Source organism: Rhododendron vialii, chromosome 6a, assembly GCF_030253575.1.
Source record: "Rhododendron vialii isolate Sample 1 chromosome 6a, ASM3025357v1".
Classification (NCBI taxonomy): domain Eukaryota; kingdom Viridiplantae; phylum Streptophyta; class Magnoliopsida; order Ericales; family Ericaceae; genus Rhododendron; species Rhododendron vialii.
Window position 1 is genome coordinate 33627143 of NC_080562.1, and position 71273 is coordinate 33698415.

General features: G+C 38.1%; 7 protein-coding genes across 10 annotated transcripts; 1 reads left to right on the top strand and 6 right to left on the bottom strand.

Moving 5' to 3' along the window:
• Window positions 1-1015: 1015 nt before the first annotated feature.
• LOC131330692 (uncharacterized) lies at window positions 1016-5307 on the top strand. The gene is made up of 2 exons (XM_058364368.1): window positions 1016-1413; window positions 4667-5307. Exons 1-2 carry the CDS (start codon window positions 1137-1139, stop codon window positions 5047-5049), a joined length of 660 nt encoding a protein of 219 aa, XP_058220351.1. The 5' UTR covers window positions 1016-1136; the 3' UTR covers window positions 5050-5307.
• Window positions 5308-10141: 4834 nt separating this feature from the next.
• On the bottom strand, window positions 10142-10687 carry LOC131328651 (dirigent protein 2-like). The gene has a single exon (XM_058361568.1). The coding sequence runs from the start codon at window positions 10685-10687 to the stop codon at window positions 10142-10144; it is 546 nt and encodes a 181-aa protein (XP_058217551.1).
• A 3737-nt stretch (window positions 10688-14424) lies between these two features.
• LOC131328652 (pterocarpan synthase 1-like) lies at window positions 14425-15024 on the bottom strand. The gene has a single exon (XM_058361569.1). The coding sequence runs from the start codon at window positions 15022-15024 to the stop codon at window positions 14425-14427; it is 600 nt and encodes a 199-aa protein (XP_058217552.1).
• Window positions 15025-23828: 8804 nt separating this feature from the next.
• LOC131330683 (mitogen-activated protein kinase kinase kinase 18-like) lies at window positions 23829-25141 on the bottom strand. Its single transcript, XM_058364356.1, has one exon. It carries the CDS (start codon window positions 25005-25007, stop codon window positions 23931-23933), a length of 1077 nt encoding a protein of 358 aa, XP_058220339.1. The 5' UTR covers window positions 25008-25141; the 3' UTR covers window positions 23829-23930.
• Window positions 25142-31383: 6242 nt separating this feature from the next.
• On the bottom strand, window positions 31384-38795 carry LOC131330667 (aspartic proteinase A1-like). Of its 4 annotated transcripts, none has more exons than XM_058364331.1 (14): window positions 38643-38795; window positions 36955-37328; window positions 36793-36853; window positions 36333-36427; window positions 36134-36246; window positions 35376-35544; window positions 35255-35294; window positions 35062-35126; window positions 34306-34419; window positions 34049-34113; window positions 33625-33781; window positions 33431-33550; window positions 32021-32109; window positions 31384-31690 (listed from the first exon to the last, which is right to left on the bottom strand). In XM_058364331.1, exons 2-14 carry the CDS (start codon window positions 37318-37320, stop codon window positions 31606-31608), a joined length of 1539 nt encoding a protein of 512 aa, XP_058220314.1. In that variant the 5' UTR covers window positions 37321-37328; window positions 38643-38795; the 3' UTR covers window positions 31384-31605. The 4 variants fall into 4 exon arrangements, with proteins under 4 accessions (XP_058220314.1, XP_058220315.1, XP_058220317.1 ...); XM_058364332.1 differs by having other exon boundaries at window positions 38597-38646; XM_058364334.1 differs by lacking the exon at window positions 38643-38795 and adding an exon at window positions 38442-38605.
• Window positions 38796-47119: 8324 nt separating this feature from the next.
• Window positions 47120-50094, bottom strand: LOC131330660 (probable WRKY transcription factor 31). Its single transcript, XM_058364325.1, has 5 exons — window positions 49505-50094; window positions 49289-49387; window positions 48318-48740; window positions 48107-48220; window positions 47120-48028 (listed from the first exon to the last, which is right to left on the bottom strand). The coding sequence occupies exons 1-5, from the start codon at window positions 49853-49855 to the stop codon at window positions 47396-47398; spliced, it is 1620 nt and encodes a 539-aa protein (XP_058220308.1). The 5' UTR covers window positions 49856-50094; the 3' UTR covers window positions 47120-47395.
• Window positions 50095-65861: 15767 nt separating this feature from the next.
• Window positions 65862-70988, bottom strand: LOC131330689 (uncharacterized). Its single transcript, XM_058364364.1, has 5 exons — window positions 70655-70988; window positions 69842-69984; window positions 69597-69726; window positions 67301-67492; window positions 65862-66357 (listed from the first exon to the last, which is right to left on the bottom strand). The coding sequence occupies exons 1-5, from the start codon at window positions 70802-70804 to the stop codon at window positions 66148-66150; spliced, it is 825 nt and encodes a 274-aa protein (XP_058220347.1). The 5' UTR covers window positions 70805-70988; the 3' UTR covers window positions 65862-66147.
• Between the last annotated feature and the right edge of the window lie 285 nt (window positions 70989-71273).

The following is a 71273-nucleotide window of genomic DNA, read 5'->3' on the forward strand; positions in this document are numbered from 1 at the left end:
GTACTTATAAAAAATAAATTACAAGCTTAAATTCACCCAAACCACATCCATACCAATCCGACCGAACAACGCTCATGGATGAGTGACGGATGAGGTAAATATGAATGTGTGTTTTGGTCTTTGATTTTTTTATTTCAAAGAGTTTTTTAGAGCAGATATAAACGTGATTTATTTTTAAAAATGTTACTTGAGTAATGTAACATTTTTATAGATGCAAAATTTTGGAAGTTTTTTAGATTTTTTCGAAGTACTTAGCTGTTTCAAATCCGTCCAAACCGATCAAGTCGAACCGCCTAAACCATAAATCAAACCAACCGAACTGTGAAACACTCACGGACGGTTGCAGATGGAGAAAACAACAATTTGGCATATGCAATTCCGCTTAAAAACCGAACCAATCCACCCAAAACCAAACCATGAATAGCCCGAGCTCCACATGGAGAGCAATGAAAAAGAGGAGTAAAAATGGAGGGGTGAGCGTAGCACGGCACCACCGAGGTGGCAGCTCAATTGGTGGCGAGAGTTCGAGTCCCGGCGGATGCTTGAACCTCGTTTGTGGACCAAATGGAGAGATCTTTCACCAGCTGTACACTAGGTGGTGTCATGGTGATGGTCCGTCCTCACGGATGGTAGCTATGGCTCGAACCGGACATTCTATTGGCAGGTAAAAAGTCCCTATGGTCACGCCCAAAGGATTGCTACTTTGGTTGTCTCCTCCACCCTTTTGATTATAAAAAAAAAAAACCCCACGTACCACGGCTGTTTTATTTTCAAATAATTCTAGTGACACACCCAAACTCACACCTAAACTCACACCTAAATACACACCCATACTCACATGAGTGGTGGGCCTCATATACATACTACAGTGTGTAGTGTGTGTGGGACCCACCACTCATGCGAGTGGTAGGTGTGTGTTTGAGTGTGAGTTTGGGTGTAGTACTAGCACCGCTCTTTATTTTCTCCCTTTCTCTGAATGTATTTGTATGTGTATATACACACGTATATATATAAACCCGTAATTGCCACAATTACCAGAGCGTCGGTGAAACCAGAGAGGGAAAGTGTGAGAAATTCCAGACACACACACACACACACAAAGAGGTAGAGATAGAAAAAGAGAGTGACTGTTGAAGATGATACAGCTATTCTTGGCGGCGACTTTGGGGGCCATGTTGGTGATTCTGATCCTTCTCTTCAGGACTCCTCTGAGGAAGCTGGTGATCATGGGGTTGGACCGCCTTAAGCGAGGCAGAGGACCTCTCGTCGTCAAGACCGTCGGTGGGGTCCTCTTCGCCATGATGTCCGTCACCGTCTACAACATAGCCGAGATCCAGCGCCGTCCGATCGAGGCCATCAATCCCACCGACCAGATCCTTCTCGCCAGGAACATGCTTGAAGCTTCTTTCATGGGTAAAAATCACACCCTCTGTGCATATAATAACCGCTTCGTATATGTTCTTATCACCGTGTGTCTATGATTGTGTGTGTGTCATATGATCCTAGCTATATGTCAGCAAATTTTAGGGACTTTGTTACAAGCACACCGGTATATCTGTAGCCAAAACTTTTAAAGTGCCTAAATCACCTGTAGCGGTCGAGTATTGACTTTGAACTGATCCGTGAATTAGAAACGGACCGATAAGTGACAGAAATGGTCAGACACGCAAGCGACTTTCCATCCCATCTGTTTATGGGGGTGTAACCGTATTGTTTGGCGCAAAAACCGTTAGGTATTTGCCGATGATTCTTGATGTATATTCTATTTTCAGTCGGAGCTCTGCTCGATTTTGCGGCGCAACGACTTTGGGTGTCCTTGGCCGATAATGTGCGTGATCGGCTGATATTTAAAACTTTATTTGCAATATAATCTCGATTCTTGTGATCTGACTATGCTTGCCACTTTGGCTGTTCTTCAATTTTGCTGGTTATGCAAGTTTCCGACGCATTTAAGTTGTTTGTGGCTTGGGTGATGTGCTTCCATTAAGAGAGGGTTTGGTTATTGTTATAATTTCTTTTGTTTGTATACACTAAACGTGCAAATTTCTCCGCATATGTAATTCATTAACCACAAAGATTTGTTGTCTTGTACCCTGTAAAGCTTGGAAAGCACTTTAACCACAAAGATTTCTTGAGCTTTACTTTTTTATTTTTTTTTGATCCGCTTTCTTGAGCTTTACTTCACAGCTCAACAACTGTGAGTACGTAGTTCAAATATATATTTCCAAATTAAATGCAATTCATCAAATGCAACTCTTGTTTGAATCTTGAGTCTGTGGGGAGAGTTCACAAGGGAAAACAAAATGAGTGGAAAATGTACTCAAGCATGCTTTATTTGTGAAAGTTTGATTATTTGTTTTTCTTTTTTCCCCCAATACAAACTGCATCTTTCCACACAAACCGCATGTTGCCTTAGTTATTGAAAACTTTGATTGTGTTGTAACTAAATATAGGATAATTGCTCGTTCATTTATGTATGTATTGAATTTAAAATTTACCATATTTGTTGTGGATTCTTTGTTCAAATGTCAAAGGGTTTCAAGAGGACCTGTATGTACGTTGCTGTACCCCTTATAAATACAAACATGAATGGTTTCAAGCAGACAAAATGCATTACTTGAACAACTTAAAGTTTCGAGCACACCAACCACACAAGAACAACACTAATAATGTGCCGCTAAAACAAGCCACAAAAAGTTCAAATCGGCCAGATTCCATAGCCGATGGATCAGTTAAGGGCCTAAGGCCGACATAGAAAAGTTGAAGAACAACCATAACACAATCGAGATGGTGCTTTCGGAGTTGAAACAGAAAACCAGATGCCACCGACCATCACTTGGCAAACATCGAGATGGTGATTTCGGAGCTGAAATAGAAACCGAATACCACCAAGTATCATGTTTCTGTTTTAGCTTCGAAATCACCATCTCAATGCTTGCCAAGTGATGCTCGGTGGCATCATGTTTCTGTTTCAGAAGTTTCAAGTTTGGATCAATTGCTACCTCTTCACCACTTTTCTCAGTCAAATCAACGATTTTTACTGATCCCCCAGCACTTTTATGCATTACCGACTTCTGTTTTTTCACAACCCTTTCGGAAATGCTCTTTGTTTTCAAAGAGTTCACGATCTGGTTGGTCACAAGTGTGGAAACCTCTGGTTTTCTACCCACACCAGCATTTTCGATGGCTGCCAAGCAATGCTTGATGGCATCATGTTTCTGTTTTATCTCCAAAAATCACCATCTCGATGTCTGCCAAGCGATGGTCGGTGGCATCCGATTTCTGTTTCAACTCGATCCGAAAGCACCATCTCGATTGTGTTAAGGTTGTTCTTCAACTTTTCTATCTTGGCCTTAACTGATCCATTGGCTGTGGAATTTGGCCGATTTAAACTTGTTGTGGCTCGTTTAGCGGCACATTTTTTGTGTTGTTCTTGTGGGGTTGGTGTGCTCGAAACTTGAAGTTGCTCAACAAATGCATCTTGCAGCTTGAAACCATTATGTTCATATTCATAAGGGGTACATGTCCTCCAGAAAACCTTTGACATTTGAACAGATAATCCACAAAAAATATGGTAAGTTTTAAATTCAATACAAACACAAATGAACAAGCAATTATCCTATAATTTGGTTACAACACTATCAAATGTTTCAATAACTAAGGCAACATCCAGTTTGTGGAAAGATGCAGTTTGTATTGGAACAAGAAGAAAAACAGGGAATCAAACTTTCACAAATAAAACATGTTTGAGTACATTTTCCACCCATTTTGTTTTCCCTTGTGAACTCTCCCTACAAACTCAAGATTCAAACACGAGTTGCATTTAATTTGGAGAAATATGTTTGAACTAAGTGTCACATAGTTGTTGAGCTGGGAAGTAAAGCTCAAGAAATCTGTGTGGTTAACGTGCTTTCCAAGCTTGACAAGGTCCTAAACTCCCTTGGACAACTCTGCTGGGATTCGAAGCCGGGGTTTTATGCATTAGCGATTTCTTTTGGGATAGTAATGGTTAAATGTTTGGTCTTTTGTTTGAATCACTTCTACAGTGTGTATTGCCCATATCAGGAATAGCTTTAGACGTGTAGTGACTTCTGCAGTATCTATGGTCAACTGCTCCCATGCTAGTGTTTATTAGGCCTAACTATTTAGAAGGAGGTCTCCAACACGTCCACACCCATTCTTGGCTGGATTGCTTTCTACTTTTAGAGAAGCTAAATGAAATAATAGTAGTGAGAGTCGACTGGCTTGTAACTTTTGATACTTGATAGTTAATAGCACCTTGAATGGGTATTATCATACACTTACATTGGTTTCTTTAAGATAACTTCATTTGCTCTATCTAAGCTCATCTCAGTCCGTTGTGTAGTATGGAACTATGGATTACAGTATGCTAATTTTGAAGACTCGTGATTGTGGTGTCAAAAGCACTGTCTCCTGTCTACAATTGCAACACTTTCTTTTGAATTACTTAATAGTTTGCTGGGGTATTATACTTTTGCTTAGGGATTCCTAAATGAGATTATGGAACTGCCCTGTAAATAGAGTAATGACGTGGCATACCCGCGATGCCTGATTCTTTCATTGTATGTTTGTCATTGATGAATAGTCAAGAATCAAGATTTAAATCCATATGTGGATTTTGAGTTCATGGGTGCATGACGTGCAGGATTCTTGCTGTTTCTCTCACTAATGATTGATAGACTACATCACTACATAAGGGAACTTGAAAAACTCAGGAAGACCATGGATGCTGCAAAGAAGCAAAACCGAGGTATGGAAGATACAAAGAGTGACAGTTCAGACGGGCTCAAAGTCTTGGGTGATGAGATCTCCTCACTTAAAACAAAGGTCAAACAGCTAGAAACTGAATGTGAAACAACAGAGAAAGAGGTGAAGGCTGCAGAAGCCAATGTGGTGGCTCTAAACGGCCAATCAGAGGGACTCCTGATGGAGTATGATCGCTTGCTGGAGGAGAATCAAAACTTTCGAAATCAGCTACAGTCGATTGACCAGAACTTGTCTCATTCTGATAACAAGAAGAACACATAAGGTAACAAGAAATTTGCTTATATTTTGTATGGGTTCTAATTCCCATTTAATAATTTCCATTTAAGGGAATTTGATGTTTGGTTTAGAGGTGGCGGTGTTACGGTTTAGCTCATACCTCTGTAGAAAGATAGGAACTAAAAGAGGCACATATAGTATTCTCTGTAAATTGACCGTTTGAAGTGCCTGAAACTGATCGAAGCAACTGTATGTCGTTTGTTTATGGTAATTTTGAGTATAATTTCTGGGGAAGTGATTTCATTTCTGAGTCTGTATGTTGTCTTCCTCTTCTTCTTTCTTTCTTTCTTTTTTCCCGGTAAAAACTTCGAAGGAAGAATAGTTATTTCGGCATCGTGTCCAAAGGAAAATATAATATACTTAGAGGTGTTGATTGGGCCAGGCTGGCACGGGCACCTTATAGGAAGGTTGGGTTGGGGCTGTCGTTTTGGGGCACACGTCATGGGTACGACCCAGTCCCATTTAAGTACGAGCACCAAACTGGCAGTTTCCCGATACTGGCGATACTGGCGTAGGTACAACACTCGCACAACACAAGCACAGGACCATTGCTTGTCTCCTTCTGTCGGTGCATTCAGTTGATTTCTTGTGCCCGACTATTTTGATGGAGGCAGCTGTTAGATCCATTTTTATTTGCTAATTGTGGAACTTCCAGTGGAAGTAGTCGTGTCCTGGGCCTAGAGTATTCTAACATTGCACTGACACGACACGGCATTGCCCAATTAATAAGGATCAGGATCCTCTCCGGTCCCTTTAAGGGACTGGATCCAGTCCAGCCCGTTTCCGGACCCTTCATGGGTCCGTTTTAGTAATCGGGAACATTCATATTTTAGAGCTCGTCGAGAAGATTAGGCACACCAAAATTCATGTTAATTGGATGCCGTTTAATCTGTTTTCAAAATGTATTTATCTTTAAAAAATGAGTTTTTATCCAGTGTTGCAATATTTTTTAAACCCATTTTTTTAGAGATAAATGCATTTCAAAAACAGATTAAACGGTATCCATTTAACATGAATTTTGGCATGCCTAATGTTCTCAACGATCTCTAAAATATGGACGCTCCCCATCATCAAAACTGACCGGGGAAGGGCCCAGAAGTGGGCTGGACCGGACCGTCTAGAAAGGGACGGGAGAGGATCCTATTAATAAATGGCCCAAGCTACGTGTGACCTAAGTCACATAATACTTCAAACGGTATCTACTTGCGCTCTCAATCCTCGCACACTAATTTTAGTTGTTTTGGAGGTTCTTAAGACGCTTTCACGCTCGTGCTCCTGCATGCGCTTTATGTGACGTTAAGCACGAAAATAAATGGGTTGGGTCGGCCGACCCAATTGACACCGCTAATGTGTACCGACTTGAGTATTCGCAATGAGATGGGAAATTAAAGAGCCACATCTTATTATGATGATAGTAATTCAAAGCATCCGTGCAGTTTATTCATATTAGGTCATCTTTCGGTAAATACACATGCCTTACACTTGCACCTTATCCTTAAGCGTGTAGCACGGTAACGTTGCACCTTATTACGGAGTAGGATATTGTCGCACCTTATTACGGAGTAGGATATTGTCGCGTCATAGTAAATGGTCTCAAAGGGGGCAATTCCCTTGGCAAGCCTGAAATTCCCCGTGCCCCCTACCACAGAACTCTCTCTGACACTGGCAAGTTGTATGCTACGTCCCTGTATCTCTAACGTGCTATCGTTGTATTCCTTAATTACTAGTGAACACAATGGAGAACAGGACATGAGTATTCGCCCCGTCCAGTGAGGAGGTCACATAGATGCCCTGGCCTCGTCCTACTTCCAGCGAGTTCTTTTCAGGGCCAGCTGTTATCTTATCGTCGGTGACGAAAATAGTTCCGAAACTGAAAAACGACCAGACCTTGCCGGGAATGCCTGTGACTATGGCAACCGTGGCATTGGGGCCGCCAACGAAGTCTTGAAAGTAGAGTGTCATGTTGGTTTCTTTTAGTTGATTATCAAAGGCTCGTGATGAAGATACTAAAATTGCTAGGAGGAAGAGTAAGGACAATTTGGTGGGCGGTGTTCTCGGTTTCGGACCCATTTAGAGGTGATCTTTCACTTGTTATTGATCGCTTGGTGCAATGTGTGGGGGATAAATTCCACTCAAATCCTTTCCTCCTTTTGTTGAACGGTGTGGGGGCTCGCCGAGTCTGGAGAAATTTCTACCGAACTTGGGGTGGTTGCCACTGAGCCTAGCACCTGCAAGCCGAAGGGGGGGTTCATCCAGGTAGAGCCTCCGACGAGCTAGTTAGTACTCGGGAAAGATAAAACGAAACATAAAGCAAGGAATATAAGCCGTTTTTGTAGGAGAGGAGAGGAGTGTTGTGTACCTTAGTTGAGCGGAGAGCTTTGCTTATATAGAGAAAGAGGTGAGTGAAACTTAACGACTAAGTAAAGGCTATTAATAGAAACTTACTATAAATGGAAAGTTAGGAGACTTAGGGAGTAAGCTAGGTAAAAAGTGCAAAGGAAGCTTGTAGAAGATCACAACTTACTGCGTCCACATAAGAACCTTCGAGCGATACAAAGAGCTGCCAAACGATACTAAGAACTGCCGAGCGATAATAAGAACTGCCGAGCGATAATAAGAACTGTCGAGTGTACTTAAGACAAACGTTCGGCAATACTTATGGGATAATACTTTACTTGTTGAAATCGTTTGGCTATAATGACGTGGCTTTGGCAAGATAATAAAATGAAAGTCCCGAAACTTAAATAGGAACAAAGATAACACCTTATGGTCCTTCCGAGATATGATTGTACCCCTTTTGGACCTTATGATCTGAGGGAAATTTGGCCCCCTACACAATGCCCCTATTTAAATAGATAGATTTCGCGGATCTGGTCTCATGGCCTCACAAACCACTTAAGAGTTAGAGTTATGGGCAATACTCGTATCACTTAGAGAGTTATGGGCAAGAGTTACAGTTTTGGCCATTATGGGCAATATCACTTAGAGTTATAGGCAAAGAGCCCAAGCCTATGGAACACTGCATGTTACTAACTTACTATCCCTAGTTCAAGTTGAATATTTTGCCTTCCTCCGCACTAGTTTATAAGAAGGGGGGCGTCGGGAAGTTGCCAACAGAACTTGAGACTCCTAGCTAGTCTCCACTTTAAATAGGAAGTTCTAGCTACTTTGTGTCCCGGACCAGCTTGCGTGCATCTCGGACTAATCCCTACAGCCCTTCTCACAACTATTTCACATGCTTACTACGCGCAGGGTGTGGTGGTCTCAAGAGTTGGTGGCAAGGAAAATCGAATATGAGACATTAAAATAGAGCAAACCCATAAGTCCCAAGTCAATACCACCAGGTGAAGCCCTTGGGGTTAAGACTTAAGATCTGTTTGGAATATAGAGAAAGAAAGGAAAAATATTTTGGAAAAAATTGAGAGAGAGTTGAAGAGAAATTGGGAGAAAAGTTGAATTGAGATTTGAAAATTTTCCCTCTCTTCTTTTAGTACCAAAAATAAGGTTCCGCAAGTTCCAAACTAGCCTAGTTTGTCTCACGGAAAAGGGAGAGTGAACTGTCCGATTTCAATTTGCTGTAGTTACGTACTTGGTTCATATCTCTCATAGCTAGAAAAGGAGAAGATGATTGACTACCACTTCATTGGATTTCACTACAAACTTGGAATCTGGATTCAATTATACGCTTGCTCTTTTAATTCTATGGTTGCACTTCAGGCAAATTTGAACAAGTTATTTTTCAATCAGTCGGCAGGGGAGTTTAAATACATTGTGGAGTTTCGACAACCGTCCGTTACCAATTTGCATGGGCCCCCAATAGAAGTTGGGTGACTATCTTCAAGTGGAGACTAACTCTCGAGGGATGGCCTCGTGATCAAGGTCTGTGACTTAGGAGATTGCTCCCTCTTAAAATCTCATGTTCGGAACTCCTTAGGTGCCATCAACTTTTTTGGAGCCAATTCATACAGAGTTTTGCTCTAGCTTTAATTGGGACTCGCCCATGCTAGTGGATAGTGAAATTGATCCCTAGCATTAGTTGACTTTGCTAGCAGCTGTTAGTTGACTTTGCTCTTAGCTTTGCTAGCAGCTATTTTGTGGCCCATGTGTGCACTCGCCGTGTAGGGAAGACTATGGATGCCCATCATAAAGTTAGAGATGAACCCACTGGAAAATGGCTAGAGCTATTTTTGGCTTGTGGTCGCCAACTTAATACAACAAACACATAAATTGTGGACAAATGATAGTACAAACTACATAGAGGGAGAATGAAGCTAGAGAAAAATAGTGAGGAAATTTCTAATTAGCAAAAGGGATTGCGATTCACCAAACATGTTGGGCAGAAAAAATAATCAAGGCAGAATCTTATAGCATCAGGACAGTGCCTATCCCCCGATTCACCCCGGTTCAATGCACAACACGAATGTTGTGCGGCCTCCCCGAGCCCAGTTATTGGATTTTGAATCAATAAATCAATAACAAGTACCAAATCCTTCATCAGTCGCTTAGCCATTTGAGTGAGTCTTTGACACAAAGTTAGCTATATACTACAGTATAATATCACCTACCATTGGCACTAAATTAAAATTGCACACATTACCCACTTAGCAATTTCCACTTGGTCAGAAGTTACGATGGCTAGCTAACTCAAAGAAAGAATTAAACCAACATGGCATCAAGCATTTTCTGTCACCAATAATCCGATAACAGCAAGCAGCGACAACAGCTCGCCAGAAATTGGGCTTGGCCAAAATAAATATCTTTATTGTATATGGTATAGTATTTTGTATGCAAAATATTTTGTTATACGTCTTTGTTATCGCTAACTCAAAATCCTGCAGCCGCCCATAGAACGGACATCTACAATTATCATGTCCAATCAAAACAAGACATTATACAATTTCGTCAAGGATAAACGTTATTGAGTGAAATCAACACAAGGGATTTTCAAAAAAAAAATGTGAGAGTGATATACGAACTGAGGTAGGCCAATACAAAATTAGTACTACAATGTTGCATGACCTCGCCCTTCTTATTGAATTCTTTAAAAATTGTACAAGTGCATAATTAACATCGATCCTCAATAGTGTAGAACAGTAATGTTGCACTGTGTCACCGAGTAAAATAGCGTCGCGTCGAAGGAAACAGTCTGGAACGTTGCGAATCCGGTAGCAAACCTAAATTTCCCAGTTCCCCCAACTACGGCAGTCTCTGCGGCGCTAGCAAGGTTAAAGACACGTCCCTGAATTTCCAACGTGCTTCCATTGTATTCCCGATTGGTGAACACAATGGAATACGTGATGTGGGCATTTACCCCATCCAGCGAGGACGTGGTGAAGATGCCCTGGCCCCGCGCGATTTGGGGCAAGTCCATGTGCGGGCCGGCTGTAATCGGGTCGTCACCAACAAAAATGGTCCCAAACGAGGAGAAGGACCACACCCGGCCAGGGATGCCGGTGACTATGGCGGACGTGGCGTTTGGGCCAGAGGAGAAGTCCTGAAAGTACAATGTCAAGTTGGTTTCTTTGAGTTGATGGCGATCATAGGCTTTTGATGAACTTAAAAAAATTGCAAAAAGCAAGAACAAGGACAGCTTTGCGAGCGATGTGTTTGATCTTGATGCCATTGGGCGGTGGTTTAGACTAATGCAAGAATGAAGTGTTTGGGCACTTGTAATTGATGTAATATGGTGTGATGGTCTACAGCTATATATGCGTAGAGAGAAAGAGAGAATTAAGGATAGAAAACTTTATGTCCTGATAGAATAGTGCTACATAGGCAGATATCGGACGGCTGGGAAGCCATCTGTGATCGGTGTGTTAACATTTTTGTTTCATATTATTGGACGCACAGATCTGATATCATCGCTTACCTCAAGAGGGCGGGTGACTATGGTCGGAATATAATTTCATGTTGTGGACAAACTGATGTGGTATCGCGATCACTTACGTCAAGAGTGATATGAGCGAACCCCATTGTTGCAAAGTCAAATCACCTTTTTTTATTTGTTTCCAAGTTAAAGTTCCATTAATTCAACTTGTCTTGGGGGGGATATTCACTCTTATTAATTCTAACAAGATTTCAATTCGTTCATACTTAAGTGTCCGTGTTCTTCCCTTCGAATGTCATGTTGATCAACGATCGAGTAGTCGATGTATATATAATTATATAAGTGATGACTTCATTTGATCCAAATTAAAACAGCTTTTGAACTATTCTGTATGTGTGTCAGCTTTCGGCATCTATTTTTTTCGGAAATAACTGGACTCGAAGTTAATTCATCACCCAAAAAGTGAATACGCGTGTGCAATTTCCTCTACATCTTTGTCTAGTTTTGTTTACAAATCCCTCATACCGTAAAAATTAGGACGAACAGCAAATACCCAGCAGCTGCCTTTCAAATTTTGACGGCCGATCGAATCAAGCTACGTTATTTAAAAACTAACAGTAAACGCGTGTCTACTCAATAAAATACTACTAGATAAGATTAGGTCTTCTTTATAATTTTTATCGGCAGATAAGGTTTAAGAATGTATTGATGAATAAAAAAAAAGGTTGTTTAGATGTGTTTGACTTTTTCATATACTTCTTAGTATTGGTTCCTAACGACATTAAGGCTAGCTCCGTTTGTTTCGATGTAAAATATTTGAGTAGTTGGATAACAAGAAGAACAAAGTTGACGATTGATGATCACCAAAACAAGGAGGTCACGGTTTTCACACTTTGTTTCTAGGAGTATAAGATTAATAGTTTATGTGTCTAAGTTTTTTTTATGTGATATAATTTGCTTTGAATTTTTGATATACTTCTAGTGTTGGTTCCTATATACTGTATATAACAACACTAAATTAATAACTGTAAACTACCAGCATGAAGGTATTTGTTGAGTATATATACTAGGGTGATAAGGAGATCAAGCTGATCAACAAAACAAGAAGCTCGGAATTTTTCGCGCTTGGTTCCCTTTTAAAAATGTAAATGATGTGCCTAAATTTTTATACGACTTAGATTATGTTTTTTTTTTTTTTTTGGGTAAGTAATTTGTAATTAACCAATTAGGACTAGCTAGTTCAGTTGGCCAAAATTCTTGTATATCACTGGGAGGTCAAGAGTTTGTTCGTTGTTTCCGGTTTCAATATATGTAATTCATATACAATTCACTAGTAGTATTTGGTATGTACTTCACAATCTAACACCGACTTTGCCACGCTTCTCCTTCAAAAAAAAATTGAGAAATATAGTCAGACTATTGTGGGAACCATTCGTATCTAAGGCCTTGTTCGGACAAAAAATCCCCCTTGGTTTTCCCGCCAAAAGCTAAGGCTTATTGGCTTATTATTTGGCTCATTTTTGGAGGGAAAGTCAGCTTTTGGCTCATTTTTGGAGGGAAAACCAGCTTAATTATTTGTCCAAACAGCCCCTAATTACTGGTAACAACCTATGAACGCTGAAAGTAAGAACGATTTATATATAACTTTGAGTGCAGTTTTTCAATTTGGGTAAATAACTTAAATCGCCGTAAAGAAATGGTAACAAATTAAGATGGTACAGAAGCCCATACATAACAGAAAGTCTACGGTTACCGATCGGGAAATCCCGATTGGAATCCCGACGCCCCGCCGGGCACTCTTCAGCCACCGGATGGCCGATCCGATCCGTCCAATAATTCTAAAAAAAAAAACCAAGTGGGCCTAAGCGAGAATAAATGGCATCCGACTTGTGTAAGTGGCCGATCCAAGCACTCCTTTTTTGGCCGATCCAAACACTCCGTTTTTGGCTGATCCAAACACAAAAATGGAGTGCTTGGATCGGCCACTTATACACGTCGGATGCCATTTATTCTTGCAAAGGCCCACTCGGTTTTTTTTTTTAGAATTATTGGACGGATCGGATCTTTTGTCCTGTGGCCGGAGCGTGCCCAGCAGGGCGTCGGGATTCCGATCGGGATTTCCCGATCGGTAACTGTAGACTTACTCTACAGATAAACCAAGAGAATAGTTCCAAGCTGCATGTAGTTGTTGGCTCATAGTCACAACTATTAAGACGTTCAACATCTCATATATAGTCTAACATATACAAATTCAATCTTCTCAGACTTGACCCCGAGATGACTTAACTTTAGATTTTTCTATAATACTCCTTCCGTCCTATTTTGTTTGTCTTTTTTTTTTATGTTCGTGTCAATTTTTAATCGTTTACATCACTCTGATCCAGACAAGAACTCGCCCCCAAAATCACAGGGCCGGCCAAGGCATCTATACCACGTCATCGCTAGATGGGGCAAACACCCACGTCATGTTTTAATTTCCATAGGAATACAACGGTACCTAGCACGTTGGGAATTCAAGGCTGTAGATGGAAAATGCTGAAAAGAAATTGGAATATATTGAGTTGAGTAGCTTAATTAGAAGATGTAATTGATGCAAGATAAAATTACAACAGATTAGATAGTGAAGCAATGTGAAACCTACTATAAAACTAAACTAATTCCTCCATAGGCAGCTTATAACGTTGTTGTAAATTTACAAGTTTGAAACTTATTTCTGTATTTTTTATTTTCCATAAATTTTTGTACAGCTTTTTGTCGTAATTTTTGGGGTTATCATTTATCTCAATGGGATGAATCAGAAAAGTATAAAAATATAGGCCGATATTGAAAAAATTCAATTAAGACGGCACTTTAGATAAATAAGACAACTGTTTGATACTTTTTTCGTTTTTAGTGAACTTTTTTTTTTACTTTTGGTCATAATTTTGTATTGTTTAGACTCCTCTCATCGAGATAGATGATTAATCCAAACAATATCACACGAATTTAACAAAAATTTAGAAAAACGAACAAAACACATAAAACAAAGAAGAAAAATAAGTTTACAAAAGAGTGCTGTTATGTGTACATATGAAATACATACCATGTATATATGAATTTTGTGGGCCCCACCTCGGGTCCACAAAGATGATCCGAACTGTCCATTATTTTTAAAATATTTTTTTATGGAGCCCCGTAAAAACTCAGCTCAACCCGATAACAATAAAGATTGATTCTAAATTCGTAAGGGAAAAACTAAGCAGTTAAGTAGTTTTGCCCCCACAAATTTAGAATAAATCCTTACCGATATATGGTTAAGCTGATTTTTTACAAGGTTTCATAAAAAAATATTTTAAAAATAATAAGCGGTTCGAATCATCTTTGTGAAACCTGAGTTGGACCCCATAAAACTCATATATATGTACATGATATATGTACATTTCATATGTCCCCACAGCTTTATTGTTTACAAAAACCGAAAAAGATAAGTGCAATGTTGCATGACCACGCCCTTGCATCTTCTTGAATTCTTTGTACATGCAAGTCCATAATTATCACCCTCCATAGTGCACGACGGTAATGTTGCACCGATTCACGTCGGACGACAGCGTTGCGTCGAAGGAAACGGTCTCGAACTTGGTGAATCCCGTAGCGAACCTAAATTTACCAGTTTCCCCGAACTTGGCGAATCCCGTAGCGAACCTAAATTTACCAGTTTCCCCAACTACGGCAGTCTCATCGCTGGCCCTATTAAAGACCCGTCCCATAATTTCCAATGTGCTACCATTGTATTCCCGGTTTGTGAACACAATGGAAAACACGACGTGGCCGGTGCCACCATCGAGCGAGGCCGTGGTGTAGATGCCCTGGGCCTGTGCGATTTGCGGCGAGTCCTTGTCCGGGCTGGCAGTAATCAGATCGTCAGCGACGACAATGGTTCCGAAGGAGGAGGAGGACCACACCCGGCTGGGGATGCCGGTGACTATGGCGGACGTGGCGTTGGGGCCAGAGTTGAGCTCGTGAAAGTAGACTGTCAAGTTGGTTTCTTTGAGTTGAAGGCGATCATAGGCTTTTGATGAGCGTGCAAAAATTGCTAAGAGGAAGAGTAAATAGTAGTACAATTTTTTGAGTGATGTGTTTGATCTTGGTGCCATTGGGCGGTTGTTTAGACTAATGAAGAATGAAGTGTTTGGGTACTTGTAAATTATGTAATGCATGGTATATATATATATAGAAAGAGAGAGGAGGAGGAGGAGGAGGTAATATTCGTTACTTGTTCAAAGTCAAATCGCCTCTTTGTTTCCAATTGAAGTTTAAGTGAAAATGTTTAGAGGATATTCACTATGAACTAATCTAAACAATTCCATTCGTATTTTAGTCTTTGTATTCTAACGGTGGTGGTTTAGTCGTTCTATTCTAAGAGATAGACGCCGATCAACCCCCAACATCCTTTGATGAGGCGGTGAATATACCATTTAAGAATATTGTTTACAAGGCTCGATTTGGTTTTTACGTTTATTTGTTTCAGTTCTTTTTGTAATCTATAATCTATTTATCATCTATAATGGAAGTTGTTTATGGAATTATCGATCCAATTATTCTGTATTTTTTCCAACATCTCTCCCTCCTCTTTAATTAATTCATGTTCTTTGTAGTTTTATTTTATTTTTATTTTATTTTATGGAACATGCTTAATTATCAAATACTAACCTCCATAGGTGAGATTCCCTTTACCATTTTGCTTTTATTTCATTTTGCTTGGTTGACCTTAGCTTCACTACGCACCTCACCCATGAGACATGACTTCCACATGTGAGTTACCACCCAAGCAATAAACATATACCCTTATAAACAACTCAGAATTGGGGACGTATTTACTCCATTCATCAAAAAAATATCTCAAATTTTGGATTGGATTATTACGATTGGTGTCTTTATGGGGATAAAAAAAGATACTTAATGGGATGGATAAATAGTTGGGAGTCGGTATTGGACTATTCTATTGGTTTGATACGTTGTGTGCCATCTTTTCACTTTTGGCATCAGTTATTTTGTGAAATAGCCGCACTCGAAGTTAATTCATCACCCATAAGAGAAACTTCATTGAAGTTATGAAAAATGCTGCAATACAAAATCCCTTATTGGGCACATACCACATGCACCCATTGAATTGCGCGCCTTGAAATCATAACATTTCGTGACTCTTGTATGAAATTCATATATAACATCAGTCTGGTTTCGCAGCTTTTGGATAGCAATTCCTAACATCTGTATGTCATGAGAGTTTGTTTCGATGTGATGAATTTCGGAATAAATGTTACGAATTTCTTTCCAAAGGTGATGAATCCTTATACATACAAATTTTATGAATTGCATACAAAATGCTACTCCAAAGTTTATTTAAAGTGATACTACACATTATACGCATCAGAATAAGAGTGTGTACTATAGTCTTGTAGCATTTTTCGAGGTTAAATAAGCTTACAAAATTCCCAGTTTCGGTGCTTCCTAAGGGGGGAAAAAAATACTCCATGCGTTTGTTTGGCCATTCATGATGAAAAGGAATACGCCAACCAAACACTGTCCTAACCCCAACCCAAAAACATGGATTATTCTTCTTAATATTAGTGACTAGCTAGTCCTCTCTTTTTTTTTTGGGTGCACTGGAATGAAATAAAACAACTACACTCTCTCAGAAGAAACCCCGGCCCAATACCATCAAAAGCCCAACGTATGGGGCCTTGGACGGCTTTGTTAATTCCAAGTACTGTTAGAAGCTCCCAATGTCCAGCCCAAAGTTATATGCAGGCTTGAGGCTTCAGCGCAACACTCTCTAGTAAAGTTGTACCTGCATTGTTAAATAAATGGACCAAAACCACTTTTTTTTATAATATATATATATACAGATTCAATCAGGTAAGGGCGCTCTTACCTTGTTAAGGTAAGGACCTCCCATTTTCCGATCGAATTTCGATGATCCGAGCCGCTCAATGTGTTTAGAAAGTGATTTTAAGGGTACTCGCAAGAAATCTGCAAAAAAAATGACCGGGAAAGGCTTTATCCGAGCAGTTTTTGTTTGTTTTTTATCGAACGGTTCAAATAAAAACTGTTCGAATGAAGCCCTTCCTAATATATTTTTTTGCTGATTTCTTGCGGATACCCTTAAAATCACGTTCTGAACACATTGAGCGGCTCGGATCATCGAAATTCGATCGAAAAAAGGAAGAAAAAGAGAAGCCCTTACCTTAACAAGGTAAGGGCGCCCTTACCTGAAGGGGACTGATATATATATATATATATATATATATATATATATATATATATATATATATATATATATATATATATATATATATATATATATTTTTTTTTTTTTTTTTCTTTTCTTGTTCCACGAGTAAATGAACTAGTACTAAACGACCTTTGCTGCTGGCTGCAGTTGGAAACAGCAGTTGGAAACAGCTGCCTTCAATGACTTTCCACTAATTAGTAGTAGTACTTACTAAAACAAAGTTAGCTCAAGGGGGTATTTTCTGTGGCCGTGGCCTTAACACGAACTTCAACAGTTCAACTTTTGTACTGCAGCCTCCCTGGCATTCTTTATTGGGGAAAGCACCGAATTTAATTAGAACAATTATTTGGTGCCGAAATAAATGCAGTAATGAAGAGAAAAAAAAGGCTCATTTATAGGAAAGTACTACTTTCCTCATAGTTACGTTGTGTTTCGATGAGTTTTTGGGAAATTTTTGAAAAATTTTGCAGGGTTATGAGTGGAAAGAGAAATGAGAGTAATGATTGATAGTAAGAATAATGATTGAAAATAGATAGAAAAAGAAATGAGAATAATGATTGGAGATAGATGTGAGTAACGATTTGAAATATGAGTAATGAGTATTTTTTGAGTTGAGAAATTTTTTTCAAATCACTATCCAAAGAAGGCATTAATTTCCACTACTTGTAATGTCCACATCCTGTGTGATGCGTATGGATCCGTCTCTATCTCCACCTACAAAGAGGAAATAGATGCTTTTGGGTCCAAGCTCCTTATTGGGTTTTATTTGAAATATTACAGGTCCTTCCTCGTCGAGTAAATATATCTACGCAAAAAAAAAAAAAAAAAAACTAGTAACTACGTAGCTTTTTGAATCGTTAGTTGTCCAACAAAATAGACTGACTGTATTCTTTCGGTTCATTTTTTTCTTGGAAGAATTTGATTTGATAGTGGTTTATCGATTTCAGATTAAGTTAAGGAACAATTGACTTGAAGATAATAAACAACTTAAATTATCGAGTTAGAACCTGTAAATTGTAATAGGCCCAAGCCAAGTGAATTGGAACTGCAGACAAGTTAAGTATGAAAAAGACCAACGAAATTGCCAAAAGATTATATTCAAGTGTTTATTCAATGCGATGATTGAGAGCACGAGCGTAAGGCATTTTGAAGAATTATGCGACTGATGGTTGTGGGTTGAACTCAAGACCTAGAGGATAGAAGCAAAACTCCTTTACTGCCGAACCATTTTGAAATTTCAAAAATGCACATGAGATATGTAAATTCTTTACTAACCCTACTATATTTTGGGGCCTGAATTTTGCACCTTAAACCGGAGATCCTAGGTGGTGACCTGATGGACCCGTGCCCAAATCCGGCCCTGAGTTTTGTGTTTACAGAGGGGCATTTTTCCAAGCTACGTGATAGAATTAGGAATGTAGCCTAACAAGAAAAGGGTGACTTACCCCCACCCTAAATCTCAAAATGAGTTCTCTTCCTTTTGTTTTGCATAAAATGAACCTATCACTTCCGTCAGGGATTATTTTCCTGCCACGCCACACCACTGCACCTGTATTAGAAGTTTAGAACCGAAGTTAATGTTCTACTATGGATGAGTGGTATTATGAGTATGAAATGACGTACTTCTCTTCTACAACTCCGTTGTACCTGGTTGTTTCAATGTATAAACCACTTCTAATAGAGGAATTCTGGATTAGGAAGCGCCTTAATTTAAGCCAAATCATTGATTAGGGTGTTTCGCCGATTTCTCTGTTGATTAGGGTCTGTAATACTTTAAACATGCCTACACCTCTGTTGCATCTCTCTGTTTGCCTAATTTAAAAAATAATAATAATAATAATTACCACTGTACAGAAGATTACGGCCAATTAGCTACACGTGAAAAATGATGCTTTTAATGACCTCTAGTAGTAGGAGTAGTAATTAAGTTGCTAAAAGGGCTCTCCCTTCTTGTGGCCATGGGCTTAACACACTTCAAGTTTGCAGCGGCTAGCTAGCCGGCTAGTTCGCTGGCACTCTTTACTATGGGGAGGACAGGATTTTAATTCCATTATTCCCAGTATACCCTGCTTACTTACCGGAATAATAATATATATATCTCTCTCCCACTGAAAAAGAAGAGATTTAAATGCTCATTTATTGGAAACTAATTACTCCCGACCCGTCAATTTTGAATGGATAGCTTGCGTGCACATACTTTTGTGCGCAAATTCGGACTTTTGATGGGTGTAGGTTGCAAGAAATAACGAGGAGTTCGCGTGCATCGAACAATTTCAAACACAAAACACGTACGAATCCCCTGATTCGCTAAGGTTCTTATTTTTTAAGTACTTACTTTATGAGACATGTTATTCTCTTACAATACATCGCATTTAATTCAAAATATAAGTATTTATTTTTAAATAAATACTTATTTACCTTACTGACATATAACAAGCACTGAGTTGTGGCTCACATGAAAACAAACAATAGTAATGTGTGAATGCGGATATTTTTATCTGCTACTGTATTTTGATTGAATTCTTAATTTGCATATAGCTTTATCCAAATCGGCGGAAGGATCAAGAATTTAGAAACATGGATATTACTTGCACGTGTGGAATATTATTATTTTGGCGCTACGCGTAAAACTAGGCACTCTTTCTTCGATTTTCCTTTCTTTTTTCAAGTTTAGACATCTAATTCTTTTTCTTTTTTGTATGGTGTTTATGGTCTCTAATTATGAATGTTAGTGGTCTTAGTAAATTAGGTTTCCTAAAGCTCAAAGATACGAATTGGTATGAAGATGGTTATGCTATTTTTTTTCCCTTCATTTTTTATACTAGTTATCTTTTGAATTAAATGTGATGTATTGTGAAAGAATGATATGTCGCGTAAAATGGAAAATAATTATCTAAAAAACAAGAATCTTAGCGGAACGGGGCCAAAGTTCAATTATTTTCATAGATGGGAATGCAGCTTTTTTTGTCCTGACTATGCTATGCAAGAAGAAGAACTTACTGTAGGATAAGATTTCTTCTCGGCTAGCCATAATCGTGAAAAAAAATAAAGATATTACATTCCAACAAAACGGGTGAACGCACTAACTAAAGATTTGAACCGTTAGCAGTCCAAGTTATTTAATTTTGTCAAATCAATGCGACGAATGAATCAACCAAATCAATGTTGATTAAGAATTTCGAGGTAATTTTGTATTTCATGTTACGGATTTTCCAATTTATATATTCTAAAATGGCGCACGTGTTGTTATACTGTTTGATTGCAGGAGTAATTTGGAGGGCAATAAAGTGCGTTGAGATGGCTAATTTTTATTTTCCTTAATTATTTTTCTTATAATTAAGATGGCTCAATTCTAGTACTCCATTTTCCGTTTAACATAGAGTTGGAACCTCGTACCCATTTTGAGATTACACAAAACTTGAGAAAACACCAAACTATTTCAAAATTTCGTTGTGTTTGAGATTTAATTAAACAAAATCAAACATAGCCAAGATTAATTACCTGTACTCTAAATTTAGCTAAATTAAAGGGATGCCGAACTAGAAACAACTTGCCCAAGATTATGTTGTGAAAGAAGACCTTACTATAGGACAAGACTTCTTCTTGGTCAACTATTGTCGTGAAATAAAAAAAAATATACATTCCAAGAGAAGGGGTGAGTGCACTATCTAAAGATCGGACCCGCTAGCAGTTCAAATCATTCCTTGTTCTCTTTCTTGTTCAAAAAGAATTTTTCAAAAAATTCTCCCTACTTTCAACATTTCTCTCTCTATCTCTCTCCACTTATTACCCTTACTATTTTTCAAAAAACTTTTCAAAACACAAACCAAACATTGAAAGATAATTTGTCCAAAAAAAATAATTAATTCTAAGTTTCGTTGTTCATTTTATGAATTTCTATAATCCAATTTATATATATTCCAAAATGGTACACCTCAAGAATGAGATGAAAACTGTAGCCATGTTAAACCATTTGATTGCAAGTATAACTTGGAGGGCAATAAGGTGCGTTGAGATGGCTAATTAAGGAGGACAAACATTTTGCTACTATAAATTCTAGTATTTCATTTTCCTTTTAGCTAGAAGAGGGATATAAGCAAATAAGTTAGAACCATCTATTCTATTCTGTTTGACCAAAAAAACGAAAAAAAGACAGAGAGTTAGAACACCCTATGGATGACCATCCCATTTTGAGATTACACCAAAATTGTGAAAATACCAAACTATTTCAAAATTAGGTAGTGTTAATAAAAGATCAGATATATATATATATATATATATATATATATATATATATATATATATATATATATATATATTTTAACTTCTGACGACAAAAGAACAAAAATATTGAAGAAGTTACAATATTTAAAAATCATATGAAAAGACCTTGCGCAAAGGATAAAAAAGTACTTGCAAAGCTAACATCATAAAATAGAAAGGCACTTTATGGATTCATTGTTCATATGTAGGGTAGTCCCTAGGCCCACAACTCTAAATTTGTGTTATTATTATGAAGTTTTTATTGATACCACCATAATTTAGAATAACGAAAATGTTCAACAATTTTAGGTCGCATCAATTATTTTTATAGATGGGAACGCAGTTTTTTTGGTCCTAATTATGCTGTAGAAGAAGAAGAAGAACTTATTGTAGGATAAGACTTCTTCTCGGCCAGCCATAATCTCGTGAAGAAAAAACAAAGGAAGATATTACATTCCAACAAAATGGGTGAACGCACTAACTAAAGTTTTGACCCGGTAGCAATCCAAGTTATTTAATTTAGTCAAATCAATGCGACGAATGAATCAACCAAATCAATGTCGATTAAGAATTTCGACATAATTTTGTATTTCATGTTACGGATTTTCCAATTTATATATTCTAAAATGGCGCACATGTTGTTATACCGTTTGATTGCAGGAGTAATTTGGAGGGCAATAAAGTGCGTTGAGATGGCTAATTTTTATTTTCCTTAATTATTTTTCTTATAATTAAGATGGCTCAATTCTAGTATTCCATTTTCCGTTTAACATAGAGTTGGAACCCCGTACCCATTTTGAGATTACACAAAACTTGAGAAAATACCAAACTATTTCATAATTTCGTTGTGTTTGAGAATTAATTAAACAAAATCAAACATAGCCAAGATTAATTATCTGTACTCTAAATTTAGCTAAATTAAAGGGATGCCGAACTAGAAACAACTTGCCCAAGATTATGTCGTGAAAGAAGACCTTACTATAGGACAAGACTTCTTCTTGGTCAACTATTGTCGTGAAAAAAATAAAAAAATAAAAACATTCCAAGAGAAGGGGTGAGTGCACTACCTAATTATTGGACCCGCAAGCAGTTCAAATCATTTAATTTAATCAAATGAATGTAACGATTGATTCAACCACATCAATGTTGATTTCAATGAAAGATAATTTGTCCAAAAAAAATCAGTTGATTATAAATTTCGTTGTTCATTTTTACGAATTTCTATAATCCAATTTATGTATATTCCAAAATGGTACACCTCAAGACTGAGATGAAAACTGTACCCATGTTATACCATTTGATTGCAAGTATAACTTGGAGGGCAATAAGGTGCGTTGAGATGGCTAATTAAGGAGGACAAACATTTTGGGACTATAAATTCTAGTATTCCATTTTCCTTTTAGCTGGAGGAGGGATATAAGCAAATGAGTTAACCATCTATTCTATTCTGTTTGACCCAAACAAAAAAAAAGGAAAATGATATTGACACTCCAAAAATTGATGCAGACACTCCAAAATCAGTGTAACTCCAAAGTCACTTTGCTTTGTTTTTTGGAGTGCCAATATCATTTCCCAAAAAAAAAAAAGGACAGAGAGTTAGAACACCCTACGGATGACCATCCCATTTTGAGACAACGCCAAAATTGTGCAAAATACCAAACTATTTCAAAATTTGGTAGTGTTAATAAAAGATCAGAATTTTTTTTTTTAACTTCTGAAGACAAAAGAACAAAATTATTGAAGAAGTTACAATATTTAAAAATCATATGAAAAGACCTTGCGCAAAAGGATAAAAAAGTACTCGCAAAGCTAACATCAAAAAATAGAAAGGCGCACTTTATGGATTTATTGTTCATATGTCGGGTAGTCCCTGGGCCCCCAACTCTAAATTATTGTGAAGTTTTTATTGATACCACCATAATTTAGAAGAACGAAAATGTTCAACAATTTTAGGTCGCATCAAGTTTCCCTAAAGTAATAAACACAGTACTGGTAGTATTTACAAACTAGATTTGATAGCACATGTTTAACGCTAGTTCTGATATTACAGCAAAATTGTGAAAATAGCAAACTATTTCAAAATTTGATTGTGTTTGAGATTTAAACAAAAAAAAAATCTAACATACCCAAGATTATATGTACTCTTAAATTGAGCTAAATTAAACGGATGCCGAACCAAAAACAACTGCCATGAAAAAAAATCTTCTCTTGTTTTTCGAAGAGAGAAACTTATTCACGGAGGCTCCGTGAACATCACAATCACAGCCGTCCATTCGTGCAATCAATGGTTGAGGTTCGTTTTCAATTTTGACCGGTAAAAATTGATTTTTCAATCTGGATCGTCCAAAAATATTTTGGACGCGCGCGATTAAACTAGTACGTAACTCTCAATTCACAAAGCCCTCTGTAAAAAAGATTTCCTGTTTTTGTGAAATATCAAGAAATGATGTTCAATATATACTATACTGCTCCTCACAACCCCTATATACTGTACAGGTCCTAGAACTAAAAATTGCTGCTATCTGAAACCGTAATCAAACATTTTCCATTTTCCACCTCTAATTCACCACTAATCCCATCTCCCCTGTTACTGCGTCTAATCCTAATCCAATCGCCATCCCATCTCCAATGCGGCACCCCGGAACCCGACGACAACCGTCCGATCCTCTCCGCCGGAGAATCCGAACGAATTCCCTCGCACGTAACGACATCAAGAGTTTCTCGCTCTTCGATCGAATTCCACACGCCTTGATCCAATACACACGTTGGCGAATCCGAAACGAATTCAAGAATCTGCTCTCCCTCGGAGTTGGATTCCCTCAAAAAAGGATGTCTGAGGAGTTGCTTAGCCGTCCACCGCTCTCTCGGATCTGTCCTCAGGCACTTGCTCAAGAAATCCTTTCCTTCGTCGGAAAGAAAACCCGGTACAACCGGAATCTCCCCTGAAAACCCAATTCTGTACAGGATGGATACTGGGTTTTCGACTCGTGTCCACGGTGGCCCACCCGTGGCCATTTCGATTACCGTGCACCCGAGTGCCCATATGTCGGCAGGGCACCCCTGCTCCTCCCCACGCGCCACCTCCGGCGCGAAGTACATCGGCGTGCCGCCTATCCCTGCCTCTTCCTCCGCCGCGTTCAGCCACCTGGCGCAACCGAAGTCGGCGATTTTGGCCCCGCTTTTTTCGCAGACTAAGATGTTGTGACCCTTGATGTCACAATGTGCTATGCCACTTGAATGAAGGTACTCTAAGCCTTGAACAATTTGCCTGGTGTAAAACCCGATCCCCGGCTCATTCAGTCGGCGATCGCGACTTATATCGGCTATCGTGCCGCCGGGTAAATACTCCATCAGCAAATTGTACACGAGCTTGTTGCTTTCGTTGGTAATTTCGCACCCAATGTAGCCAACCACGTGGGGAGAGCTCAAGCTGGACAGAATTCTCTGCTCCCTTTGCAGAATTCCCGATAGCGATAGCTCGACGGATTTCACCGCGAAAGTATCCCCGGAGTGGCAGGAGGTGGCGGCGGAGACGGTGGCGGATGAACCGCGGCCGACTGTCCGGCCTCTGGTCCATTCCATTCTCGTGGGGGGTGTGCAGTTGATGTGAAGAAAGAAAATGTTGCCTTGGGTTGTTCTGTTTTTAGTTGGTTAAAGCGGGCTTTATATAATGAGTCCCAAAAAGGTGGCCTTATAAATAAAATGTCAAATTTTCATTGGTTGGTGGGGCTATTGGGCTGTGGTCGGCCCCTCTCTCTCTAAACTTTTTTTTCGCCGGTCTTTCGTTCGGGTCAACTCATACGCATCTCAATTAATTTCTTTTCAAGTATGTTCAAAGGCTAGAACTAGAAAACTTACAAAAAATTACTAATCTATCCCAATCAATTGTATGGATAGCAATCTCGCCAATCAACCGGAGTATCCCGGGACTTCTTTCTAGACGTATAAGTTTTTCTCTCTCTAGAGGTGACGATGTCTTTAAGGGGGAGTTTACAACGTGTAAAAAGTTGGGGTAACAGCTAGGCCGCCTGGACGGCCCATTACTTGGCAAAAGGGGCACGTGGAGGAATATGGATCAAAAAAGTGTAGAAGAGAAGAGAAGAGAAAAGGAAGGAGAGAGAGAGAGAGAGAGAAAATATTAGGGGGGTTTGGTAAATCGGTGGGTCGGGGAAGGAGGTTGGGGATGTGGTTAGTTCGGATTGGATAATCGGATATTCCTAAACACACACGGATGCTCTGTTTTTTGGCTGTGTGGGGAGTGGAAATTGACTTTGCAAATTGAATTTTGGGGGGTGAGGGGTGGGTTGAACCACCACCAAATTGGTGGATTTATGAGTAAAGTTTCCCAACTTTTTTTGGCCTTTGAACATCCTTATCCAAAAATACGTGCACACTGTTATGTGTGTGTATATACACACACGTTTGTATGTATACATAAATGTAGTATAATTCAACTCTGTCTGTGCGTGCTTAGAGTATTCTCTTCTAAACATGCAGTCCCAAGTCCGAATAAATGAGGAAGATTGTGTGGAATTGGGGGATGATGCTGTGCAGTGGTGTGCGCAGCACCCTGCTGCGTATCTCCGAGCCATCGGATCGTGCATCCGACGGCTTGGTTCTCATCTCGGCAATGAACGACTCTCGATCGTTGGTTGTTGAGATAAGATCCGAGCCGTTAGATGCACAATCCGACGGCTCCAAGGTGCGCAACAGGGTGCTATGCACCACATTGCACAGCACTAAACCGAAGTCCGATTGTGTGTTATATAGTAGCTGGCAAAATCCCATTCGATCGTTATGATGCGATATTGAAAAAAACTTATGTAGGGCGCTCTCTTCATTGAATATCGTGAAGCACGATGTCATTGGCAGAACTCAAAGAAAAAAATTGATTCGTGTAAATAATCCCAAAATATTGGGACTTAGCCGTTTTTGGTTTGATTTGTATTTCGTAATCAAGTTAGCTTAGGTATACTTTGACTAATGTCGGGATTCTAAAGTTAACAATCGAGTAAATCTTAAGCGACCCAAGAGTTCTTTAATTATGTTGGTGGGGGTACATCTTCAAACTCACAAATGAGTAAACCCGTTACTTGTTGTCATAATCCCACTCGGGTAACCCTTTCGAGTTGCACGTCTCAATGGGCATAACTTTGTATCTTCTTCTTTTTTTTTTTTTATCGTATATAATAATTGAAGACTTTGGATTGAGAATAGTACATAGTCTAACCAAGCAAAGTTGTGTGGTTTCTGTGGCAAGCCAAAGTAAGTAAGAGGATTAATTAACTAATTCAATTAGTAATTGAGATCAAACCAAATCCAGAGCATCAAGAGATACCTGCATTTTGTTTATCAAGCAAATCCTAACAATCATTAAAACATCTCCGATATGAGTATATCGGAATCTTGTTCTTCCAAAAACAAATTGGAATTTGGGAATCTTAATTTCCTCATCACAGAATTAAGAGTTTAGATAATAAAAAAAATACAATAAAAATTTTAGCATCATTTCGCGGCCTAAATGTAGGGGAAAATTTAAAATTTTAGGCTGGTCTTATTTGAATTTTTGTCCCATTCGCATCAATTTTTTTTAAATTAATCATTCGACTCAACTAGCTGAATTAAAAAGTAAAAAAAAATTATGGCCAACAATTTGTGAAATCTGAAAATGCTCAAATACAGTTTTAGTGTCTCTATGCTCTCAATTTGAACCTTTTTCAATTTTGGTCCTTATTGTTATATTCCTCTCGAAGTATGATCGATCCTAAAAAATATTAAAAACAATTACCTAAACAACCATAATACGAATTGTCTTTCAGAACAATTAATTTAGTCCAAAACTTAGTCCTAAGGTGGACTAATAAAAACCCGTAATTAGTTTTAAATAAAATCGTATCCAATCTACAAGGTTTTCACTTGCAAAAAAAATAAAAAAAATGTCCTGTGACTGAAGGAACCTTGATCTTATTCTCTTCGAAATACGTATTCTTGTTACCCGAATTCCTGCCAAATTAGTAAGTCTTATATTCTATACGTTGTTTTTGGGTGCACGCAAGGTCAAATTAATTTATATCATCCTCAACCAATTATTTCCTCATGTTGCATTAATCCAGGATGTTGATATTTAGGTTTTGACGTTATATAGTGTCATGTCACGATCTCTTAAGCTCGATCTATGTCTTTCAGTTGTCACAATCTTTATTACAGTAAGAACTAATCATTAATTTTGAAAGTGATGTACTCTTTGTTAGTGGTTAATGGCTTGTAAATTAAGATATTGAAATAGTTGAGTTCCAATATGATAAAAAGGTGCCCAAAAAATGTATAATGTTTCCGTTAGCTTCTTCAATGGGTGATTTTGTGAATTCTCTCAATCAAAAGCAACAATATATGACTAATCTATACCAACCTATGATCACTATAGCCCACAACACTGTTAATAATTAGGAGCCTCAATGGCATAATACCAATATATATTAGGAAGTGTAGGGCGTCCCGGGCCAGCTTGCATGCACCTCGATTTTTTTCATACACTTGTGCTGCGTACCGATCAAGTGGGCCCAAGAGTTGCTGGGGAGGGGATTCGAACTTGAGACATTATGATCAGCCAAGAGCAAACTCCTTAGGGTTCTTCTTCTTTCACAAACCTAGCTAGCTAGCTAGCTAGTAATCTTAAAACTAAAGCATCATGTGAGACTAATGGGTAATAGAACTTATTTTTGAGTTGGTTCATAATAAACTCAGGTTGCGTTTGGATATTGGATTTGTGACAAAACTTGAACGTGAAAAATAAGAACATAATTTAGTGGAGAAGCTAAGGTTTATATACATTTGATTGGCATGAATTGAAATCTTTGTAGCTGAAAGATCAAGCTCAAGAATGGGAAAGGAGAAATCGATCGGTTCTACTCCACAGCCCTTAATTAAACGAAAGAGAAGGTACTCATTATTTAATTTCCCTATCATGTTCTTTTCCTTTCTTTTAAAATCTCGATCTCCACATATTTATGACCAATCGCAGCCTAATATTTGTATAGTAGATATTTTTATGGTCTATATATAATCAACTCACGATTCTGTCCTTTTAGCTTAATTAATAATATACTCTGCATGTGATGAGTTTCGTTGATATTTACCTTAAAGAGTGTCTTGAGCTGAAGAGGGCGCGTGTTTAGTAGCTCTAGAGCAACACAAATGGATAAATATCTACGTGCACCACATGACCAAATTGGACAAAAAAATCTTTCTTTTCCCTCCCCAATTTTGCACATAACATACCAGACCCTACCATACCTTACCCACCTAATTAATTTACCTCATAATTAATAGGCTACCAAAACGGTAGAGTCACAAACAAATAAAGGCCAAAAGAACCCAAAAAGTTGGTTTTGGAAATTAGAAGGTAGATGAGAGAGAGAGAGAGAGAGAGAGAGAGAGAGAGAGAGAGAGAGAGAGAGAGAGAGAGAGGGAGGTACATAGCTAGGCAAATAGCAAGAAAATGTGAGAGAAGTCGCAGCTAATTATTACGAAAAGTGATTGGAATTCACATGGAATTAACCAAGACAGGGGAGGGCAGGGAAATTGGTTGTAAAGTAGTGAAAGGCAAGTGAAATGGAGGGGAGGGATGGGAGGCGGTGGCTCACTTTCCTCCACACCTATATTCTATCTATATATATGCCTTTCCCGTCAAATTTAGTTTTGTTAGTTAGTTGGGCCGGCCAACGAAAGGCATCTACTAATTTAATTACTACTATACTATTATATGTTAGATTTTTTATAAAGGTAATGAAAAGGTGGCAGCAGAATATTGCGTGGCTTGTAAGATTACTAAGGATTAGAAGGCTTTCCTCGCACGGAACTCACGTGTCCTCCTTTTTTTGTTTCTAATTTTACCATACTACTCCGTATATTTTGTTTTCTTCGCCTTTATGCCTTTGTTGCTGTGTCTTCATGGGGAGGGGAAAAGGTGGGGTCCAGAATCCACCAGTGGTCAAGCGACACATGTAGCATTGAAGACAATGTGTGGGGCCAATTTCATTTGTTGTAGTGGAAAAAGAGTTTGGAGTATCATGTCGCGGTGTCGCTCTAGGAGCATTGATTAATCTCTCGTGAGTTTGGGTGAGAGTTTCGACCATTCATGAGGTGGTCTTCGGGGATATGGCTCTAACCAGTTTACAATCCTCTGGTTCTATCATGTTTTGGCTTTTATTGGTCCATCTCAACCCCACGACATCAAAAAATGAAGCAACATGAAAAAATCAATTAGACCCGACGTTGATATCAATATGAACAATTCACGCTTGTACTTGAAACTTACATGTTTCCTTTTATAGCACAAAATGTGATTCGTTCATTTAGCAATCAATATCTGATCAAACTAATTTTTAACAAAGCGATTTCTTTGCAAGGTTAACGAGATGACCGATTATTCTTGTAAACCCGCGGCGGGCCCAAAAATTAAAAATTGAAGGGAACTGGACCATTGAAACTAGATATATTGGACCACTGTAGAGTTCTAGCCCAGGCTCCAACTCTGTTGGAAATTGTAAGTTTGTGGTTAACGACCCTTTACAGTGTGATTGGCTATGTTTAGGTTGTGTTTGGCAACAGTTATTTATAGATGCTAAAGATTAATTTGACTTTTGGATCTCAAATTGTATAAAAGTCTTACGTTGCTCTTTTTCAAAGACGAAAATGAGAGTTTTTTTTTTTAACTTTTTGGTTTTTGACATGATGAGGTGTGTGTAATCGCATTTTTCATGGAAAAATAAAATCCAGGTGTTTGGCCAAGTGAGCATGCACGAGAAAGTAATCAATAAGTCATTGTCCTTCACGAGGTAACATGTTCGAATCCCACGAAAGCCAAACATTTCTAATCTTGGAGCCACCCGAGGGCCCAGTCCCTAACTTAAGGGCTTCGGAACAAATCGAGGTGCACGTAAGCTGGCCCGAACATCCTGTTAAAAAAAATAGCACAAAAAAATTAGTAGTAGTAACAGCAGGTGTCTCTGTTGTTGCTTTGTCGTTCCGTTATGGAAAATTTTCTTGAGTGGGTAATGATGAAAAAGGGCCTCCCCCAACCCAAGAAAGAAACCCCATTTCCCCAATTGGTAGATATATATTGCCATCTGCATGCATTTGATTGGTTTACCAATTTCTTTAATGGTAACTAATAAAGTTAAGGTTTCCTAAATCGGACTTTCTAAACCCTCTTGACAGGTAAATGGTCGCACATCAATGGAAGTGTGTGTTGGAGTTTCTAGAAGTTAAAACTTTACTTGCACCAAAAAAAGAAAAGATGGGTGAAAGGATTGCTCTAACTGTACACGTGGGGCTTAGCTTAGGCCTTAGGCTCTTGTTGAAGAATTGGAGTGATTGGGACCTTCGGCAAATTTCAAAGTCAGTTTTTGAATTATAATGTAACCGGATGTCTGGGCTGGCATGCGTGCACCTCGACTAATTCTCAACCCCTGAAGGTAACGATCAGGCATAACCCCAATGGCCTCAAGATTTGGAATGCTTGGCCTCCGTGAAAATAAAACCTGTGACCTTATGAAGAAGCACTTATTGCTTTCTCACAACCACTTGACCAAACCCCAACTGCTTTGCCCTCTTATGTTGCTATTGGCCGTTGCTTCTGAAATACTCGTAGATCACATGAGGACATTCGCTTCTGCTCTTAATCATCGTCCTATACTATATCAGTCGATCGACTCAATATGATTCGAAACAATGACTTTTTTTCCTTGGTTCTATGTAACATTTGTTCATAGAGTCGAGTTCGAGCAGAACCAGAACATAAACGAGCTTAATATGTTTCTTTCGTTCAAGAGATGAACCTGAATTGGAACGAGATGTCAAGTTCAACACACCAGTTCAACGCAATTCGATTCATTCGGAATCTTACCCTCCCCCCAGATAAACTGAAATGGACCAACTATTTCCTACAACAGAATAATTACGCGTACAGATCTATATTTGATTGCATGATGCAGAAACACCAAAAACCGTTCTATTTACAACGACATTATTTCATCAAATCCTCGTTTGTGGTCCATAGATAACATAACAGAGCTCCCTGTGTCACAATATGAACAAGATAAAACAGGAGCACTCGAGCGAAGTATATCACGCGGTACATAATTTTTCCACTACTACAGAGATTACAGAAAGATTTCCATCAAGCTGCTTCAGCAAATCCAACAGTCATATTCCCATAGTTAAACACTGTGTGATACTGCCCCATGAAAACATCTCCCAGAATCCTGCAAAAAATGAGCAACATTAGATGAGATCTCAAAATTTACTTCTAATATCGAACAACAACATGCATTCAGAAAACTGATAAGGATAATTTCGAATATGGAATTACAAAAATATCAGAAATTATCCCTAGTACCATCTTCGGAGCTATCAACTGCTACTGAATTTAATAATGAAATGTATTGAGAGTTCGAAAAGATCAAGGTAAATAGCAGGTTTTTCCAAGGTTCATGGAAGTATTAGTTTTGGCTATTCTTTATGCATATTTGACATTAAAAACTGCTGATGAAAGATTTTAGGCCTTCTAGAAGCGGCAAAAAGTGAAAATTTACCAGAGAGGACCACGAGGTGGGGCCACATCCAGAGCTGTAAATCCGCTGATACATTGAGCTACATCTCCCTCACCAACTTGGAGGACATACTGAAAGGCGAACATGACCACAAAACAGAACAAATCGAAAGCGAATTAGTCCAAAAGACGATATTAGTGTTTAACAAATGTAACTGGACCATATGTGACTAACCATCCGGTGGTTCAAACTGCTACTGCACAATAAGACTACAATGTGGACAGTAGAATCAAAACAAACAAAAAGAAAAAAAAAAACGAAGACTGAACAGGACTATTTTGGACAATGATCACCAATCCAGATTGATGGTGACAACGAAATGACCAATCAACAGCTAACAAACTATAATAACAAGAAAATGACAACCTGCTACTGGACAATAAGACTACAGTCCAGTGGTTCAAACTGCTACTGGACAATAAAAGACTACAATATGGACAGTAGAATCAAAACAAACAAACAATAAATACGAAGACTGAACAGGACTATTTTGGATAATGATCACCAATCCAGATTGATGGTGACAACGAAATGACCAATCAACAGCTAACTAACTATAATAACAAGAAAATGACAACCATAATACTGATTTTGAAAGTAGTAGTTGTGAGAGTTGAAAATAATCACTGGACACATGTCGAGTTTAAGCTTGAGGCTAATTACCTGTACAGTGTACACAGTATTAGTTAATCACCTAAGCATTAACAGTCCATGTTCCTTGGCCAAAGTTTCCGAAGTTCTCTCTGGAAGAAGAGATGGCAAAATTTGGACTTTGGCTGCAGTTCTGTTACTACTTCAAGTTTGATTGTTGCTAAAGAATTCGGAAATGAGGGAAATTCAGATAGTTTTGGTACACTGATCAACCAAGACAACTTGTTTCCGATACTAAACTAGATCTAATCAGAGCAATATATGTGAAGTATATTAGCTGAACATCTTGATGATCGTTTTCCTCTCTCTGGTCTCCTGCCTCCATAATCAAACCAGACCTAATTTAATAACTATGGTCACGTGTTGGAGGTCTCAGTGGTTATTCTGAGTCGTTTTTTGAAACTTAAGTTTTTTAAAGAACGCCATAATAATTGCAGTCAAATTTAAATTGAAGGTCGAAGGATATTGATTTTTTGATATTTCCCTTTCGTCCCCACTTTAAATATATTTCCTAGTGATTAGGTAACAATAGTTTTGAAAACTAATAATCTATACTACTTTTTTTCAAAGAGGACTAAAAACTTGGGACATCCCAAGATGGAAAGATAGACCAACAATTTGGGATGGACGGAAAAGACAACGGATGGTACAATGGATGAAGTTAGATTTGCACAACTAATAACTGTTGCCTAACGACACAGCATATCCAAAGGCTAAACTATTAGACTCGTGCATTTTTACCTGCTCTGGAGCGAGATCAAACACTTTACCACCAATGGTAAAGGAAATACTGGGCATTGAAGACAGACTGCCGCAGTCAACTGCTGACTCTCCCATTGGACTAGGCAGTTTATCACAGAGCTGCAACAAAAGAAGGGGATGAGCCCAGAGTAATGCAACTTTTCACGGGTTCCGTAAGAGTAAGGCTATTTCACCTCATTGATGTAGTTCAAGATTTTCTCTTCTGTCTGATTTCCCCTAATTTGATTTTGCATCCATACAACCATCATTTGGCAAGCAGTGCATGAAGCGCCACCATGGATGCCAGATAAGTCGTCTCCCTTCTTGTCCACCACACTCTCAATGCCCACACTGCAAAGAGATGCCCGAAAATAAGCCAGGTTTCAGATACACATACAGATGGATAATGACAGGATTTTATAATTGTATGGTGGATTAAAAAGTAGCTCTTGGCGTACATGTACCGATGAAAAATGTGTTGTGATGGTGACCAGGATCGTGACAAAAAAGATTGCTGAACAAATGTTAATCATTGTGTATGAATTTATTCAGCAGGCTTACATGTTGCTCAACAATTTTTGATGCCATCATTTCAAAAAAAGACAAGTTTAACCTGACCTGATATCCTGAGTACCATCGAAATAGCACAACCCAATTTGGGAGCATATTTTTTGGGGCTCTGCCTGTGAAATACAACCAGAGAAAGTAAAAGTTACAAGTTGATTATTTTTCGGGTAAAGTATAGTGAAAGAACTTAAGCTGACAAAAATTGCAGAATAGTTACCACAACTATCATTTAACATGGAAAATTTCAAATAGAGATACATAGTAAGCACATAGAACAAAAGAAACTAGTGACATAGAACAATGAGTACCTGTGCTAAAAGCATTTCGATTATGGTTTTCCCATATTGGGCGACCACTGTTTTGCATTCCTGGCTTACAACGCCCGTGGCTCCAATTGCATGATTAATTTGGGTAATCACAGTCTGAAGAAGTGAGGTATTAAAGAATGTTACAAATGACAGGGTTACGCATATACAGAGGAAACATGAGGCAGATTATAAGTAAAGTGAAGAATAGAGACACGGAAAAATAACTGATGCTTATACAGACCACGATGTCAGATTTTAACCCTGGAATACCCTAAACCGTGATTTGTCGCTAAAGAGCCAGCAAACCAATGGCTGGGACGTAAAAGCATAACGAGGAAAACATTGCCTCTACAATTGCAAATATACAACAGCACATAACAATGTAAGCACATGGGAACCCGCAAAATAGGGAAAAGAAAAGGCTAGTATAGAATATCTCAATGGAACTACACTCAAAACAAAAGGAAATGCTAGTATTTGTACTCTAAGTGGTGGTTTTGCGTCTAGTGCCTCTTCCACACCAAAGTACATGGAAGCTGTGTCCAGTGCAAGTCTTTCACAGGTAGAAGGTCCATTAATGAAGGAAAACATCTATGTACACGTTATTCCAAAATTAATTATTTCTTAAAATGATATGGCCATCAAACTGATCAAGTGAAGTTTGGATAGCTTTATGTGAACCACATCTGTTAGGACTCAAGAGGGAGAAGAACTTATGCATGACAGGTCTCTCTGATGGCGGTCTATGAAACATACTGTAGGTCCTGCCAACAAAGAGGTTCCAGAATCTGCAATAGCTGAGCAACCACCATCACAAAAACCTGAAAGGCGTTACAATACCCATTTAATAATTTAAAAAGCACAAAAGGCTCCAATATATAAAGAGGATGAACACAAAAATGATAACATAGGCTAACTAGAAAACAGAGACACAACAGAAGCTCCTTACCAGTTGATTCCCCACCAATTAGGACATCACCCATGTCAAACTGCAAATTGGAAAACAAATCAAGCCTAAATAATTGAAGTAAAACATGACAAATAGTACCACGAAATTTCCGTAAGCCAACCTGCCAATAGCCTTTCCGAGTCACGGGAACATGAGTATGCTCACCCTTGAAATGATTAGAGTCGACACCACCAAAAACAATTTCACCCCCTTCTTTCTCTCCAGCATTGCGATTAAACCAAAATGAAAAGACTGGTTCCTTAACAAGACCTTGATCGACCATATTGTACCTAAAACAATTGCAGACATGTTAATCATAAGATAATATTTAATGCCCTCACCGAGTTCAAGCGAAGGCAGAAACAATTCCTTAGCAAGAAAGGTCTGACTCTACGCACAAGAGCAACACTGCAAGTGCGCTAACCCAGCAAGGTTCCTCATACTTCCATTATGTAATTAGGTAATAATAACTTTGGGAGATTTAGTGATAGGTCCACTATAGATATTCCATAAGCCCACAAGTCCACCTAATAGTTTTGAAAAGCCACAAGTCCACACAACCTAAACCCTAGGGTACCCTATGAAAGTGCCTAAACCACTAAAACCCTATAATAGGAAAGTGCACCCTAAAACCCTATAAAATTGTCTAAATCCTAGGGTACCCTACGCTAGGATAATCTACCCTACCCTAGGGTACCCTATCCTATAATTAAAAAGTGCACCCTAAAATCTTATGAAAGTGCCTAAACCCTAGGGTACCCTACCCTACTCTAGGTTACCCTAAAATGGACTTGAGACCTTACAAAATTAATAGGTGGACTTGTGGGCTTATGAAGTTCACATAATGGACCTAAGACTGATTTTCTATAAAAAACTTACCAAACAGGGACAGCATTTCCAACGGAGATCTCTTGAAAACCAAGTCCAAATATACCATCAAACTTGGCAGCCACGAATGTTATGCCAGGCTCTTTAGTTGCCTCAATGAAATCCTAATGACCAAAAACATTAGAGCCGAAAAAACTATATCAACGCTGAACTGAAGAATGTAAAAAATGTTCGTTGTCTTCAAATTTACCTGAGTTTTTACGACAAGATCACCGATTGTCACATGGTCTTGGCTAAAGAAACCTGCAATAGATCCTGTTCCATAATGAATTTCAGCTGATTTTCCTGCGTCAAGAAAGAGATTCCGGACAATGTCAATACTGCCAAGGAAATAAAGAGAACCTCATGAACTAACTAATCCATTCCCTAAACTTGGTTGAATCCTGTTTGTTTCCACCCGGTATTTGAGGCTTTAAGCTATCTCATCGGAGAGCCAAGCTCATCTTTTTCTCCCGGTGAGGAAGTTGTTTGAGTGATATGGTATCAGTAGGATTTGGAATATGATATTGTTCTCCTTTTTGATTTTGGAACCATTGCACATCATTTATCTAAGCCCAAATAACTTTATTGGGAAATATCTCCTGAGTGCTCTCATATACTAGCACGAGTGCAAAAGACAACAGCAAAAGTGACAGAAAAAGTGAGTGCACCATTCTTCTCATAGGAACTTGAGTAGCTTGACTTATACTTGGAGTGCAAATAACAAGCAACCTGCACGACAAAGAGAGCAGTGCATTCAACAACACTAAAAAAAGAAAGGAGGGAGCTGACTGGATTCAGGAACTGCCACGAACTAATACAAAGAAACTCACAGAGAAATAACACTTTGCAGAGGGCACCCAAAGATTAGAACTTCCAGTGTCGAATATGACAGTGAACTTTTGAGGTGGAGTGCCAATGCCAATCTCTCCGAAGTACTGGGCATTCATGTAGTTCTTTAATTCAAGAATATCAATGTCAGAGTCCCCAACAGTACCACGAACATGGTGATTTCTTGCAGAACCACCACAAGATTGTTCCCTTTTACCAATCTGTTGACCAAACCGGTTGATTTGGTCCATCTTTCCCTTCTTCAGTCCAACTCTAATCAACCCATCATTGGATGCAGAAAAGCTTGTATGCAACGAAAGAAAGAATAGCAAAAGTGCAACAACACTGGCCCCAAATTTGGTACCCATGACGTCAACTGCAAAAACCATTATGAACTTCTCTTGAGCACAGTGAAAAAAATAAGCTTCCGAGAGCATCTAATATTGATTCTCTCTAGTTTAGTATTCACCAATTAAGTTCCTTTGTGTTCATTGTCCCAACAACCAAATAAAAAAAATGACCGAAACATAGTCAGAAAAAGTAAATCATTGATTAGTGGCTAGACAATCTTGTGACCCAAACACGATCAGATGAGCAGTGGTTTCAGAGTGATGTAATGCCATAGGATATGTAGTCCCATGAGATTTATAGTGATGAGATGAAAAATACCATGCCCCCATGATACTCTATATTCCTTCTACCGTACTCCATCACAAAGAACTGCTTATCATATGGATTAGACTGTTTTGTTGAAAGCAACTACCAATTAGCCTTCTTCAATTTGAGTCGACCAGAAAACAAAGCTGCATGGACGAACTAAAGAGCGCTCATAAACTGTTGTATTTGATTGAAGAGCATGACTACTGTTGAACACATTTGCACACATAAGTGGAACCAACTAAATGTACTGCCGTAACCAGTTGATGTAAACACTAACATTAAGATGGCTACGTAGCAGTCGATGTTTTACTCTTCTGATCCATTGACAAAAGAGTGAAATCAGGTTTGATGCTTGGATGTAGCCATGTAGGCAATCTTGCCGTATCTCTGCGATAGGTTCTTTCCTGTTATTTTGTGTTTCATTGTGTTCTTTTGTTTGTTTGTTGTGTTTGTGTGGTAAGTAGGCTAAGACAGACCACATTAACCGTAAAATTTTCGGAAATATTCTCCGAGCACATCACCAAGTAATCAGTTACAAAGACATACTAATAAACAAGAATTAAGAACTCAAAACTTATAATTCCAAATTTCAGTATTGACATATTAAACAACTGAAGCCTAAACTACACAAATTTAATTTCTCCCAAATATTTGCGGTCGATGATAAGTCAGGACTCAGGCATATCTTCATGAATCACTATTTTTGTTATTTAAGTAGTAGATGATTTTGCATAATCAAACACACTCTATCTAAGCACCGCCAGCTATTAGTCAGCTTCACAAAAGCATTCAACCAGATAACTCAAATCGCTGAGAAAACAAACCGAACAGATTCAAGAAACAAAACAACAAACGAGATTCAAAATCAAGAGCTCTTTCTTCTCCGTTTTCCTCGGCTTTCTCCGTAGCCAAACAAAGCGCAAAGACCACAGTAAATCTCGAAAAATGCAGAAAAACACGATCGATCGGAGAGAAAATACATACTATAGATACACCAAAAATGAAAGAGAAAAATGCTTTTTGGTCCAACCTGAGAATCGAGAGGGAAGGACGGAGACGAAGACGAAGAAGTGCAGTTCGAGGAAGGAACCGAGGAACGAGTAGAGGGTCCAGAGGTGGGGAAGAAATGTACCGTGGGGGTTTGATTGTGTGGGGCGAGGGTCAGGGTAGGTTTGGTATTTTTGCTGAAGGTTCGAGTTTTGAGTTAGACGGTGTCGGTTTTTGATTGGTTGAGCGTCGAGGAGTTCACGGGGGTTAAGATGGGCGCGTGAGCACTGATGTGTTTCCCCAACTCAACTGCCGGTCTACTCTTGGTGGACAGGGAAAACCTACCGGTCAACAGATATTTTTTTCCACGTCGTTGTAGAAAATTACAAAGAAGATAGGAAATTGTCTTCACACTTCACTTTTTAGTCATTTGAACCTTTTTTTTTTTTTTTTTTTGTGTTTTTTATTTGAAATTACAGTAATACATTTTTATGTGAGAAAGAAAGTAGATGAATATTAACCAATTTCTGAATACCGTACCGGCTAGCGTACCGATTTTTCTATTGATACGGTACATATCGGTACCGGTCAAATACCGAGTACTGTTTCGAATTTACCGCAACTATAATATATATAATAATTATATGTAATTATATTTCAAAAAAATCCCACATACCATGCAATTCATCATAAAATACCTATGTCTTTGCCTCTTGTCCTACATTGCCTAGTTACAAAACTTTTTTCATCATAAATGACTGCATATTAGTGGGCTTGCAAATGAGGACCCAAAGAGAGATCTCGCACGCTTGGGGAAATGGGCAGTGGTCGAAAGCCATTTGGAAAAACTGATTCGGAAACCAATTAACCGGGTGCGCGTCATGGGATTCGGAAACCGATTAACAGGGCGCGCATCACGGGTTATTCGCGTGCAGGGGGTGCAAATCCCGGAACCTTGTCTCGGCAGCGGTATTGGGGGGTGAGTGTACCGGAAACTTCTCAAAACGGTACGGAACAGTATTAATACCATTGATATTAACAAAAGAAAAGATAATTTGATAATTTCTCATAAAATAAAAACAAAAGTGGAGCGTCAATAACTAAATGTCAAAATGTCAAAATTGCTTTACATAATGTACTAAGGTTTTCAGAAAAATTGAAGAACCGCAAGATTACACGTATCATACACCGTTATTTTAAATTCTTAAAAAATTTGGATCAAATTTGTTAGCCTTGATTGGAGGGATCAAAAAAAGTACGAAAAAATTAAACGTTAAGGTCTCTTTTTGTTATTGTCTTATTTGAATTTTTTTAAATTTTGGATGATTTTGTGTTTTTTTTAATTCTTCTTATAGAGATGAAGAATGATGAGATGTAAAAATTTAACCAAAATCTAGTCGAATCAAACACCACTCCAAAAATTAGAGCTGGGCAACAGACACGAGACACGATAACACGACATGAACCGAACACGAAGTTAGCGGGTTAGGGTTGAACATTTCTGACACGAAACACGAAAATGACACGACTCGAGAACACGAATTCTAAATGGGTTGGGTTCGGGTTGAACACGCGAGACACGAAATTGACACGACCAACACGGTTACGAATCTGTGTCACCCATTTTCACGAACATATATACATAATATATGGTATATCTGCAATTCTATATAGAGTTAGGCAACAAACACGATAACACGACACGAACCGGACACGAAGTTAACGGGTTAGGGTTGAGCATTTCTGACACGAAACACGAAAATGACACGACTCGAGAAACACGAATTCTAAATGGGTTGGGTTAGGGTTGGGTGATTTGTGACACGAACCCGACTGACCCGACACGAACACGACCCGACACGACCTGTTACCCAGATCTACCAAAAATTCACAAGAAAAAGTTAGGCCAAAGTGAGCCGTGGCAGATTTTACAAATATATGATATGAAAATATTCTTCAAAATCTCTCTCTGGCTTCGGAATTGGGCTATGGGCAGGTGGTACCATATTTCGAATGCCAAATCATCATTCTATAAAAAGTGATGTGGTGCTTGAAGAATATGCTCGAATGCGCTATCCACGAGTGCAATTTTGTTCACCCTCCTTAAAAGATGGTAAATATTACTCTCTCTTTTTTATTAATTGAAATAGTGTAGATCTCACCGCAAAGTGATATCATACTTATCATGCAATACACTTTTTGGTAAACATGACATCACTTTGTGATGGAATCCACGTCATTTTAAGCAATAAGAAGAATGATAATGTTCACCCTACACTTACCCTCCTAAGTGGAGGGTGAACAAAACTGAACTCGCTATCCACGTAGCAAAGTACTACAAAAGTAATATAATAACGGAATTTGAATTTGTCTGCTAGTGTGTATAATAAAATCTTGCTCCGATCCCAGGTGTAAGCTAGTACTACGTATTACAGTACACTTTTGGTTATAATTTTTGGAACATTTGCCCGAAGTGCTCTATCTAATTAGCATGATACTTTCCATTCTTTTTATGCTATGCTAATTACGGAATGCTGGACAAGCCATAAACCTGAAAGAATTGCTCTAAATTATTTGTGACAAGAACGTATGTACGCGCACGCAAATTATGTGACTTAACTTATACCTATAGACAAATCGAAGGGGCCCCCTTAAAAGTTGTATTTTACCATAATTTGAAAGATTTGTCAAATTCTACGACTAAATGGAAGATGAGTGGATCCAACCGATCACTAATCCAATCTCTGCTCTTTAATTCAACATGCAGATATGACTTTCTTTTTCATTACAAGTCAGCCAAAAAATTAGGTCCTCCCTCTTTTTTCATTTCAGTTTTTTTTTTCCCGTCAGTTTATGGGTGCGAAAGCTTGATTTGCAAACACAACCATGATCAAAGTAGGAAATCTCTTAAAAATTCATCACTAATGGTATCACCATCGAAATGGGTGAGGTCGGGATGGACTAGAGGGAGGAGCGAGACCATTTTTTTTTTTTGAGCACAGTCAATTCATTTCAATAACAAAGTCCGAAGGCAATACAGATTTCATCAAAAAATACAAGAATGAGCCAAAACTACCCAGACTTCGACACAAGCATCCCTTGTAGAAACAAAACCGGCGAAATCGCCAAATGAGAAACAATCTAGGTCTAGATAGTAGAGAATTCCAAATGGACCGGATCTCAACTCAAACCCAAGAAGCGCATATGAAATCTGGACGACAAGAGCCGTTCATCGGAACATAAGTCGTTCACCGTAAACAAAGTCATTCACCGTAGCAGACCCCTTCACCAAAAACCAGCAGCCGGACCACAACCCACCAACACCCACAGAAATAAGGGCCAAACCCAGGTCCTTATTTTCCCACCATTGCACCCCATCGGATCTGGAGGAAACCCAAACAGATAACAGACTGGACTAGGCCGGTAAACAAGCCGGACTGAAACTAGCCGGAAAAGAACGAAACAAACAAAAAAATCCCAAGCCCAACCGCACACCTTTTTAACTCACCGAAGGCCCAAGAAGACTAGATCTGAAGACGCCGGGCAGGAGGCAAGCCAAGGGAGCCACCAAAAGCCAGCCACGCTGGCGCAGGGTCCTCGCCGTACTACAAGACCGCCGCCCCAAAGCTGGGGCTTGAAGGCAGACCTCACCCCGCAAGAAAGACCCCGAACTCCACCCCATTGAGGTGGAGGGACCGCTTCACAGATCCAACCAGATTGATTCATTTGTCCCAAAAGAAAAAAGGAATCTCTGTACACCGCGCCACTTAAATAATCGATTCATGGATTCCCTGCACGTACGGGGAGTGAGGACACGTCATGCGCAGGGACGGAGCCAAAAATTTCACCATGCAGGGGCGACCATGCATTCGAGGAAAAATATAAATACACATGCATAATCAAGTAAATACATTAAAACTCAAAATAACGTAAAATACATAAACGGTTTGATTAATGGGATCGATATTGATGTATGTGTCTTGTTTTTTTTATTGTTCATCTTCTTCTTTTTTTATTCCTCATAATTGGATGAATTCGGTACATGGACTTTCATGTTGCTTGATTTTACAAGTCAAAAAAAAAAGACTTAGTAGAAGTTTAGAACAACGATTGGAGAAAAACATACCTACAACTTAAATTTCACCAAAATTACTTAGGGTTTCTAAAATCTCTTTTCCTCCATCACTATTTTTTCGAAATTGCATTTGAAGTCTTAACAATTGGGGATGTTGGATTTGGTATGCCATTGAGATTTTAGGGTAAAAAGAAATAAAATTGTAAAACACTAAATCCATTTAACAAAAGATGAAAGTTTATTACTTGAATATTCACAATATTAACCCTATAGTTTTATTTTTTGTTATATTTTAACCCTTAGCCTTTAGTAATTAATGTTGGTTTCTTCGTATTTCAAAGGTTACTACTCCCTCCGTCCCTTATTTTGTGTCCAGTATTCCATTTTTGGCTGTCCCTTAATAAGTATCCATTTTGTAAAGTTAGTGGGTAAAAGTTGGTGTATTGTCTATTTTGTCCCTAAAAGTAAATTCCATTTTGAAAAGTAAGTGAGTAAAAATGTAATGATGATGGGTAAATAGGGAAAATGGAGGAAAAAGTTGATGTGAAAGGTATAATGATGATGTCTTTTTAATAAGTTGGAGTTACAAAGCAGAACACTTAAAAAGGAACGGAGGGAGTATTATATATATTTTTTCAAAATTCTACATGGATGAGCCTATATATTTTCATAGATTTTTTTTTTACATATAATAGTAGTGTTTCTTTTTCTTCTTGCAGGGGCGATCGTCCCTACTGGTTCCTCTCTGGCTCCATCCCTGATCACGCGTGTTTGCTCGGGACCATGAGTGATGTGAGCACATTTTTGTTAGAATAACGAAGATGGCGGCGTGAATAACTTCCTCTTCTTCCTCCTTGCTAAACACCAAAACTATCCTTACCATTACTAATTGGATCGTCGAAGGGTTCTAGAAGACACCATACTTGCTGTCGTTGAGGCCTTTTAATCCTTTCTTTCTCTGAATCTTTGAACTCGGATCTTGTCAATTGGACTAGATGATATAGATGTCTTTTTTTTTTAATGTAAAAATTGTCGGAGGGTTAAGGAAATATGGTCCGAAGACCTTACATAGTAACATCACAAATTGCTAATGGACTGGCTTATCGATTGGAAAAAAAAAATCTATATATTTACATAATAAGGGAGAAAAGTTTTTGAATCTTATCTCTCTATAAATTCTAATCATTGATTTACTCCATAAATCTTACGGCTCTCTCTCTCTCTCTCTCTCTCAAACAATATTAATTGTATAATTACCACTAATTAAATCTCACGTTGCGCGGGCAAACCCTAGTATATATACAGGGAAGGACTGATGATATTGGTCTATGGGCCGAATTAGCTTCAAACCCAGTTTAGAGATGGGTCTGAGAGGGCTTGGTATTTCCGTATGGGCCTCGTAGTTGGAGCCGGCCGTAGGCCCGTAGTCTTGCATTTCCTTTGTCACTCAATTTGAGACCATCAACCTTCAAGAGGCTTACGGGGCTGGTTTGTCAAAAATAAGCCGATTGACTTTTTTTTTTTCTTTATTTAACTTAATCTTGCATTTACTAGTTATGCGTCAAAATTTTGAAGATTATTGATTCGTCTCAATGTGAAAAAAAAATTACACAGAAATAGCATTTTCAGCTATGAAACCTATGAAAACTAATCTTCGTAACAAAATGGAGAATGATTTTCTTGCGGATTCTATGGTTATGAACATCGAAAGAGACTTTGTTGATGATATTGACTCAGATTCTATAATAGATGATTCCTACTCTCTGAAATATCGTAGAGTACAACTTCAATAGTGTACGTTTTTTGTATGTTTCTTTTTGAACATTTGCGTATTTATGTACAAGCTTGCCTCTTTTTGTTAGTATATATAACATTTGGGTTAGCCCAGGTCATAATTTATTTTCGGTTCTGCCCCTGCCAGTGGTAAGCACAATGTACTGTCATGCATTTGACCGACATTCAAAACTCACTCGTTTTAATTAATAATATTGACTTTCGCCGAGGGAGAAAAAAAAAAAAAACCAGGTACGGGGAGAAACTTTGGTATGGTTGAACTCCATCTTCAGGGCCCACACGGGTCAACAACTTCTCAACCCAATGATCTCCCCAATTGATTTTAGGAGGTAAGTGGAGGTACTTCCAAAGACCAGTGGGAGGAAGGAGGGACCCCATGCAATTAGGACAGTGCATGGACTCATCAAGCTCTGGCCAATCAGTGGATATTACAATGAGGGAAGATAAGACTTCACATTGACTTACACGCCAAGTATAACCAAACACGCCATGACCCCAAGAAAGATGTATAATCTCAGATATCTCTTTCTTCACTTGTTTAAATGAAAAAAATGGAATTGACATGTTGGAGTTGCTTAGCCATTAAGGGGACCCAGGGGCGTGCTGTGCACGATCTAAAGGGCCGGCTTAGAGGATAGGTGAGAGAAGCATGCGCTTCGAGCCCTAAAAAAAAAGCTTAAAATGAGGGCCTCCAAAATTTTAAGATCCCTATATATATGTATGTATATATGGCCCAAATTTTTTTTTTGCACTAAGCCTACTTTACACGAAAGAGGCCAATTGAAATTTAAGAACCACAAAATAGGTCCAACGGTAGAATATACTGATTATCAACTCCTGTAGGCCATAAACCATAAGGGTACGTTTAGTTCGATGGAATAGAATTGACAATGGAATGGAATTGAGAAGACTAATTTTCAAATGATGGATTTTGAGATATTGTAATAGTTGCATTTTTTGGGATAACTATATGCTTATATTTTGTAATGGTAAATCTTTTGTAATGGTTTTTGGAAAATTCTAAAATCAGCCCAATGGACTGACAATAGTGAGTGTGTGAATATGTATTAAAAGGTGTAAAAAGTGCACAGAAATACGTGTTTTCCTTGTCTTCTAGTGTGTATATCGTCAGCCTAGTGGGCTGACAATGGCAAGACCGATGGTTTTTTTATGAAACTCTTTGTAGACCAACTTTTGTATAAAAAATATAGAAAAACCTCATTCAAAAGGTTTGTTTCTGGCCTCCAAAACTTATAAGCTAGCCCTGTCGGCAATGAACAAACAGCACTTCGTGCGCATGATCCCCCAATTTTCCTTAAGGGTTTTTGAACGCAAGACATGTTGAGAAATGCATCCATACACCAAAGGGTTTTTGAACGCGAGACGACTGCTACCCAAATTTTTTTACAACAATTTTTGTCACAATCACACATACTAACATACATACGCAATTAACATGTTTAATTTATATATAATCTGCAGGTAACTTATTTAAAAAATGTCCTATCAGGTCATTAGCACACATGCTTTGCAAGAAATTGACGAGAGAGACAAATAAAGATTACATTTACATGATGCCATTATTTGCACTTAGTGCAATCAATCACGAACAGTACTAAACCCCATGTTGGAGAAATTTTTGATGAGCAGGTCCTGAAGATCGATCCAAAGATCCCGTGATCATCAAGCTAGTGAACCCCGTCGAGATAGATGTGATCATTTTTGTTACTCCTAACATAAGCGGTTCTGCTCTAATCTTAGTCCACCTAGGGGAGGAGGGAGATTCGAATTCGCACCAATACCGAGGGACACGAGATTGCTACCGCACGAGCTGGCCACTAAACGTAGTGATCAGTTGTTTCGCATTTGGCAGCTAAATTGCTTAATTAGGTCGGTCATTGGTGATAGTAGGGGGTCCATTGCATGCGTGGATCTTAGAGTGTGCAAATTGGACTAATTAAGCCAAGCGACCGTGAACCAGAACGGTGCGTGAAGTAATTGAGTTTGGAAATGGTTCAACATCAGTGGACGCGCGTGGTCCCTTTTTTTGGAATTTCCCCGTCAATCCTTTGAAATTTTGCAAACCATTTCTTCACTGTGGGCCAAACCAAATGAAATAATCAAACGAGACAAGCAACGTTCGTCCGTCCAACCCCTCTCTCTCTCTCTCTAGATCTCTCTCTCTCTCCTTCCTTTTTTTTGTCCTTCCCTTCCGTGTCAAACGAGAAGCCCCTCAATTTCTAACCACTTTGAGACGGTTTAATTGACCTCTTTCTTGACTACGCCCACACAAATATTTCATGTGAATCCAAACCCAAGATTACAAGTAACTCCAAGAAAAGAATATTGCAACCGTACTGACCCCTTTGCTTTCTATCTTTTCCTTTGTTCACTTTCATGGGTTTGGTTTGGTTTGGCTCCATGCAGAAAAAATTAATAAGAAAGATATTCACAAATTAATGCGAGAGATTATTCAGGGCACTACATGGCGATGCTTCAACCCTCTTCTCACCACATATTATACTGGGGTCCACATACTCAGTCTCGATCTCGCCAAATTTTGTTGTCGAGGAGAACTCTCGTGGTGCCCCAGGAGGAATGATTAATTTTTCCACAAATACACGCACCTAAGAAAGAACAAAAAGGCAATAGAAATCAAAGCCAAAATCCGTACCAAGAAAGCAATTTAATATGCACCTTTTCCTTTTACCACGTCTCTTGACTATATAGACTGGAAATTTAGATAACATTATTCAAACCTGAAAAAAAAAAATGTAGTAACAAAAACTGTATTGAGTCTGTAACCTCCCCCTCTCAATTTGTATACCGTTTTCACCCAAATATTGTAAGGATTGAAACAAAAAAAGTAACGAAGATAATACCGAAATTCACCCTTATTTTCACCGGAAAATTTAGAACTGTCGACTTTAATATTGTTGTCGTTGCTGTTGGTGGCCGGTGGTCGCACCACTAGAATTGTTGTCACTGGCACTGTTCGGATTACCACCGTTGCCTGCACCCATTATGGAAGTGATGGCGGCTGCTAACGCGGCAGTGAAGTTCGGGTCCGTGGTAAGGGCATTCACGGTGTCAGCCAATGAGCCCTGCGCTGGCGGCTCTTGTGGTGGCGGCGGTACTTGTTGGCCCAACTGGCTAACGTTTGGGGACATTTGGAGGCCAGAAAATTTTGATTGGTTATAAAGTGGTTGTCCAAATAACGGTTGAGCTGGTTGGTTTGGGAAGGGGAGGTGGAATTGGTTTGATGGTCTTTGGAGCTGCAAAGGGTTGTTTGGATTTTGGGTAAGGTCTAATGTGACGGTGGGAAATGGGGCCGAAGCCGAAATGCTAGCCATGGTTGATGAACATGGGAGCAGTGTTCTTGCTAGGAAGCTAGGGTTCATGAGACCGTTGTCAGCGCTCGGCATGGATCCCGAGAGTAACATCCTTGCCGCCGATGAGGTTGTCGATGCCATTGCCACGGCGGCCGGTGGCAGTGGATGGTTGTGATTGCCTTCGTAGGTAGTGATTAGGATGGTTCTGTCTTCTGCACATCTTTGTACCTGTTTGAGCCCCATCATTGAAAATTAGAACATGGAAACTCGATTTATGATAGGAATTCATAATAAATCAAAACTTACTTGCTTCCGAACAGGGCATCCGGCGGCCATGGTGCAACGATAATAAGCCCGAGGGCACGGGTTTCCCTTCGCCATTTTTTGCCCGTATTTTCTCCACTGGCATCCATCAGATATCTGTCACCCATGAATTCCCAATCAATTTAATTTCATCGGAAAACAAATTGATTCAAAATTCACAAGTATTCCAATTCACGACAATCTTTATACTTACCATAGGCGCCTCCGATCGCGCTCGGACCGATACTCGGGCTTTCCTCATGGTAGCCTCAGCAGCAGCCGAGTCAATCAACTTCGGGTCCTTACTCGGACCTCCCTGGTCCGACCCGTTATCGGGACTCTCGTCCCTCCCGTCGTCGCAATTCACCGGCGATCGCGACCGGGCCCCACGTCGTCCCTCCGACGAGGTCTCGTCGGTTTGGGCCGCGGAAGCAGCCGCAGCCAAGCCCAGGTCCATGAATTGTCTAGGCCCCGTTACCTTGTCGTCCAGGGCATTGTTTTTCTGATCATGATGTTGCGTCAGGTTAATCAGATGCACCTGAAGCGCGTTGTAATTGATTGTTATCTGGTTCAGCATTTCCCTCAGCCGTTGATTCTCCGCGTTCATGCGTTCCAGCTCCGCTTGAAGAACCCCCAGCTAAAAAACAGTAATTCAATTTTACAACTGAAATTGCGAAGATAATCCAATATATAGAAACAGTGCAATACATATCCACGTATAAAGTATGGGTCCGAAATCGCGGTACGAGGATATGTATCGAAATTACTAGAACTGTTATATATCTGCCCATATTGATATATCTTTGTATTGTGCTTCGAGTCTTATCACACGACAAGTCCCAAGTTCGAGAAAAGACAGATAGAACATTAGGTAGCTGACTATCAGCACATACAAAAATCCGATTAGATTTTTATGACATGAATTGGATTATTAGAGAAAATGAATTTTTTGTAGCCGACTTGATTAATTGGGATTTTAAAGCTTGATTGGGTTTTATTTTGGACAGTGTCAACCAAGGCTGATTCGCTCAACATATCGTACTGAGAGTCTACAATTCCATTACGTAACAGCCAATACGGTATATGAGTACAGAGATATTTAGAATGCATTACCCTTGTATATGTATATTTGCTGAGAGTAAAATTCTATATGACTGACCCAAAACCAGAATTATCTGTCCTCACCTCTGTTTTAGCTCTTTTTTCATCAGAATTGGGCGATATTCCGTCGTCCACCATTGATTGATCACTACTGGTATTAGCCGTCAGGAGGTGCAGTCCAGTCTAAACACATCATCAATACATAAAATTCAATATAGTAATTCAGCCTACCAAACCGAATTTAACCAAAAAAAAATACTGGATAAGTAATCGAAATTAAGGGAGAATCGGATAATTTACATTCACGATGAAATCGGATTCATTCACATCCAATTTATCATCGGCAGAGGTGGGCTCGGACTCGCCGCGCTTGTTGTCGGCGAAGAAGTCCATCTCGCTGATCATCACCGTCCGTTTGTCATCGGACGGCGAGGGAATTCCGTCCTCATTTTGGGTGGCGCAGCTCATAAGGTTGACTGGGAATTGGATGGTGCCGGTGGCTTCCATGGGTTCAAGCTTCAGCTTAGGATGGTGGTGGTGGTGGTAGTGGTGGTGGTTGAATTCAGGAAATGAGTTTATCACGGCTGGCTCCTGGTGGAGGAAGAATCCGATCCGATCTGAGTTAATAGAGAGTCCACTTCTGTTGGCCATAAATCAAGAAAAGGGATGAGAGAGAGAGAGAGAGAGAGAGAGAGAGAGGGAGGTCTGGAAACGGTGCAATGGACTCGGCAATAAAAAGGGAGGCGGATGAGACTGAGGACTAAGGAGAAGAAGACCAAATAATACAACTAGTAGTGATTTGATTGAAAAAGAAAATGAAGGCTTGATATGTGTAAGGTAAGGGTCTCTAGTGGCTTTTATTTCTCTCACGAAAGTCTCTTTTTGTTCTAGTTACGGTCTACTTGAACTTCCCTTTGTCAACATTTTAGTACTACCATTTCTCACCAAACAAACCCAATAAAAACATGTAATAATTAATTTAAGTAAATTTGCTTTTTTTGGGGCCGCATGCTTGTATATCATAAGTTCAGTACTAAATATGCTATTTAGAAGGATGTGGAAGTTGTATTTTACGATTATAGCATGGTAATGAGTGATTTGATTTGAATAAAATGGACTTCGAAACGCATTATTCGATATGATTTTTAGCAAAAGACTTTGTACGTATATATTACCCCTTATGGAAAACCTCTAATACACACCTCGTATAACTAACTATGTTACGTCTCTTAATGTTAAGGTTATATCATCTCAAATGGTTAAGACTATGCCTCTCAATGGTTAAGGTTTTGTCTCTCAATGATTAATGGTGTATACGGCATTCACTTATTTGGTAAATGTTCCGTCTCTCAATGGTTTTGGTTATGCCTATTAGTAAAATGTTACACCTCTCAATGATTTGATTATACCTCTTCAGTGGTTTAGTTATATGAATACATATCGTACGTATTTGTGTACCGTTGAAGCTCTCAACTCTTATTAAAGTTTCTAACTCGTAGTATGCCTACATATATTCTTCTTGTACAAATGATTAAGAATACATTTTGATTCTCCAATTGAGAGGCCAAGCAAAGTTGTTTAATTGGTGGTTCAATGTGTGAACCTCCTCCCTAAATGCAAGGGACTTACAACATAAAGTGATTTACTATAATTCTGTATTACCAATAATTTTTTAATTTCTATTTTAATTTCTATTTTGGGTTTTGAAGGAGATTGGAGGCAGAGTCTTGATGAGTGATGTCAAAAAGGACAGGTAGAAGTGGGACCAGTCTAGTCTAAGGTGGGGCCAAGTCCAAGTTGGGCGAGGAGAAAGAAGAGGAGGGTGGGGGGGTGTTGGTTTTGTGGTTTTAGATAAGGCATGGCGAACTGGGGGTGCCGTTGAATTGATTGCGTCCGTCTACTATTCGTCAAAGATGGATGCCGATGGGGAATAAAATTGAGAGATTGACGCGTTCCAAAAATTCACCGCCCCAACTTCCCCGGCACTCCCTCGTGACTCCATATTATTACTATCACCCTTTTCTCTCTTATTTAATTAAATAAAAAGAAGAAGATTCTGCTTCTCTGCAATCAAATGCAAAAAAAAATATCTGTCGTTCATCGCAATTGTTCATAACGACAATCAATTGTCAGCGGAGACTATAGCACCGGCAAGCTAGATATTACCAGTAGCATAGTGTCTGTAAATTGGACCAGTGAAAGCACTTTTGGACGGCTGAATCATGCAAATGGCACTCTGAAATCACTACTACAATAAACCATAAAGATCACAGCTATTAGTCGTGATTGCAAGTTTTTCATCACACTACTGCTACTGTGATGGATTTGGGTGTGATTGTAAGTCACTCTCTTTTATCACGGTTATAAACTGTGATTGAAAGAGATAAACAATCACGGCCAAAATGTGTGATCGTTTATCTTTTATCACAGTTATAAACCGTGATTGTTTCTCTTGGGCATGATCATTTATCTTTTCTGGGTGTGATTGTATGTCACTTTAGATCACGGTTTATAACCGTGATTGAAAGTTCAAAATGATCACACCACCATAAACTGAGATGAAAAACCATTGCGCGTTATCTTTTCTTTATATCACTAGACCATCTTTTCTTGTCATTGTCAAGTTTCGAACTCATGCACCCTTAGTTGATTTCTCATGCCCTTACCACTAAGCTAGCCAAGAACTTCTGTTATATTAGGAAAACAAAAATATTTATACTTATTTCCTAAATTGAGAAAATTTTTTCTTTTTTTTAAAATTTGCTGAATTTTTTGAAATGCAATTAATATGATATTAAAATATATAAAAATACATATATAAACATTGTTTAAATTTTTTTAAAAATATGACAATAGATCTTTTGCCAATCAAAATTAGTTGTTGATCACCAAAAGATTTTATTGGGGCGAAAAATTTAGTTTTAGCTAGTAAATTTAGTAGACAATAGTGTTTTTTTATTGTAGTGTGTGCTTTGTATTTTTATGAAAATTATCACAACCTATAAATTGTAACATTATAGGCAAACTTTAGATTTTTTTTTTTATAAACTAACCATTTCACATGGATTTTGTGTTTATATTGAATTTCAATTTCAATAGTGGTTTCTCAATTGGATTTTAATCTTTTTCAAATAAGGCTAAGCCATAATAATATAATTATTTTTTTACCTAATGTGTCAAACATATACTTTGGAATACATCCGAAATAACTAAATTTCACTATTACAATAAACCATAAAGATCACGACTTGCCCACGTGAAAATCGAACACTAGTGGAACAGTCTGCCCGTCATCGAAGAAACAATTGGACACTGATGGAACCCAGTTGTGGGATTTGCCTTCTCTCTCTCTCTCAATCTTTTTGGTGTGAAGATGAAGATGAAACATAAAGATTTTTTGGGATGAGTGTAATTAGAGATTATCTTCTTACCTTTTGTAAAAAAAAAAAAAAACTTTTCAAAATTCGTAAACGACATCGCTTTTTTCACTTAACTTTTCAAAGTCTGCCTAAATGAGTACCAGCCCGTCCACGTGAAAATTCAGACTGCGCGCCTAAATAGGTAGGCTTTTTATCTCGCCACAAGAGTGAGATCATTTATCTCACTTTTTTCCGCGCTAAAGTTTTTTATCACGCTACAAGAGTGAGGTCATTTCTTTTTTATCTCGCCACAAGAGCGAGATCTTTTATCTCATTCTTTTCCGCCCTAAAATCTTTTATCACGCCACAAAGGTGAGGTCTTTTCTCTTTTTTATCACGCCACAAGGGTGAGGTCTTTTCTCTTTTATCTCGCCACAAGAGCGAGATCTTTTATCTCATTTTTTTTCGCCCTAAAATCTTTTATCACGCCACAAGGGTGAGATTGTTTTTCTTTTATCTCACCGCAAGAGTGAGGTCTTTTATTTCGTACTAAAACCCACTTTTTATCTTAGCTTTGGACTTAAATTGAGATAAAAAAATTTAAGCATTATTTTTTATCACGCTTTCACTGAAAACCGTGATCTTTGTGAATCTTTTTAGTGTGACGCATATCTATTATTGTAGTAGTGAATACAAATTTGAACGCAAACAAATGATTTTCTTTCATTACTTATTGGGCACCGTGCGCATAGAAATTGATTGACTCTAGAGACATAAAACGAACGCAGATTTATTAACAAAACAAGAAATATACGAGGCATAACTTGTATATTAATCAAAATAAATCCAACATTGTTTTGTTTTCATTTTAAAAAAAAAAAATTTATAACAGCCATATATTGATACTAAATTAAACAAAATATCAAAAAAGATGATCATCTCGCCCTAAAGAGCGCAATAACCACAAAGGAGGTCTAGCTTCCCAAGTCTTGAAACCAAAACCTCGCACATGCACCATGACTTGCTAATGTATCAACCACCACATTAGCTGATCTTCTCACAAATCAGAACAAGCAACTCACAAACCGTCTTACCAATCCACAGATATCTTCGATTATCACTTCCACGTCAGTCGGGCATGGTATATCCCTGTTCAAAATCTGAACAACCTGTTGTGAATCTCCCTCAACCACGATAGTACCTATGCCCAAGGCGTGCACAAATTACCCCGGCCTCCACGCACAAAACAGAGCCCATCATCCCCAAATTAAACTGCTCGAGCAGCAACAAATCTGCTAGATACAGTGCGCACCACGATTCCTGCACCAGCTGGACCTTCTCCTGACGAATTCCCTAGCCATGCTCCATAGCTGGACCTTCTCCTGACGAATTCCCTAGCCATGCTCCATCCACATTGATCTTGACACACCCATGATCTGGCCGTTCCCAATAGTCCCTACTTCGCTCCGAACTCGTAGCTTGATGTCGAATATCCACCTGTTCCCCTGATTCAGTTGCCTGATAATACTCCACCGCATCATGCACAGCCTTATAAATGGCAGATTGAGGTTCATACATCTGCCCCTTATGCATCTTTTCGTTACGACACTTCCAAATTCTCCATAAAATAAAAATCGCCAAAGTAATCATCTACTTCCAGTTTTCCTCACCTTTCCATCTTTCGATCAGTTTATCAAACCACATCAAAATTGATTCTTGATTCGGCATTATCGGAACACAACCAATCGGCGATGTTCGCCACATAATCTGAGCAACGCGTACAACTCACGTGACCGATTTTTGGAATATTTTAAATTTCCATACCTCTAACGCGAGAGAAAAGCACATTATTGAAGTGGTCCTCCGTTTTTTTATTGGATACTAGTCAATATTATTCTTTACCGTGCATAAATTATCTTACTATTTTTTAAGTTTAGTTTCTTGTTTATACCAAGATGGGGCTTTAAGAAATGCTAGGTAAAAGGACAATGACATTATTGTTGTGATATGTTATGACCAAAATGAAACAATAGAATTTAGAGTCCCAGCTAAATTTAAAACTAAAATATTTTATTAAATAAGAATATATTTGTTGAAAAATATGACATCTGAAAATTCACCACCTTGTACACGTACATTATCTTACTATTTCTAGTTTACTTCTTTCTTGTGTAGTAAAATGTGGCTTTGAAATATTCAAAAGGAAAATGACGTTATTGTTATATATATGTTACGACCACTATGAAACGATTGAATTTTTGAAGTCGCAACTAATTAAATTCTGAAATTGTAATATCCTGCAAAATATGGAATATACTTTATAAAACTGTCGGACTCTGATCGTTGAAAAGTATGACGTCTAGAAAATTTGTGATATTTAGAAAAAAACAAAAAGAATATAAGTAATTAAAAAAGAGAAGAAAAAAGAATGAGCAAAAAGGAAGATCGTAATGGAGATGAGTTAAATTAGAGAGATATATATATATACTTATTTGTGGAGGTGCTGTAAACACCATGTTTGCAGTTGCAGTACCAACCAATCACAGCCGTTTAAAAATATTTTGTAGGTTGGTCCGGATTTTAGTGAAACTCTTCCGGGAAAAAAGTTTATCTCTTCTCCGAAAAAATTTCATTAACATTACGACCATCTAAACACTTTTGAACGATCACGATTAAGTACTGTAAACAAGTAGTTACAGCACTTCCGCAAATAAGATTTTATCAACTAGATAGAGAACCCGGTGGAGGGGTTGAGTGTTAAAAAAGGGAGATCGAGAACAGATTTCATTAGCTAGTAGGACCCAAAAAGACAGATCGACAGAGAGGCTAAAGTCGAAAAGAACAACACTAGTAATCAAGATCAAATTCAAAAAGGTATTATTTTGTGCCTAAAAAAAAGTTGCAAAAAGCATTTGTTTTTCGCCTGGGAAATTAACAGGAATAAAACGTGATTCAATTCATGTCTCAACTTTTTTCCGCTCATTCACCATAAAACTTTACTAGTACTATTATTCTTTTTCGAACCTTTTACTTTATTATTTTGAAGTTGGCATGCATGTATCTTGCTGCTTGCATTTGCGTACGTCCACACACACACACTCTCTCTCTCTCTCTCTCAAATTAGTTTTCGTATAATCGACGTCAATGCTTTCAGATTGTCAGAAAAATGTGGGAACAATATGATTTCATGGTCTGAAGGGAATCTATGTTTTTTCTCCTGAGATTAGGCGAGCTGCATGTGCGTAAGCTGATACAAATACCTTGAGATATCAAAAGGAAAAAGGAGAGTAACAAGGTATCTTTATAAAGGCCGAATTCCAATTTCTTCGTCTAAATTTCCGAAGGCCAGCTAAAAGTTCAAAAATTAGCATTCTCTGATTAATTAGTTTCTGGATCTGAGGTCTGACTAAAGTGGTAGTAATAACTTGGTTCACATCGGGTATTTTAAATCCTCCTGGCCCTTCGCTAACCCTTTCACACATCATGACCTAATTAGGAGCATAATAATTAACCCTTTCATAATTATAATCTCACTAATACGAACTCAAATCAATATGGCCTCCATTTCCGGCTTTGTAAGTTGCTTTTTAGAATAATAAAAATTAATTGCATTTTATTTTATCAGGAATTAATGGACCTTATGACTTTAATTATTCTTTGGCTTCCTAATGAAATTCCTTCAGCATAAATTTTTATTAAAATAACCCCGCAAAAAGTACTGTCGAAAGCCTAATAAACAGCCAAGCTTTGAATCTTTAGCTTGCTTTTGTTGACAAAAGTTTGGTAATTTCAGATTGAATGAGAACATAATTTCTCTTACCTTGCTTGTGAAGGATTCATTGATCAGCTACGGACACACAGTGATTCATTATATATAAGCTATGAAAAGTTGTATAGTGGGGAAGTTTCTCAACGTTTAGGCCGCAATCTATGACTGTATATATCAATCGTACGGCAATAATCATTCTGTCGCTACGTAGAAAGCTCAGGATCGGTTCTGACATTTTGGAGGCTTGCAACAAGTCTTTTGCGCGCCCTCTAAAAAAATCGCAAATAAACAAATAGAAGATCACTATTTTCAACGACAAAAATCATGCATGATTAAGGTCTCATACTAATTTTAGGTGTACGCATAATAGGAAAGTTCAACAAAATTTGGTGACTCAGTGTTAGATGAAATGTGGGGCCCTGATGCATCTGTATCTTCAGCGCATGACGAAGCCAGTCCTGATCACACATTGTGAATTAGGGCATGGAATGTTGCAAGCTACGATAAGCCTCTTGTTCCCCCCGGAATTTCGACACCCACAGATTCTCCACTGGAATTTTAGACTTGAAAACATGTTTAGAATTCGTCTATCATAAACATCACCAAATAGCATATATAGTTGCTCCCAGGTTGGTCAAAATTCGTTTGTCTAACACCTTTTTTTTGGGCTAAAAAATCAAACAATGTTAAAATAGCTGAATGCAATAGACAACACTGATCACTTTAATAGTTGGGATGCTCGTTTTACATTGTGGGTGTATCATACTTTGGGCCCTTTTAGTCCTTGTCATTCCCTATTTAGAGGTTAATAATTATTTGCCTTAAAAAAATGAACTTTAATAGTACGTTCAGTACTATACATGCGGTATTAAAATGGCAGTTATTAATTGTTAGTAATTTTTCTTATATAACAATGATACCTCACGCTACTGTTGGAGGTATAGGTTGTTATAACTGTATACATATAGGTGAATATCAGTAGGAGGTGAGATTAGTCCTCCGACATTTAGTCGACGTTGGTGTAAGCTGACCCAATCGAAAACCCTAAATACATCAATGTAACAAATTTATATGTATATTAAGTGCCAAATTTTGTTACCCTAAAACAACAATGGTTTCCTAGAGGCGGGTTTGGTATGGGCTTACTTTTGGGCAAATGTCCCCAATCAACTTTCAATTCCCCTATTGTGTACGTACTCCACTTAACTTCTTTTGTGACCCCTCATTTTTCAATTTTTTCCGCCAGACCCTCCATATTCTACCCTTTACAATAGTAGTTGTTTTGATACAAATCCCATCATAAATTTAGAGGGATTTGGTTGAGTAATTAATATTCATTCACTAATATGGATGTATGAATTGTGTTGAACTTCAACAAATTTTGACTAATGCTAATTTAAATTTGCATGCTAGACCTGAAGATATTATCCAACTCGGCTCTGTTATTCCATTCCGAGTCTATCATTGCACAACCCCTTTGATTTCCCCCCTCATTTTTATTGGATACATTCTTATACGTTTATTATTGGAATAACCCGCATATATAACTCTTCGGAATACGAAGAAGTGCTTTTGTTTTTTAGTTCCTTTAAAATAAACTGTACTTATTCATTACTATTTTGTTATATATATACTACTAATCTAATCTTATCAGATAGGGTGAATGGTTGGTGTATATTTCAGTCCTGAATGAAGACTTTAGTGAGGCACGAAGTAGTCATTGCTTTCCTTTCATCAGCATCTTCCAAAACGTGGACCATTGTGCAATTAATTATTTTTAACCCCCATTCATATATATGGCCACGCTCGAAAATGACAACAAACCCACAATAAAATATAATTCCATTGAAGTAGACTGAGATTCAGATGATGGTAATCCGAACGCGTATCACGTTTATAATAATAAATTAATAAAAAACCTAATTTAAAAATGTAGGAATTTCTTATGGAACTTGGACCCCCCCGAAATCCCCAACTGATGGGGTACGGGGCGGCCGGGGGAGAGGAAAACTTAGGCTCCATTTGAAACTTAAGGAAAGGAAAAGAAAAGAAAAGAGAAGGAAAATGATAGGGAAAATTTACTATTCACTAAATTTGAAATTTTTACTTTCTTCCCTCTTTCCCTTCCAACCAAACAATAAAAGAGATTTTTTTTTGAATTTTCCTTTCTTTTCCTTGACTTCAAAACAGATCTTTGATATATAATATAATTCACAAAGTGATTACTTTCGAAAATTTATTTTGCTGAAATAGTGGCACCTACATATACCTCGGAAATTCGGGTAAATTAATTACCATTCCACTAAGATATGAAGTACCTTCAAGCATAAGATATTTCTCATTCCGCTAAGGATCTTATTTTTAAATACTTAGGCACGGGACAGGTTTTTTGTCCAAAATGTTAACCGCCGTCCACGATTGGACGAAATAGAAAAGCAATTGAAAACTTAAGAAGATAAAATCGACAAATTAGTAGTTTAGGGATGAAATAGATAAAATATGTATAGTTTAGCAGATAAAAGCCTAAAAAAAAAAAACTCTTGTTAATTTTAAACACACTTCGTACCATGGGGTGATAGTGTTATTTTGGGGGGACAATTTGGTTGTTTGGACTAAAAGCATATTCAACCCCGGCCCTTGCTCTTTCCATGACTTCATACTTTAACCCTACAGTATTATTTTTTCAACAAAATCAAACAGAAATAGCATTTGTTCATAAATTAATAACTATGCAAAAAAATAATAAAAAAAAAAAAAAAACACGCGCGCGCTCTTTTCTCCATAGACTAACAATCACAAGACTAATAAAACCCGACGATCAGTAGTAGTTTCAAACGTGCCCACAGAGTTCAAAATTATCGATCAAGAGAAGAAATATGCTTAAAAGTCTATAATTCCCAAAAAGCCCTTGTTGGTGCAGATCTCTAGCGAGTACTTTAGCACTTTTGGTCAACATGAATAAAAAAATGAAGGTAATTTACCCCATCATTCATTGTCAACCTAACTGAAAACTTGTTCCTCATTTTTTTCCTGAACCTTAGGGATTTTCAGTCTTTGAGTCCTCACCTACCATGCCTGGTAATTATATGCATTCTTTATGCAACGACTCAAGACTAAAGAGAAATGATAGGCTAGCTACCTTTTGTAGCAAACGCCATAATTTTATTAAATGGACCTCATGCATATTGTAGTACAGGCTCTACAGCTAGTACATATATATGGTTTGATCGTACAGAGTGCATGTGATGAGCAGTACATAAGAATCTCGAATGGTTTGGCCAAGTGGATATTGAGAAAGAAATATAAGTGTTTCTCCATCCGATCCATGCATGAATTCTCGTTTTTGAATTCCACAGAGGCTAAACATTTCAAGCCTTGTGGTCACTGGAGGGTTTGCCATATCGTTAACTTTAGGATCCCTAGATTAATTGAGGTGCGCCCAAATTGACCTCGTACTCCCTCCCTTGTGTATGGAAGATCGGTGGTCAATGCATGGCATAGTTTGTCAGCCTATTCCAATCGTGACAACATTTCTACATGAAGATTAATTTAATGTCAGCTCTCCACAGCTGGGGTTTTTTTTTTTTTGAACTTGGGTATTCGGATCAGCTTACGTGCATCTCGACTAATCATGAGACCATATTTTACTGCCCATTTACTATTGGAGCCCAATAAAAATTAGAGAAAAGCTTCGTACTATAGACCGGTAGGCCGCAAAGAAGTTGATCAAACCTGAGAGGTTTTGAGCAGATGTAACTCAACGCGTGATATATATGTAACAGCTACAGTATTGTGTGATATGTAATTCGAGTACTTGAATTTTTCTATAAAACAAAAAGGAAATTAAATCCAAAAAGTAAACTCTGGTTTTCGTCAGCCATGTGTAAATATCAGCCCTGGTTTCCAAGAAGATTTGGGATCTGAACCAACCACCCATAATCGAAGGAAAAGAGCAAGAAATTAGGAAGAAAGATGCATAGAAATAATGTACACATTTTTATATATGAGTTGAATTCTGATACCATAAGTTAATTCCCATATACCTAAACTGCCCTATGGTCAAATGTACACAATTATACACATAGTAGTTGTTTGAGTATTGCGGATCGATTCTTTTCCGTGCGCTAAAAAGTCTAAACCGAACGCGTTTTTTTAGCGAATAAACAAATACATAAAACACTCTGCTTGGAGGGAGAGAATTTTTTTTAGATGTTAAAATATGTATTTTAGTGGGGTTGTACGTAAGTTGTATACATAAGTAAATGTTATCTTCAAAGATTAATGAAATTTCTCTTCTTCCGTTTGAAAAGAAAACCTATTGAAGTTTCGTATGTTAGTACTACGAACTAATTGAAAATTTTGAAATTGTGACTCTCTAAATTAACTTTCATATAATTCAAATATTTGACCATTAAGTATGAACTTTTTTTATGAACATTGCAACAGAAAGTTTTGATATCCTTGATGAAGATATTTCTCTGATTTTCATCCCAAATAAAAATAATAATTAGGTTTCTACTTTTTGCATTGTGGTATCATAAAGAGTACCCATAGGCTCCTGAAACATGTGATTCTCTCTCTCTCTCTCTCTCTCTCTCTCTCTCTCTCTCTCTCTCTCTCTCTCTCTCTCTCTCTCTCTCTCTCTCTCTCTCAAACTTGCCGTAGTCAACTATGTCAAAAACTAGCTAGCCAGTCCCCGGGTAAATCCAGTTAGTTAGTGGGTTTGCTCCCACATAATTGATTAAAATTCGATTATTGTGGTCAATTTGCAAGAAATTACTAATTTACTGTGAATTCTCTTGTCGTGGAGTGGATGGTCTCCCTTTGATCGGACCAAGGAGGAAATCAGTTGAGCCGTTGAAATGCGCGTAAACTAACCCGGACACCCCTAACCGTCTACCAAAAAAAACTAGCTAGCCACAGCAAATTGAAAGTTGTTTGATGAAAATTTCAAAAGTAGGTGTGTGGGCACTTTTGATTTTGATATGAAAACTTGAAGTAAAGGAGAGGGTTTTTGAAGTATGGGGAGGCTGGACCCCAACTAATTAAGTACTCATGAAAAAAAGAGTAATTAGTAAGCAGTCCAAAGGCTTCACTTGGACCTTTTTGATTTCTTTCTTTATTTAAAGTTACTACATACTAGTATATATATATGCAACAAACTTGTACAAAATTCAAGTTAAATGTTTTCAAACTTGAGAGAGAGAGAGAGAGAGAGAGAGAGAGAGAGAGAGAGAGAGAGAGAGAGAGAGAGAGAGAGAGAGAGAGAGAGAGAGAGAGAGCACCTCTCTACACATGTACACTTATCTTCAAATTCTTAGGTCAAAGAAAGGTTTCTGTTAGCACAGCCTTAAAAATTATTGAAATCACGTACTCCACTGTATGGTTTTAGGCTCTAAATTAAGACCATCTCACGTACTTTCCGTGACCTACTAATCTACGGAAACAAACATTTTCATCGGGCAGAGAATTATGAAAATTAAAATATAGGATTTTAGGGTCTGAGCTTCTGATCTTTTTCTCTTCCAATAAAAACATAGACCAGTACTACTTATTCTTTCCCTTTTCGAAATTTGGGACAATCTAACTCTTTTTTAAAAAAAAAAATTCAAAGCTTGGCTTGAATTCAAGATTAAATTTTGCTGAAACGGGCGCTCTTAAATTTTTTTTCAAGCTCAGCCTGAAAATAAATTGAGGCTCTTTAATTAATAGAGTGTATACTTTTCGAAGCTGTACGTCTAAGTCTTTAAGTACGTAGTCAAATCTGAACAACCAAGTTCGTTTCAAATCGGATAAAATCAAATCAAATTGAGCTACGCAAAAAGGAAAGGTTTTCGGGTGTTTCAAGATCATACGTAATTCCATTTGGTCCATATAATGCATAAATATATATATATATATATAGCTATATGATGACAGAGATAGGGCAACCATCCAATTTCTGAAAATAGACAACAAATGGAAAATGGTGAACTGAAACAAAATGGAGTAAAGATATAAACCAATGTGTACGTCAGCATAAGGACAAAGGAACAAGATATGGCATTAATTCCTGGGGACGAGGATTGGGACGGGAAAATTAAAGTCTAAGAACTTCATATTGCAAGTAGCAACGAAGAAAAATATAACAAAATGATATACTACTAATTAATTTCATAGAAGTGCAAATGAATTTGCCTATTCAGAAAAATAAATAAATAAATCCTGACTAACAAAATTAAAGATAGTCGTCGGTAACTCATTTCACCGATTCGAGTGGGAAAAAGATTGTGATGGATGGGCACGTTTTATTGCCAGATTATTTTTTTGGAGGGATTAAAAATGCCAAATTAAGAACAAATTAGATGGAGATGGCATGTGAGCCCCGAAATAATAGACGAGATTGCATGTAGTATGTGGCTAGTTGTTTTTTTGATTTGGCTGCATGGGATAATTAAGAATGAAGTAAAAAAAAATGGAGGATTATTTTTACTTTTAGATGAAGAAGAGAAATAATGTCAAAGGGTCAGGCTAAAGCCCGTTCCAGATTCTCAAATAAGTACTTAAAAAATAATGATCTTTTCAAGTTTAAAAATAATAGGCATACAAAAATAATTTTTCAATTTTTTTTGCAAGATTTGATAGATCTCATTGAAAATCTATCAAATAATATCCATATTACATATTTTTTGATTTTAGTAAGCCTATTATTTTTAAGTTTTAAAATTGCAAATAAGTACTTATTTTTTAAAAAGTTAAAGCGGAACACAGCATAATTAAATAGTCCAACTAATGGTTGTCCAATAATTCTTTTAGAGCATCTCTAACCCTTACCCAAATTTCTGCTCAAATTTGAGTAAAAAACTGAATTCAAAGTATAAATCTAAGCAAATGTTTAACTTATGGTGAATTTGAGAAGGAAAAAAGTGGTCATATAAAATTTTGAGTTTATCTTGATTTGAATAAGAATTCTAGTAAAACAAAGTTTGAGCTAAGGACTACAGAGAGTTTTGACCAGAATTTTACTCCACGTCAAAAAAATTAGGTTGGACTGATCATCAAAGGGTGAGTTCACGCTATATTTGGTCTTCAGACTAATGTCAAAAAATACCATTTGTTGCCACTAAAAATATCAAAAATACAATAATTCAGTCAATTTAGTTATTGATGAAATGAGTTGTCTTGAATGGTAAAATTCTTTGAACTAAATACCAAAAAATAACGTTACTTTTATAGCGTGAACTCACCCAAATTCACGCTCTATCGTGCGACGACAAACGCCAGATTAATTTCTTCAGAAAACATGTAGGACATGTGGTCCAAATTAACGCCCTAATCTCCCTCCTATATGCATTATCAAGTCCATCATAGAAGGGACTAGAAGCCCTAATCCCCCTGATGGTCCAACTCTGCAGGCAATTTGAGACTAATGCGTTGCAACAAACACCAGCCTAATTACTGATCAAGGGGACCATGTAAAGTCAACATGTTCCCCAATCCCTTCTCCTACTTTAATTTGAAAATCGAACTGAGCATGTACTAGAGAAATGAATTCTCAAAAAGATGTTACCAAAGGCGGGGTGGGTTGACACTTGTGGCCAGCTTGTTTGATTGTCGAATTATTTTTCAAAACTTCAAAAAAATGGAATTAGTGATGGCGATATGGCGACATGTGATTTCGTGCGGCAATATACTGTATGAGATTGTATGAAGTAGGAGATTAGTTGTACCGTGCGTGATGAGTAGGATAAAGGATGGGATAAAGAATGGAGAATATATATGTATCACCGTTGATTGAAGAAGGAAATAATCTCAAGGGTCCGGATTAATTAGTGCCACCCCCGGGTGGTATTGGATAATCCCTTGCATGAGACATTAAGAGAGCAAATAATACGGTCCTGTCTAATCTAGTCTTTATCTTTAGTCCCACAACAAACGCGGAACTACCAAATCCTGGGGAACATGTGGTGGTACATGTTTCCTTGTACCACGGATGCGCGATTACAATCCTGGCACCAAACATGTCCTTAACTAATCCACAAGTACTATATAGTTTCGATGGATTGCAATCCTGCTGTGATGGCATATTAAAATTTATGGTGCAATTGCAATCGCCATGCATCCACTTCCTGCCATCCAAGCACTAATCAAAAAACAAATATGAAGGGGAAGGGAAAGAAGAAAACTCTTGCTCTCTCCGTCCCAAATTGCTTGTTCCCTATAGAAAGTAGTGCATTTTTAGATTAAAAAAAATAAAGTACTTTCGAGCATCATTTTAAAATTTCTTTACATCAAATTAAAGTACTTCTTGACCTCTTTAATATAGTGCGAAGAACATCAAAAAAAAATTATTTGGGGAAGCATTTTATTTTTTTATCTTAAAATTGCACGTCTTTTTGTAGGAATCCAGCAATTTGGGACCCATAGAGTATAATGATCAATCCCTTCGCTAATATTTGCCATTTCAAAGGATTAGATGATGGAAAGTCATCAGCATTTTCATTGTAATTTCCTTCGATCCTTACTTTAATATCAAGTATATGTATCCATTCTAGAAAACTGCTACTCTCTCCGTCCCAAATTGTCCGCCCCCTACGAAAAGTCATGCACTTTTTGAATAAAAAAATAAAGTACTTTCGAGCATCATTTTTAAAATTTCCTTACATCAAATTAAAGTACTTCTTGACCTCTCTAATACAATGCAAAGAACATCAAAAAATTATTTGGTGAAGCATTTTATTTTATGATCTTAAAATTGCATGTCTTTTCGTAGGAGTCCAGCAATTTGGGATAGAGGGAGTATAATGATCAATCCCTTTGTTGCAGTTCAAAAAAATAAATAAATAATCCCTTTGCTAATATTTGGCATTTCAGAGGATTAGATGATGGAAAGTCATCAGCATTTTCATTGTAATTTCCTTCAGTCCTTACTTTAATATCAAGTGCATGTATCCAATCTAGATGTCTGCTAAATCTTCTCATTTTTGCGGCCATTCTGAAAGGAAAAGGAAAACCCCCCCCAGCTTCTAGAAACCTATGCTTTCAGCTGTGTGAGACAAGGAACTTAATGGGTAAGAAAAATTTTCCACATTCCCCATCAATAAGTTGAGAATTTCCACAGCACTAATGCATGGGCGGACCACCCCACAGAGACTCATAGAGAAATTACAAACCACTCACTTGACAAGGTGACGGCACTTGACAAGGTGACAGCATTTAGGCTCCAAGGATACAAATTCTAGTGATTAACGACGTTTTAAGCAAATTGAATGGCTCCGATCATTGGTGTGAGACTCCGAGGTGGATCACACAAACCAGTGTACAACAAATGCTGTACCCATAGGTCTTTTGATAAGATCATGCTTTGACTTTGAACCTGACTAGGAAACAAAACCCTATCTATCAAATGAAGATGAATCTCGCCAACAAGCCGTTATCATAGACGGTGAGGTTCCCAAGTTTCCCAGTTACCAGAGTTTCAAACAGTGTCTAGATATTTTTGCGTGGTTTCAAATCGGACAAATAGCCGGTTTCCATCGAAGCCCTAATCTGAAGCAGTCAATCACAATTTCAACCATCTAATTCTTGAAATGCGAGGCACTTGTTCACACGGGAATAGTAAGATACAGAGGAAAACAAACATTTACACTCACAAAGCACAGAACCAAATTTAAAGGAGTAACCGTTGTCACCGGAAAGCAAATATTCAAGTGCCACCCGTGAACTACGCAATAAGAACAGCACAAGGCAGTTCTCCTAATATGTCTTAGATAGTAACATGGCATTATTAAGTTAAGGTGGAAACTTTATATGACGAGTATGTAACTCATAGTGCCTTAAGGCGACATGAAGCGACTCATCCATGAACGGAAGCGAGACCAGGCCAGCTCCACTGCAGCTTCATCCTCATCAGCCATGCCCATACCTTTCCTCCTCTCCACACCCTCTGCAGACCTATTCATAAAAGCATGTGCATTGCCTGGATAAATGTGTACCTCATATGGAACTCCTGAAGCCTTCAGCTTTTCTTCCAAAGCTTTAGCAGCCTGAAAGAGCCCGTAAATTGTTAACAAAAATCAAACTTAATTCCCTTTGGGGATTGGAGATGTTCAAAATTCAAATCTCTTCAAATGCAAGGATGTCTCAAGTGAATAATATCAACAGAAGGATACTAAAAATTTTACACCAAATTCACATGCTCCAGATCATTTCAACCATTAATCACAACCAAAGTACCAAGTATATCCATACATACATGATTTGTAACCTATTTACCAGCAAAAAATGATCTTTAGCCTTCTTGGGGAGATAGACTCTACGATTTTCTTGTTAAGAGTTAAGACTCATAGAGGCCTCCTCGCATTAGCCGTTCAAAAAACATAGGAGTATTAAAGATTCCATGCTACAGAGCCTGCTCGCTCCCAGCTCACCTTGTTCCCTAATCAACGATTTGATCAGAGATGTTATTATCCCCACAACAAGCCAATAATAAAGGTATTCATGTTTCTTCCAACTACTATTTTAGAAGCCACCGGCATAACTAGGTTTGAGCTAAGTTCGGTGCCACACAAAAGCATCTTTTTATCAGCACTGTAGCTATCCAAAAACATCTAAGAACAACCAGAAAACAAAAACTAACTTGTGACTTAAGGCTTGTGGTGGTCACACAACTGGGTCGTGCAAACACCAAATAACTTAATGTACAAACTAACAAATTAAAACAAAGACTATTTACTTAAATTATACTTAGTAAATCTAACCGTTCTTGATACGTTTGCACTTAGTTGTTTTATTTTGGCTATTTCAAGTACGACTTCTTCACGTAATTTGTTAAGATAAATATATTTTCTTCCACTTCTGCGTTTATTAATATGTAGAGGAGCTGATTTCCTTAGGAGCAAAACAGAAAAATGAAAGAAAAATAAAAGGGTGATAAAATGAAAGCTAGATGCTAGTGATGGTAGCGTAAACAGAGCCACATAACCATACCGTCACATCTGAAAAGCCAACAAAACCATCTTGTTCCCCAAAATGAGCCTGGACAGGTGCCTTAGCATTCGTAGGATCTGCAAGCTCTGACGAGGGAACTCCGTAGAATGCTACAACAGCATCAACTTCAGGGACTAAAACAGAGCTTGCAATGGAGAGAGCACCACCCATGCAGAATCCAGTCACGCCAACCTATTGCAAGTTCGCAAAGAAGAAAAAAATTCACCAAAAGGCATTCAGTTCTTGGTAAATAAAAGATATCTTGATAACTCTAATAATCGAGCAAAATAGGAGGACAAATTCACTAAAATGGGAACCAGACTATATGTAATTAAAGCATGCCATCGTGTCAGACAAAAGCCGCGAAAAAGGTCGAACTAACCACTCCTCATGTGCTACGCTGACCATTTAAGCAAAAGCAAATTTCCAAGGGTAATTTTAGAAGTAAACTGAAAAAAAAAAACATCAGACCATTGTAGCAGCTAATTTTGTATGGGTTTTACTTCTACAGAACCTCGGAAAGAAGTAGCTTCCCTCAGGCTCAAACCTACGTTCCATGTTTGAGAACTCAAGCTTTTAATAGTCAACCAAGTATGGGTATATACTATTTAGTGAGATAACAAACATATGGGTAATTAGGATCAAATAATACTCAAAGAGTACATAAAATAAGAAACAAAGTAGCAGATTGTTGATGGTGTACTTGATAAATGATAATAACTTTATGCACCAAGGGTTCGGCAATTTTAAACTTAGGGTCAACGGCCATGGCATAAAACTACAGGGGTTGGCGTTTCCCTTTCCCACAATCCCTCAAATGTGATGAAAGTAGGGGTCAACCCCACCATATCTCTGGTAGCCTCGACAACAGACTTCAGTCACTTTTGCATTGATGCCAGCTGAGAGCTACAACCAAGGTAAAACAACAAAGCAATGTGTTTCCAAACTTTAGTTTTGAAAGATGGAGTCCCACGACCTCACAACCGGTTCTTTTAGTAAAGAAAAGAGTGCTAGTGTTACGAAACTGCCTATGTTACATGGTGTGTTGGGTCCAACTATGATGGGCAAAACGGATTCATTTACTTCTCATGTCCACAGATACCAGGGCACAATTAGATTTCATCTATGAAGCACGGATACTTCTAGATGGGAGTCGTATCCGTATTGTATCCATATTGGATACCAATACTCCTCCAATGCTCGTGGATACGTATCCCAGACGTATTCACAACATAAAAAATAATTTTTAACTCTTAAAATTAAGATTGTGACACTTCCTTGCTTGGTAGTAGACTAAAATTGATAGGAATAATGAAAATGATAGATCTACAAGTGCTTATTTTCTAGAGAGAGAGAGACATAGGGAGATTCTAAAAAGTATCTGCTTCTTTATTTTATCAGTTTTGTTAACATTTTTATTGTGTCGTACGTGTGTTCGACAAAATCAAACTTAAATAATCAAACAAGTAACCAAGTAAACCTATATACAACAATATTGCATAAGGAAAAAACAATAGTTTTATCTATGTTCTTGTTATTATGGGTAATATAATGCTAAAAACTTAAAAAAAAATGCCTCTTAATCTAACGTATCCCAGCCGTATCTGTATCCTGTTTTTCTGAATTTCTCGTATCGTCATCTTTGTATCGTGTTGTGTTCGTCCCGCATCAGTATCTATGCTTCATAGGATTTCATGTTCTTCATTTCTTATTCTCTTCTCATTGCTTAAATGGAGTTTACAGACTAACATAAGGTCATTTATTTATACATAAAAGGATAGCATTTATGCATATTTATGATGCAAATCAACTACTTGGCATGATGACTAGATGCCTGTCTGCATAGGCATATGGACCCCGACCCCGTGGCCTTACTTTGACCGCAATTACTTGCAGGAAAGGAGAGGTAATTATGGAAAAATGTAAGCTTCTTGCTCTTAAGCTGCTTGTGGAACCAAGTGTAAACTTTCCACTATTATTAGGAACCCCTTGTAAACTTTCCACTATGATTAGGTACCTCTAAAATCTGATCCCGTAAACAGTAGATTTTTGGGGAAAGTTTTTGTCAATGAATACAGGAAAATGTAAACAAAAGAATCCTGCATTCCACAATGTATGCACATGTTATCAGTCGTTGCAATGTCAAAACACAGACCTCAAATTGGTCCGAGAATTAGTTAGTCTGAAGCTAGGCAATTCGAACATACAGGGTGCTTCGACCACCAGCGCCACTTCATAAAATAAAGCCGAGGTCATATTGTTGCTTACTCTTAGTATAAGGTGAAAAATAACAGACCTTTTTTGACCCATTGGCTTTGAGCCAGTTAACTGAAGCGCGGATATCCTTCACAGCACCTTGCCAGTCAAGACCATCCATCAAATGTTGAGCCTCAGCAACATCTAAGCCAACTTTCCCCCGATACAAACTGAAAGGGCGAGAGATTACAATCAAACATTAAAAAAAGGGCACAAAATCCATTATCTGTTCTCTAAGTTTGCAATATAAAAAGTACGTTAATTTTCTCAAGTGAAAATACTTACTCGGGGATGAGAGCTTTATAGCCAGAGTCAAATTGAGAAATTTTCAAAGCATGGTTCTTAATCTCAAAGTCAACACCCCACCACTCCTGAAGCACAACGATTCCAGGAGCATCTTCTTTGCCGACCACATACGCGTCAAATGTCTGATTGAATTTTCCCAAAAGCAAAACAGGAAAAATCAATGAATCACATCGAAATTTACTAATTACTTACCAGCGAAAACTGGGTCAGATTCTCAAACGGACAAGAAGATTTAGGAAAAAGTTTGATGTAACAAGTTCTTATCTGTTATATGTCTCAATCCGAAAAATGGTCCTCGCAAAATTGTGTAATTTGCAGAGTAACAAATAAATTTCATGTAGTCTTCTTCGTTTGCAAGAAGTTTTCCCCACCAAAAGGCTATTTTTGTTCAATGTCTATAATACAACCAAGAAATTCCTTCAATTCAACATCCAAACGCTCCTTCAACTAACCAAACCCTAGCCGTAATTCTCTCCTCTCTCACACAAACACTCAAATGCTCTCTCTCTCTCTCTCTCTCTCTCTCTCTCTCTCTCTCTCTCTCTCTCTCTCTCTCTCTCTCTAATCAGATTGACGATTACAACAAATACTCTCTTAACACTTAAACAGTTTGATCAATCGACTTAACAGAACAAAAGCATCGCACGGCCGGGAGCGTAACATCGACAATGTAAAATGCGTGCAACCAAGATCCAAATAAAGAAAAAATACGAGTACACTACAAAATGGGTGAACTAATTGACGTGAGCAAATGAGAGAGAGAGAGAGAGAGAGAGAGAGAGAGAGACTGACGGTGTCGTCTCTGTGAATCTGAATCTTCTTGAAGGAAGAGTCGGCCATCATCACCGAACGAACCTGAAGCCGGCGGGGAAGGGAGGTGGTCGCAGCTTTGAAGAGGAGGGTTTTGGTTAAGATGCTTCTGGAACAACAAATGCCCAACATTTGCTTCCCCAAAATCTCACTCGCTCGCTCACTTCAATACCATCGGTTTTGGGCCACCGTCGAGTGGCTCGAGTCCTCGTCTAACTGGTACACGCGGCGTCGCTCAAGACGCTCTCTGGGACAGTTCGATACCTTTCTTGCCCGCTCGAGTATGCAAACTGACGTCGTTTCTTTAATAGAGCCAATACACATGGCACACACGTTACACGTCTTCCTTATTAAAAAAATTAAAATTGAGCTCGTTAGAGCATCTCCGACCCATGACTTTATATTGAAGATGTCAACTGTTTTTTGAAGGTTTACGTGGTATTTTGGTATCTCCAGTTTGACATCAAAGTTTTTCTTTTCAATCCTTATGTCAAATTCTTTTTATTTGACATCAAGTTATCCCTCTCCAACCTTTAATGTCAATTCTTATGTCAATTCAAACCGTCATTTTTTGAAATTTGGCATGGAGGAGGGTGGTTGT

What these genes read in the sequence shown, in the direction of transcription:
- LOC131330683 (XM_058364356.1), bottom strand. Translation starts at nt 25,007, where the DNA reads ATGGAATGGACCAGAGGCCGGACAGTCGGCCGCGGTTCATCCGCCACC.
- LOC131328652 (XM_058361569.1), bottom strand. Translation starts at nt 15,024, where the DNA reads ATGGCACCAAGATCAAACACATCACTCAAAAAATTGTACTACTATTTA.
- LOC131328651 (XM_058361568.1), bottom strand. Translation starts at nt 10,687, where the DNA reads ATGGCATCAAGATCAAACACATCGCTCGCAAAGCTGTCCTTGTTCTTG.
- LOC131330667 (XM_058364331.1), bottom strand. Translation starts at nt 37,320, where the DNA reads ATGGGTACCAAATTTGGGGCCAGTGTTGTTGCACTTTTGCTATTCTTT. An exon ending in AAGTTCCTATGAGAAGAATG is followed by an intron (nt 36,428 to 36,792) that starts GTGCACTCACTT and finishes TTCTTGACGCAG; the next exon opens with GAAAATCAGCTGAAATTCAT. An exon ending in CTTTGTTGGCAGGACCTACA is followed by an intron (nt 34,420 to 35,061) that starts GTATGTTTCATA and finishes TCACTTCTTCAG; the next exon opens with ACTGTGATTACCCAAATTAA.
- LOC131330660 (XM_058364325.1), bottom strand. Translation starts at nt 49,855, where the DNA reads ATGGCCAACAGAAGTGGACTCTCTATTAACTCAGATCGGATCGGATTC. An exon ending in CGCGATCGGAGGCGCCTATG is followed by an intron (nt 48,221 to 48,317) that starts GTAAGTATAAAG and finishes CATGGGTGACAG; the next exon opens with ATATCTGATGGATGCCAGTG. An exon ending in GATGCCCTGTTCGGAAGCAA is followed by an intron (nt 48,029 to 48,106) that starts GTAAGTTTTGAT and finishes GGGCTCAAACAG; the next exon opens with GTACAAAGATGTGCAGAAGA.
- LOC131330689 (XM_058364364.1), bottom strand. Translation starts at nt 70,804, where the DNA reads ATGTTGGGCATTTGTTGTTCCAGAAGCATCTTAACCAAAACCCTCCTC. An exon ending in TATAAAGCTCTCATCCCCGA is followed by an intron (nt 69,727 to 69,841) that starts GTAAGTATTTTC and finishes TCGCCCTTTCAG; the next exon opens with TTTGTATCGGGGGAAAGTTG. An exon ending in TTGGCTTTTCAGATGTGACG is followed by an intron (nt 66,358 to 67,300) that starts GTATGGTTATGT and finishes GGGCTCTTTCAG; the next exon opens with GCTGCTAAAGCTTTGGAAGA.
- LOC131330692 (XM_058364368.1), top strand. Translation starts at nt 1,137, where the DNA reads ATGATACAGCTATTCTTGGCGGCGACTTTGGGGGCCATGTTGGTGATT. An exon ending in GCTTGAAGCTTCTTTCATGG is followed by an intron (nt 1,414 to 4,666) that starts GTAAAAATCACA and finishes CATGACGTGCAG; the next exon opens with GATTCTTGCTGTTTCTCTCA.